General features: G+C 47.4%; 10 protein-coding genes across 10 annotated transcripts; 8 read left to right on the top strand and 2 right to left on the bottom strand.

The window, feature by feature from the left end:
• Positions 1-14,753: 14,753 nt before the first annotated feature.
• Positions 14,754-15,762, bottom strand: C8R40DRAFT_1121562 (uncharacterized protein; the record flags this gene model as incomplete). Its single annotated transcript, XM_046228808.1, has 2 exons — positions 15,153-15,762; positions 14,754-15,071 (listed from the first exon to the last, which is right to left on the bottom strand). Coding segments are annotated over exons 1-2 (802 nt in total), but the record flags the coding sequence as incomplete, so codon positions are not given.
• Positions 15,763-27,719: 11,957 nt separating this feature from the next.
• On the top strand, positions 27,720-31,699 carry C8R40DRAFT_1174474 (uncharacterized protein; the record flags this gene model as incomplete). The annotated part of the gene is made up of 3 exons (XM_046232191.1): positions 27,720-28,602; positions 28,682-31,405; positions 31,587-31,699. 3 exons carry the CDS (start codon positions 27,720-27,722, stop codon positions 31,697-31,699), a joined length of 3,720 nt encoding a protein of 1,239 aa, XP_046082765.1.
• Positions 31,700-35,973: 4,274 nt separating this feature from the next.
• On the top strand, positions 35,974-38,637 carry C8R40DRAFT_548907 (cytochrome P450). Its single transcript, XM_046235422.1, has 12 exons — positions 35,974-36,114; positions 36,170-36,342; positions 36,412-36,558; positions 36,607-36,913; positions 36,977-37,083; positions 37,144-37,162; positions 37,223-37,381; positions 37,444-37,497; positions 37,557-37,615; positions 37,668-37,820; positions 37,886-38,020; positions 38,100-38,637. The coding sequence occupies exons 2-12, from the start codon at positions 36,317-36,319 to the stop codon at positions 38,197-38,199; spliced, it is 1,266 nt and encodes a 421-aa protein (XP_046082764.1). The 5' UTR covers positions 35,974-36,114; positions 36,170-36,316; the 3' UTR covers positions 38,200-38,637.
• A 438-nt stretch (positions 38,638-39,075) lies between these two features.
• On the top strand, positions 39,076-39,384 carry C8R40DRAFT_1072413 (uncharacterized protein; the record flags this gene model as incomplete). The annotated part of the gene is made up of 1 exon (XM_046226462.1): positions 39,076-39,384. The coding sequence occupies one exon, from the start codon at positions 39,076-39,078 to the stop codon at positions 39,382-39,384; it is 309 nt and encodes a 102-aa protein (XP_046082763.1).
• A 110-nt stretch (positions 39,385-39,494) lies between these two features.
• On the bottom strand, positions 39,495-40,835 carry C8R40DRAFT_1072412 (uncharacterized protein; the record flags this gene model as incomplete). Its single annotated transcript, XM_046226461.1, has 5 exons — positions 39,495-39,722; positions 39,785-39,896; positions 39,953-40,358; positions 40,435-40,471; positions 40,581-40,835. The coding sequence occupies 5 exons, from the start codon at positions 40,833-40,835 to the stop codon at positions 39,495-39,497; spliced, it is 1,038 nt and encodes a 345-aa protein (XP_046082762.1).
• Positions 40,836-44,686: 3,851 nt separating this feature from the next.
• C8R40DRAFT_548636 (uncharacterized protein) lies at positions 44,687-46,215 on the top strand. Its single transcript, XM_046235419.1, has 3 exons — positions 44,687-45,186; positions 45,251-45,844; positions 45,917-46,215. The coding sequence occupies exons 1-3, from the start codon at positions 45,073-45,075 to the stop codon at positions 46,004-46,006; spliced, it is 798 nt and encodes a 265-aa protein (XP_046082761.1). The 5' UTR covers positions 44,687-45,072; the 3' UTR covers positions 46,007-46,215.
• Positions 46,216-46,424: 209 nt separating this feature from the next.
• C8R40DRAFT_1174470 (uncharacterized protein) lies at positions 46,425-47,395 on the top strand (the record flags this gene model as incomplete). Its single annotated transcript, XM_046232190.1, has 2 exons — positions 46,425-47,255; positions 47,315-47,395. 2 exons carry the CDS (start codon positions 46,425-46,427, stop codon positions 47,393-47,395), a joined length of 912 nt encoding a protein of 303 aa, XP_046082760.1.
• A 1,262-nt stretch (positions 47,396-48,657) lies between these two features.
• On the top strand, positions 48,658-50,555 carry C8R40DRAFT_1072409 (uncharacterized protein; the record flags this gene model as incomplete). The annotated part of the gene is made up of 7 exons (XM_046226460.1): positions 48,658-48,864; positions 48,932-49,104; positions 49,158-49,206; positions 49,256-49,307; positions 49,360-49,553; positions 49,606-49,653; positions 49,710-50,555. 7 exons carry the CDS (start codon positions 48,658-48,660, stop codon positions 50,553-50,555), a joined length of 1,569 nt encoding a protein of 522 aa, XP_046082759.1.
• A 374-nt stretch (positions 50,556-50,929) lies between these two features.
• C8R40DRAFT_548795 (uncharacterized protein) lies at positions 50,930-52,428 on the top strand. The gene is made up of 4 exons (XM_046235420.1): positions 50,930-51,115; positions 51,176-51,443; positions 51,501-51,778; positions 51,837-52,428. The coding sequence occupies exons 2-4, from the start codon at positions 51,278-51,280 to the stop codon at positions 52,143-52,145; spliced, it is 753 nt and encodes a 250-aa protein (XP_046082758.1). The 5' UTR covers positions 50,930-51,115; positions 51,176-51,277; the 3' UTR covers positions 52,146-52,428.
• A 782-nt stretch (positions 52,429-53,210) lies between these two features.
• Positions 53,211-56,076, top strand: C8R40DRAFT_548584 (uncharacterized protein). The gene is made up of 5 exons (XM_046235418.1): positions 53,211-53,607; positions 53,668-53,770; positions 53,819-54,210; positions 54,269-54,732; positions 54,782-56,076. Exons 1-5 carry the CDS (start codon positions 53,258-53,260, stop codon positions 55,687-55,689), a joined length of 2,217 nt encoding a protein of 738 aa, XP_046082757.1. The 5' UTR covers positions 53,211-53,257; the 3' UTR covers positions 55,690-56,076.
• The last annotated feature ends 13,407 nt before the right edge of the window (positions 56,077-69,483 follow it).

Raw genomic sequence — 69,483 nt, 5'->3', positions numbered from 1 at the left:
GAAAGGGAGGATAGGAGATAGGGCCGGAGCTGACAACGACACAAAGGAACGATGGGAACGATATCCGCATGACATCCACGACGAACTAACGACTATGTGCATCAGAGGGTTCAAGCAACCTGAAGGCACCATGATTTCAGTCCTATCGATTTTCACATTCATATAAATTATAAAGGGGATTTTTTTTCGCATAAAACAAAGGTACAAAAAGAGAGGACAGGACGACATGAAGGAACACTACAACGACTCGTCCTTAACGACATCCTGACCGGGCGCCGAATCAATAACTTCCCTCGCCATAGAAAAGCGACCAGCACTAACCTCCTCCGTCTCATACAGCTCGTCGTCATCACCCGTAAGGTCGATGACTAGATTGGCAACGGACCCGAACAGAGGGGGCAGAGTGGGGGAAGGGGAGGTTAATGACTCCTGCTCGGGCAGGAATAGAGGGACCAGGGGGTGGAGACCGACAGAGGAGGTAGATTCCAGGGCAGCCGGAGCTTCAGGAGACTGCTGAACAAGTACTTCGGGCAACGACTCAGTAGCAGGTTCCACCGACGACATGGGACCTTGGGAATCTGTACCAGGCAAAGGAGTATCAGTGATGTGATGAATGTATTGCAACATCATCTGCTCCCAGTCAGCAGTCAGCTGGTCGATACTGGGGAGGGCAGGAACGATGTCTTCCCACCTCCCAACGCCTTCGCTATGAGGAAGAGCGGTAGAAAGCGCTAACATTCGCCGATGAAGAGGAGGCTCCACAGAATCATCAGGAGGAGGAACAAAACCGGCATGGTGAGCAGCCGTCAAGAAGGGACTATCACTGTCGAATCGAGAGTGTTCCAAAATCATACGATAAAGACCCTCATCCTCGTCAACAGCGTTGTTAAAAAACCACTGGATACTGCTTATGGATCGCATATACATGTCTCCATGGACGCCTCGAGCTGCCTGTACATAATCCAATGCCAATCGAAAGTTGTGAACGATAACGTCGAGATCATCAGAATCGAGACCACGACGAAGGAAAGCAACCACGGCCTCAATAATCGCCCCAAAGTAACGATGGTGATGGTGGAGGACGGTGGCAGGATCACAACGATAAAGACGATGAGCGAAGGTAGCTACACGGCGGAGGTCCTCACGAGCCTGGTTAAGGTCCCCTTCAAGTTGCGAAAGAGGAGGCAAAACGACCTCGTAGTAACCCTCGTCAGGGTACTCCTTGAGCATTTGCTCGACGAAGACGGCACGACCGCGGACCCGATGGACCTCCTCCTGCAACTCCTCCACAAGACGACGTTGACGTGTTGCCAAAGCATTCGATTCATCCACAAGACCTTGTTGGTGCAGTAGGGTGGTCTTCAACCGTGAATTCTTGCGAGTAGAGGCGATTAGTTTCTCCACAGCGACTCTCCGCTCCCTGGTGGCATTTTGAAGGTCTTCCTGCACCTTCCGGAAACGTTCCGAGAGGCTCTGAAGGGAAGGACTAAACAGGGGAGGAAAACGGGGGAAAACCAAAGTACTCACTTGATCCAGAGCCCCTGATAGGGCCTCATCCAAGGCAGGGAACTGATCCAAAACTCGGCGGTCCTCCATTTCACGCTCTACTACTTGACGACCAGAGGACCGGAGCTGCTCCACCTCCCGTTGTCGAGAATCGAGAGCAAGAGAGGTATTCCGAAGGGCGGAGGTAAGGGAGGAATTCTCCCGCTGCGAGGTAGCGAGCTGAGACTCCAACAAACGAATCCGAGCGACGAGACGCTGATTTTCAACACGATAAGGGTGAGCATTGAAAGTGCGAGGTACCAAGGGGGGACGGGGAGAGGGAGGCATAGTGAAGGAAAGGAGGACCTGCCCGGCACCCTTTTATAGAAGGGGAAAAAACGACTGGTCGACTGGTGAACCAAACCAAAGTGTGCTCCCGCAACAGTTTCCAACCGAACCGGATCGCTGGGACCCTGCATCGACAAACCACCCTTGTCAGGTACCTCCATTTGGGAAAGGGAGGCACGAGGGGGTACAACTCTACTTAGTTGCGCGACTCTTCCTCATAACCGACAGTTCCCCAAGATCTCAGACCTAAACGGAAGTAACGAAATCATCAATGTTACATTGGGTGTACAAGAATACAACAATCGAGGGGGTCTACACTACTTCGTCTACACTACTTCAGACTCGGTATCCTCCTGCTTAACTGTCACTGCCCCATCGGTCCTCGCAAGGAACTCCTCCTGCGACTCGTACAAATCCTCGGCGTCATCCATGGTTAAGTCGACAATCTCGCGGGGGACGTGAGGAACACGAGAGGAAGAAGGAATGGGAGAAGGAGGACGAGGGGAGGTGGGAGACAGGGACTCCGGTAGGAACAGGGGAGCGTCCTGCGACACGGATTCACTCGCGTCTAGCGCGGGAGGAGCGTCAGGTGCAACCAAGGGGGAAGCTGTCGGCAAGGGATCATTGGAACCAGGAACGTCCACCGGGGAAGAAGCGCGATCTGGGGAGGCAGGGTAACCTAAAACCTCACGCACATAGGTGCGAATCATATCCTCCCACATCAACATTACGGAGTCCATCATAGGAACAGCGGGGATATGATCAGAAATGGGACTTTGTGGAAGAGGGATGGGATGATCAAAAGAAAAGAGCTGGCGATGTAAGGGTGGTTCCAGGGAATCAGGACGAGCTTCGACGTAACCCGCGTGTTGGGCAGCAGTCAGGAACGCTGCATCAGTGGAGAAACGAGAGTGGGTAAACATGTCCTGGTACAGCCCATCGACACGATCAGCAGCATTGGAGTAGTAATACAACAAACTACTGGTCGAACGGAGGTGTAGCTCGCCGTGGGTAAGCCGACCTTGAGACAGATACTCCAGAGCCAATTCGACAACAGTTCTCATCCGTTCCGGAGGGTGGAGGAGACTACGCGACAGGAGTGCGATGATCGCCTCGATGAGACCCCCCACATACGTGTTGTGATGGTGAAGGAGGTTAGCGGGGTCTGCAGAATACAACCGATGTGCAAAAGTGGCCAGACGACGCACCATCGCTTCGGAAGCCGTCAACTGATTCTGCAATGAGGAGAGCGAGGGTAGATCCACCTCATACAGCCCCTCATCCTCGGGATATTTACGAATGAGCTCCTCAGCGACATGAGCCCGTGCCCGATAGCGATGGACGGTCTCTTCGAGGTCCTCCAGACGGTCCCGCATACGTATAGCACGCGCGTTAGCAGCATCCAGCTCCTCGTGGGCCTCAAAAGAACGCTTCTGTTCCTTGTCGACCTGTTCTCGAAGCTCCGAAAGCTCCTGCTTCTGCCTTATGGCCACTTCCCTATAGGAGTCTACTTGCGCAACCGCAAGATGAAACCGTGTAAGCGCGTCCTGGGGTCAAGAGTTACCAGTCAGTAGAAAATAAGAGGGAAGAAGGGGAACAACTCCTACCTCCAGAGGAGCTTCCGGCAGTTCAGCCTCAATGGCCCTAAACTGAGCCAGAACACGGGAGTACTCCAGACGATCCGCTGCGACATCCTGCAAGGCACGACGACTCGCCTCTAGGTCCTTGTTACGATCGTCCAAAGAAGTTGTAGTGTCCCGAAGGAGGGAGGTGAGCGTCGAGGTCTCAGCCCGGGAAGTCTCCAGAAGCTTGCGGAGGTCGGCTACCTCGGCTCGTAAAGTTTCATTTTCAGCCCTTAAAGCAGCAGTGGCTCGAGCTCGGGGAAATGGGTGGAGAACATCGGGGGAACGCTGGGGTACAGGTATAAGACATAAGTTACGAGAGTAGAAAGGAAGAGAACTTACTTGAGAAGGAGGAGGAGTTTGTATGGTCAGCACCGGCCGACGTTCCGACAGCACCGGGGGAATAAACTGGTTAGACGAACCAGGCGAATTGGCTCTTCGACGAACAGGAAGACCGGAAGAGCGATCCTGAGATAATGAAGGAGGAACTCCTGTACTCCCTGTTTTCCCCAAAGGAGGAGAAGAGGGCACGTCCTCCTCGGCACGACCACCAGACAAAGGGGCCGAACCAGGGGTATCGACAAGGGGGGGGCGAAGAACCAGCACCACCCTACGGTAGTCTGGGACCTCAGCATCCCGACTCTCCCCAGCAGAACGCTTACGTTTGCGGTCGTGAACCTTGGGAGATACCTCAGAACCCGGAGCTGCTCCAACGGCACGCTTGTGAGAGGAAGGACCTCCCTCCTCCTGCCGGACAGACCTTTTTCTCTTTTTCGTCGCCACAGCAGAAGGAATTGGGGAAGGCAAGGAGCTGGTGGTTAAAGGTCGGGGAAGCTGAGGCTGCTGGCGACGGAACTCTCCGAGCTCTAAACGATCCAGCTCCCGCTGATCTTGCTCGTCCAGGGCATTTAGCTCCATCAAGGCGACAGTGGAGTTGGTACTGGCCTCGACCTTCGTCGCAATGTCCCTCCACTGCTCGGAAGGGAGAGCGAAACGGGTTCGCTGACCCGGGTCCCCATGCACCTCCAAAAACCTTCGAGCAAACGCTAAATCGCGAGAACACTTACGCGAAAAGTAACGGAAACGGGCAAGCCTACCCAGAACGCAAGGTTTCTTATCGTCGCAGTTACTGCAACGAGCAAGGTGGGGAACTACAGAACAGTTGGCCTCCTTCTTGCCTCTAACACAGAAGGAGCAAGGGAGACCGGCAGCTGCTAGCAATGGCCAAAGGGGATCGTCGACGATGTACCTTGCCAACGACACACCTACGCCGAAAACAGACTTAAAGAGGGCCAGCTGACCGAGAGGAGGCTCCTCAAGGGTACTAGCCAGTTCATCGATACCGGCATCTACGACTCTTTCCGCGGGATCGGGGTGGGGCGGGGAAGATACTGGTGGCAAGGCAGGGTCGGGAGCTCCAGTAACGGCGTTGGAAGAGGAAGAGCTCATAGTAGTCGAGTTTAACCCGGAAAACGATGAAGAAATGCGGAAAGGGATAAGGAACAACGGGAAACGAACTTATAAACGGAAAAAGTCGAGTCACGTGGAAAGCACATGACGGCAACAGGAACCTCCTCGGAGGCTCGGAGGAGTAGAGGGGGGGGTAATGTCATGCCTCACCCCAAGTTCCTTAGCCCATAAGCTCTCTAGCATAGCTCCCGATCTCCTCAGACCCCTTCCTTGAATCCCTGAGAACACTTCAAACGTCCCACAGACCTCCTTACCGCTAGAACCACCTCCGCAACCCTTAGCTCCCCTCCATTCAACCGAATCATTCCACGACAGGGTCCTGGAACCCCGTACATGCGTCCATCATTCCATCCTCATGTACTTAGAATCCCCATTAAGTGCTCGCTTCATATCATGTCTCCTTGTTAACTTCCCCATACGTATTTAATCAGTCCAGGAGCGTTCAGAAGCCCAGCTTGGTATATTTTGAACACACACCCTTTACATAGGTCCAGTCCCTGTCCCTTTGTACCTGCTACCTATACGGAATTCTCTCTACTCTCTGTCTCTCTACTTCTGTTTCTCTCTACTTCTGTCTATTGTCTCTCTGATCGTCTGTACGATCGAATATACGCTTTTACTTCAAGTCTAAGCCTTCCGAGTGAGTCCCCGAGCTCCCTCGAACATTACTAAAGCTCCCCAACGCCTACCCGCTTGGTGAGCTACTCTTCCCCAAACCTCCCAGAGCTCCCTAGCTACTTCGTAAGCTTCGGGACCTCGATCTAGGTAAAGTCGAAGCTATCCCTCACGTCGAACTACGTATTGCTTCTCCGTTACCACCTCCCACACTCGAGGACGACCATCCTCCAACCCAGTCCCCAGGGACCTACCCTCCCTGGCATATCCCTTCTCGGGAGCTTACACCTTCGAGACCCCGTTGCATAAACTACCTACTCGACTCTATATTGACGTTCTAGCGAGTACAACTCCTACTACGCAATATCTTACGGTCCCGCACTCGTCCCGAACCTCCCTACGCATTAGGGACCTCCCTGGACCTCCTAGGAACCCCTCAAGGGTCACCTTCTCGTCGTTCCAACCACTACTAGGTCATTCCCGTCCTCGGTCGCGGTTCTCGTAGCTCCCTTCGAGCTCCAGCCTGCTCCTAGCACGCTACAACATAAACCTCCACATACCAAAACCTACCCTAAGACCTATTTTGACCCAGGTCTTACACTGTCATGCCCTGTCCCTAAAGCTCCCTTTGCTTACCCTCCTAGACATCCCAGAACTGCTTCATGGGCACATCAGTTCTTCCACGCCTCCTAAATAACCTCCCACGAACCTCCCAAATAACCTCCCACGAACCTCCCATGAACTACGGAACCCTAACCAACCTCCATCTGAAGCAACAGTGGATGACTTCCCGCTGCAATTAATCCAGTATATAACAGTTTTCTGAAATTATGAGAGAGATTTGAAATTAAGTTATTTGTCAAATTATTCGCCTTATCCATCCCGTAGGCCATCAGACACCTGATGATTTTGATAAGGAGCTGCCGCGCTGACGTGTCAGCTTTTCCTTCTGCCTTCATGCGAAACGAGTTGCTTCCTCTGGTACTTCAGCAACAACAGGAAAATGACGAAGAAGACGAAGACAAGCTGAGGCTTCTCCTTCTGGCAACACTTGTTTCAGGTGTATTTGACCACGAGGCAGAACGTGTTCGACGCCGCAATCCATCTCGCCTCTACCTCACTCGTCCTCAGCTATTACCAAATCCCCGAATAGAGTCACCATGGATCCGCTTGTGGAAAGGGCAAGAAAACCGTGCCTTCATAACCACCATGGGCTTCAATGTAGCAACTTTCCGCTTTATGTTAGAAGGTCCAGGTCATTTTGCGGATGTTTGGAACAGTACACCAATTCCTCGGAATGATGTCTCCTTGTCCAGTGTTCCATGTGTCGAGCGGCGTTCCCTGGATGCTGCTGGAGCATTAGGACTTGCTCTACACTATCTAGGCTCAGCTATCCATGAAATCCAGCTTCAGCAGATCTTTGCCATCGTTCCATCTGTCCTCTCACGTTATCTTTTGTTCTCACTCCACATTCTCCTTTCAACACTTCGGAAGATGAGAGAGGCCCAAATTGTGCTTCCAAGCTCTATTCATGAGTTTGAGGAACTCTCTTCTATGATAACAGCTCGTCATTCCCTTCTCGAGGGTGCCTTTGGATCTATAGATGGTCTCTCCTTAGTTGCTGAAGTATCTGATGATCCCGAACTTGAGAATGCGACGTATAATGGCTGGAAAACAGACCATCGAATCAATAATGTTCTAATGTTTTCACCAAAAGGTACGTCGCTTGTTAAATTGAGTCTATGAGTCTCGTTATTTACTTTCCAATAGGAATCATCATCGATGCGGTCTTGAATGTGCCCGGAAGCTGGCATGATGCACATGTAGCCAAGCCAATATTTGAGTGGCTTCGAACTCGCATTCCCGACAATTTTTACGTCGTTTCTGATACCGCCTTTCCTCGAGGCCCAATTTCAATCAAAGGAAAAATTGTTGCACCCATGAAAGGTGGCGAGCGGATACCAGCTGATCCTCAAGCACAGGCACTTGTAATGAGCAAGAACCGTCAGCTCCTCTCATTCCGTCAAACTGCTGAATGGGGTATGCGAACAATTCAAGGATCTTTCGGGCGCCTTCGAGTACCCCTGGATATCAACTGCGAGTCTGAACGCATGAGATTGTTAGAGCTATGTTGCCGTTTATTTAATGTTCGCTCATGTTGTGTCGGTATTAACCAAATTCGCTCAGTGTATCTACCAATTTGGAGGGCTTCAGAGGATGAACGGTTATGGGATGCATTAGGAGATATGATGTTTGGGGAAATTCGGTGCAAAGATCGCGTCTCTCGATTCCATGTTCTCCCTATCTGTCATAAAGTACGCAGCCCCTATCATTTTCCTTTTCTCACCGTCTCGACGCCTTTACTTGTACGATACATCATCCCATCACTGTCAAACCTCCATCGATTACTGATCCACCTGACCCATCTTCTCCTTCTACTGGCTTCCGCCACCTTCCTTGTTCCTAAACTGTACAGTATTACATCGTTGTTTCTCGCAGACCGGATTATGTATATATAGCCAACCCTCCACAGCCTGGTCCCTTATCTTGACCTCTCTGTCATTATCTGGGACCAGGTATGTGCTTACTTATTATTACCTATGACTACGATACTCAATATATCTCTGTCATTATCTGGGACCAGTTCGCCTCCGCTCCGCTTAGTCGCTCCGCCTCATTGACCTGCTTAGTCGCTCCGCCTCACTGCCTGGCTTAGTCACCCCGCTTCCTGCTCCGCTAGTCACTCCGCCTCTGCCGCTTCGTGACATTAGGTCAAGATCCATTACTGCACTGACAGCCTACCGATAAGGTTGTCCTTGCAGGGTCTATAGACACCACGTCTTCCCCAGTTCCGCCCGATTCTGAAACACCTGTTGCCAGTATAGACTGCTCCGCACTCCCGCACGCACTTGACCCCAGAGACCAAGCTCACGCCCATAACAACGACGATACTTGGCGCGATTGCCAGTCTCAACCTTGCCCCAACGCCCTTTCGAACTCAATCTGAGAGCCACTCACTGTGAGCAATATAACCTTCCTGCCGATTCCCCAGCCCCGATTGCCTACCCCCATCATGTCGACTCCTATCCCGCCTGCCCCAAACACCTCTGCGGAGGATCTCATGGCTCAGCTCATCAGACAAGTAGCTAACCTTGCTACAGCTATGGAGGAACGCTCATCCTCTAAGTCAAGCATGAACAAACCCGAGGTTTTCAAGGGTAAAGATGGCGCTGAAGCCCGTCGCTTCATGGCTCAGTTCCAGAATTGGGCGTCAGAACAACCGGATCTTGCCAAAAGCCAAGTAAAACTCATCAAGTCCGCCTTGGGCTTCTTCACAGAAAGTGCCGGAGATTGGGCAACTCCCCATCTGCTACATTTCAATGCGGAAAATCCCCCTTTCGGAGGAAATTGGGAGGCATTTCTGAAGGAATTTAGCCAGCGGTTTGAACCAATGGACCCAGGTATGGAAGCCCGTAGCGAGATCAAGAATCTCAGGCAAAGTAAAGGACAGACAGTTGCGGAATTCGCTCAGAAGTTCAAGGATATCGGAGATCGGACTGAAATGTCTGATATTGACTTGCGGGAACGTTTCTTCACTGCATTACTCCCAGAGATCCGACAACACCTCATCACCGTAAACATTGCCCAAGGAATTGCTCCGACTCTGAAGGAGGCAATCAAACGGGCCATATCGGTGGATGTCTACCTGCACGATCCCACCATGACTGGCCGGAACTCTGGATACCCTCCCACGCATACCGCTCATACTACCCCTGCTGACCCCCACGCTATGGACATTGATGCAACCCACACCAGTAATGGGAATACTAGGGAGGCATTCCTAGCTCGCATGCGAGGACGATGCTTCGGCTGCGGTGCCCAAGGTCATGTCAAGCAAAACTGCCCACACCGAGAAACCACCTGCCGCTACTGTGGACGCCGAGGACATCTGGAAGCAGTCTGCCAAGACAAATTCATGGGACTCGGACGAGACCGGGGCCGACGCCAGCAACCTCGACGCCAACAGATATCCGCTACGGGACCCGCACCATTCTCCCTATTCCCAAACGAATCCGTCCAAATCGCGTCCTCGACCCCAACATCTGCTCCTGCACCTGTAGCTGCTACTCCGAGCCCTCCTAACCAGGACTTTTCCAATCAGATTGGTCAAATAAGGGAATTACTTGATCGTGCTAACGCTATGTCCTCCTCGTCCTCTGGCTTTCAACAGGGTTTTTAAAGAGGGTACCCGCTTCGGCTGCACCGAGAGTACCCCGTAATCAGTTTGTTATGTTCGCTACTTCTTCGTATGACTCGCACCCATCATGTACAATATCGTCGATCCGGGAATTAAACTCCACGTCCCTACATTTCCGAATTCATGCGAGACTAAGAGGAAGGAATCACAGTATAACAACTGCAGCCATGGTAGACTGTGGAGCTACCGCCCTGTTTTTAAACCAAGACTTTGCCACCCGGAACCACGTAAGATGCGCACCCCTCCATAAACCAATTGATGTTTTTAATATCGATGGAACACCTAACCGAGCTGGACGGATAACCCATTTTGCACGTCTAGCACTCACAGTGGATAATCAAGAGCGATGGATGGACTTTCTGATCACCAACCTAGGGGGTGAAGACATCATCCTTGGACTCCCCTGGCTACGGAAGGTAAACCCGGAGATTGATTGGGAGAAAGGACGACTCTCAGTAAAGCCTCCTCGAGTAACGATAGAAGAAGTCCCAGACGAGGAGATCTTGTACTCTCATCTAGCCGCCACTCACACAGAAAGCCCGATCCTCGAACTCCCAGAACCGGAATCTCCTGCAGAAAACCCCCACATTGAGGTGCCACCAGAAGCGACCCTTGAACAGAGCGAATCAATAGCGGTTGAAGAACTACCAATACACCGAATTCGAGCCAATCATAAAACTCGCCGTGCATGGGTAAAAGCAGGAATTCTAGAGGAACAGACGGAGGAAGTCTGGTGCGCCGCAGGATTCACCTACTCCCAGCAGCTAGCAGAGGAAGCCAACCGAGACAAACCCATTAAAACCTTCGAAGAAATGGTCCCTGAGCAGTATTGTGATTTCAAGAAGGTTTTCTCAGAATCTGCCTCCGAACGATTACCTGCCCACCAACCTTGGGACCATGCAATTGATCTCGTACCTGGAGCACCGGCAACCATGCGCACCAAGATTTATCCCATGTCCCTAAACGAGCAGGAGGAGTTGGATCGTTTCCTAGAAGAAAACCTATGAAAAGGCTATATCATCCCCTCAAAATCACCAATCTCATCACCGGTCTTCTTCGTAAAGAAGAAGGATGGGAAACTCCGTTTTGTACAAGATTACCGGAAACTGAACGAGTACACTGTGAAGAACCGATACCCTCTCCCATTAGTTGCTGACATCATTAGCCGACTTCAGGGAGCAAGATACTTCACGAAGTTTGATGTCCGCTGGGGTTATAATAACATACGGATTAAGAAGGGGCATGAATGGAAAGGCGCGTTCGCAACAACCCGAGGCTTGTTTGAGCCTAAGGTCATGTTCTTTGGTCTCACAAATTCCCCTGCCACATTCCAAGCACTTATGAATGCTATATTTGCTGATCTCATTGCAGCTGGCAAGGTAGCAGTCTACCTAGATGACATCCTTATCTTCAGTAACGATCTTGAGGAACACCGACGAATGGTACGGGAAGTATTAACTCGGTTAGAAAAGCACGACCTCTACCTACGACCCGAAAAATGCGAATTTGAACAACAACAGATTGAATACCTCGGACTCATCATCTCAGAAGGGGAGGTGAGAATGGATCCGGTAAAAGTAGCGGCTGTTCGCGACTGGCCAGTCCCTACTAATCTTCGGGAACTACGAGGGTTCTTGGGATTTGCAAACTTCTACCGACGCTTTATCCGGAACTTCGCCAAAATAGCACGACCTTTGAACGACCTGACGAAGAAAGACACCAGCTTTACCTGGACCGACACTCGACAGAACGCATTTGACACCCTTCGAGAAGCCTTCATCTCCGCACCGATCCTTGCTCTATGGACACCAGACAGGCCTACTCGAATTGAGGTAGACGCATCAGGCTTTGCCACGGGAGGCGCCCTTATGCAGAAGCAAGACGACGGCCAATGGCATCCGGTAGCCTTCAGATCGGCATCCATGCAGCCAGCGGAACGGAACTATGAAATTTATGATCGAGAGATGCTTGCTATCATTGAAGCACTGAAGGATTGGAGGAACTTTCTAGAAGGACTCCCTCAACCATTCGACATCATTACGGACCATTCGAACCTCGAATTCTGGCGCACTGCACAAGACCTCACCCGCCGACAAGCCCGATGGGCCCTCTATCTGTCACGGTTTGACTTTCATATGATCCATCGCCCTGGCAGAGTAAACACCCAAGCTGATGCTCTCTCCCGCATGGCAGTTCATCATGTATCGGACAGCGATGATAACCGGCAACAGACAGTCCTTAAACCCGGCCACTTCGTAAAAATTGCAGCTTCGATCCTACAGAACCCCTTAGAGGATCGTATCCGGAAAGCCTCAGAACGGGAAGCACAGGTACTGGAGGGTCTCAAAACAGTCAAAGAGCACGGACTACAGCGCTTGGCCAATGGGATAGCCGAATGGGAAGAGGACAATGGGTTGGTCTACTACCGAGGTCGAGTATACGTACCAGCAAACGACGACCTACACACTGAGGTACTCCGTCAATGCCACGACCATCCAACTGCAGGACACCCCGGACTACACGGGACACTCGACTTGGTCAGTACCCATTTCTGGTGGCCTACGTTGCGCTCTTTTGTGGAAAAATACGTTGAGGGATGCGAGGTTTGTGCCCGTAAGAAGATCCAGCGACACCCACGGGCCGTAACTCAACCATTAGATGTACCATCCGGTCTATGGGAAGAGGTAGGGGTTGACCTGATAACACAGCTACCTAACTCCCAAGGCTACGATGCTGTCTTGGTTTGCACAGACCTGTATGGAAAACAAATTCACGCTATTCCTTGCACCAGCTCCATCACAGCCGAAGGTGTTGCCGATATTTACTACCGAGAAATCTTCCGTCTCCATGGTCTTCCTCTTCACTTTAAATCCGACCGCGGACCCCAGTTTGCAGCTAAACTCATGCGATCCCTTCTCGCCAGGCTAGGAATTAAATCAGATCTAACCTCCGGATACCGTCCTCAGTCCAATGGCCAAACCGAACGAGCAAATCAGGAGGTAGAGAAATACATCCGCCTCTATGTGGGACGACGACAAGACGACTGGGCAGAGCACCTTCCCATGGCGGAGTTTGTGATTAACTCACGAACTCATTCTGCTCTAGGCATGTCCCCGTTCGAGTTAACCTACGGCTATCTTCCCCTGTTCAATATCCCAGTAGGCCAACGCAGCGGTATTCCAGCTGTGGATGACCGTATACGGATTCTCCGAGAAGCGCGACAAGATGCCGGGGCTGCCTTACACCTAGGAAAGAAACAACAGAAGGAGGGATACGAACGCGGAAAGCGGAAAGCTCATCAATTCAAAGTTGGAGACCTAGTCTGGCTCAGTGCAGAGGACATTAACCTTCAGCTTTCCAGTGAAAAGTTAGGAGATCGACAGCTTGGCCCTTATCGCATTCTGGAGAAAATTGGCCCTTTAGACTACCGCCTTGACCTTCCCCTATCCCTAGATCGCCTCCATCCCGTCTTCCATGTTGATAAACTATACCCCTGGAAAGGTAACTCCATTAATGGCGAAATACCAACACCACCAGAGCCGGTATACTTAGAGGATGAAGACGAACCGGAATACGAAGTAGAGGAGATCTTAGACAGCCGGGTTCGATGGAAGAAGTTGGAATATTTGGTTAAGTGGAAAGGTTACGGCGCAGGGCACAACTCTTGGGAACCCGCAGCCAACCTCAGTCGAGCACCAAAAATTGTTCGGGCCTTTCATAAAAAACACCCAACAGCGGCAAAGCCTTGACCATCGAGGGCAATGGTCATAAGGAGGGGGGTAATGTCATAAAGTACGCAGCCCCTATCATTTTCCTTTTCTCACCGTCTCGACGCCTTTACTTGTACGATACATCATCCCATCACTGTCAAACCTCCATCGATTACTGATCCACCTGACCCATCTTCTCCTTCTACTGGCTTCCGCCACCTTCCTTGTTCCTAAACTGTACAGTATTACATCGTTGTTTCTCGCAGACCGGATTATGTATATATAGCCAACCCTCCACAGCCTGGTCCCTTATCTTGACCTCTCTGTCATTATCTGGGACCAGGTATGTGCTTACTTATTATTACCTATGACTACGATACTCAATATATCTCTGTCATTATCTGGGACCAGTTCGCCTCCGCTCCGCTTAGTCGCTCCGCCTCATTGACCTGCTTAGTCGCTCCGCCTCACTGCCTGGCTTAGTCACCCCGCTTCCTGCTCCGCTAGTCACTCCGCCTCTGCCGCTTCGTGACACTATCCAATAACTACTACTTGATATCTACTCCCACCTACTTTGCCCTTTTGTTTCTACAAACTTTTTCGACGGAGAGAGCAATGCAACATTATAATACCCGTTACTATCGGGGTTAATGCTAACTGTATCATTAGGTCCAAGCTGAGGAAGTTGAGAAGCAACTAATGCTAGATTGTCCAAGGTAACTCTTGACGACGATGCTATCATGGCTCCTGGATGTGTGGCTTGCTGTACAGGAGATAGTGGCACTGGAGGAGGAGGAGGAATGAGAAGTTGAGAGGTGGGTGATTTTGTATGAGCCCGAGGCTCTGGAATGTAAGAAGTATCCCAATCTTGCAAAGGGGAATGACTCCGATGTGATGGATATTGTGAGTAGGAATGATGACTTTGCAATGGGGAGTAGCGTCGTGAATAGCGATGACGAGAATGATGATGGGAATCACGGCTGTGTAGATAACTGCGTGAACGAGAGCGATGACGACCACGCAAATGTGAACGTGAACGAGAGCGGGAGTGAGAGCGATAATGATGCCGTGAGTAATGTGAAGGGGAGCATTGACTTCGGAGCATCTGGAGCTCGGTCTCAGCTCTGTCTGCTCGTCGCCTCTGCTCAGTGTTTTCCTGGGTGAGCATGTTGAGCTGTGTCTGCATGTTTTGGAGCATCATGAGCTGAAAGTTTGCTGATGAACAATCATCTTCTCGACGGTGCAGGATCTCAGGATCAAGAGATGAGCTGATTCGGTCTAGTACAGCAGTAGCCTGATTCCGGCGGGGCTGTGGACGCAATGGGGCTTCTGTTTTGTACGCTTTAGTAAGAACAGTTCCAGGTTCCTTCTTGGTCCCCTTTGCAGTTTTCATCTGTGGGTTGTCGTCGTCATCATCATCATTGGAGGAGATCTCGACAACATCATCCTGCACATCACCAATTGCTGCCTTCTCATTCAGACTATCTTCAGCCATAAGTGCTTCAGCATACATCTGGCGACGCTCAGCATCACCAGTGGGTTTCGTCTTCGCAATAGTCACAAACTAGAAAGAAATATGTGACATTATATGATTGAAATTATAAACTGATAACTTACGCTATTGAACTTATTGGCCAGTGGCCGTCTTTCTCGCCCACTTGTTGTATGTGCTAACAACTGCTTCCCAACCCTTCTGACCAATCGGCAACATGTCCCCAACTCGTTCAACAAGCTCTTGACATTCTTCATCTCCATAAGTAAGGGCACCTTTTGTTCGACCTCCTTTCTTCTTCGGGCATGCTTCATTCCCACTTCCTCCTGAATCCGACTCATCATTCTTTGGTAAAGCCCGTTGATGCTTCTTCTTTTCAGCCTTCACTTCTGGCTTCCTATCTATTTTCGGATCTACTGCCTTTTTCTGTGCCTTCACTACCAACTCAGCAGGGGTTGGCAAAGGAGGACTAAGTGGACGAGGGTCAGGTGGAGGTTGATATGGAGTAGTTGACTGATTCTGATGGAGTGTATTCCCGAAGTGATCAGGCAACTCGAAGTTCGGAGGTGACCGCACAAGAGGGTGGGGACGAGGACGAGGATGATTTTTGGCAGAGTGAGAATTACTGACTAGTGATGGTGGCAGATTTTGAGATCGTGGTGTGGACATATAATATTGAGAAGAAGGTCGTTGATGATTAGCTTCATTGTTCTGCTCCAATTGTTAGTCGCTCTATGAACCAATATGATTGATTGACTTACAGATGTGGCTTGTTGATTAAGAATCTTTCCATGTCCATTCGAGTGATGACCAAGTCCAGGAGGAGGTAGTTCTGGATGTGATAGATAGTACGCCGAATTGTACTGGCTGTGTCGATTCTGCTCCTGATGCAGATGTTCAGTACTGAACCATTCGTGATCACTGTCGTACTGGTTACCAACTTGGGAATGATTGTACTGGCTGTGGAAAGGCTGGTCCATTGGGGGAGGTGTAGTCCCAGTTGGAGCTTGGGCTTGGTTGGTGTTTTGCTGAGGTGAGGACATACTAGTTGGACAATACCAGGAAGTATAACGTTTCAATGCAACAGGGAGTAGCAGTGGGCAGCTGGTCTTGGGGTGTCGGGGGGTGGCATTTTATATCTCCTCTGACTAGCTTCTGCACTCGGAGCATCTTGTGCACATTTTTTCACTCCTGTCTTCCTCCTCCTATCATTGCGTGGACCTTGTTTCACAACCTTTCCCCCTCTTATCCTTGATTAAATTATCCTCATGGGTTCGAGTTGCTTCAGACATAGATATGTATGCACACCCTTTTGCTTATCCAGATATATTTCATTTTGAACATTCAAATGACTCTGGTAGGGATTCTAGGGAACAAAGAATGAGCAAGAGAAGGCACTGTTAAGATCATGTACACCGTGTAACCGTGCCAAAGCCACAAGGTGTCTAAGTGCGGAAGACGAGTGGGACAGTAGTGAAGTTATTAACAACACCGCCGTTACGCCGTTAGTCCCCGGAGATCGAGAGCAGAGAAGGGAGGAACTGAGGAGCAGCCAAGTCGGAGTGGCGGTAACGCCAGTGACGAGGAGCGAACCAGAGAACGTCTAAGTCCTAAGGTTATAGTAGAGAGTACTCCAAGGCGTTGAGCCTGAAGACTTAGAGAAGAGTTAAGTTGGGAAGGGAGATCTAAGTTGATCTAAGTCGATAATTAAACTGAGGAACTACAGTAGCGTACAGGCAGTATTTATATCTACGGAACGGCGCATCGGTGCAGAGCGCCAGACTAACTACTAGGAGCTATACGAGTAGTACCTGCAGGGTAAAGTAAAAGACAATAAGGAAGGACTAGAATGAAAGGGTATGTGTAGCGAGAAAGAACAATAAGAGTGGATCTTCGGAGTACCAAGCGGCGGAATGGAGGCCCGAGGCATGGACTTGACAGTATCCCCCTCTTAGGCTTGAGCCCTCGAAAGCCGTTAATACCAGGAGTTGGTTAGTCACCAAAGAAAAATTTTAAAGGCCGTCAGCATCGGGGATTAGGCCTATCAGTCAGTAGGAAAATTTCCAAAAGCCGTTGGTACCGGGAATTGGTCGTTAGTCATCAGTGAAAATTTTCGGTTCACCGTAAACCAAACACAATTCAAAGGAAAATTTTCGCTGGTCCGTGCGCAGTTTTGCCGTATAAAAGGCCCAGAGTTTCGCCGATAAGACCCAAGTTCCCAAAAACTTCTAAGTCCCACAAAGATGTCGACCAGCCGAACACAAACAACTACTACCAGCTCCTCGACCGCCGGCCCTTCGAGGTCGCGCCCTGTCCCACCCCCGCCAATCGACCTTACTACCCACAAGGAGGGAGGCCTGGAGGATGAGATAATCCGGAGGGCGCAGGCGCGCGTAGAGAGGGTTAGGGCGCGGAAGGCGGCGGAGGCGGCGAAGAAGGCCGCAGAAGAAAAGGCTGCAAGGGCAGCAGCAGCGAGAGAGAGAGCGGCACAGGAGGCGCGAGAGCGGGCCCGCCGGGCACAGCAACAGGAGGAGGAGGCTGTTGGCCGCAGCGGCGACAGCTCGGAGTCAGAGGGGGACCTCCCCAAGTGAGGTGTCGGTTTCGCCGCGGAGGCCCGTGGTAGAGATTTCGAAAAAGAGCAAGGGAAAGGGCAAGGCCCAGGTGCGTACTTTCTCTATGATAACTAGGTAGTTGTCTGACTTCTTCCTGCTAGCCCGTGGACGAAGACCCGGACGACGGCGATGACAGCGATGATGACGAGGACGAAAAGGAACCCTGCGAACGATGCAGGACAAAGAAGATCAAACATCACCGTTTGGCCCGAGGTCGATATGAAGTCTGATCTAGCTAGAGACTTCGTCGTCAACCTCGATGAACTCCACGCTTTCCTTCGAGAGGAAATCCTTTTAGCTCAGTCCCGTTACAAGGAACAAGCTGACAGGAAAAGAATCTCGCACCCGGAGTTCCCGATCGGCTCCGAAGTATTTGTTCTTGCTAAGCACATTCGCTCTACTCGTCCTACTGAAAAATTCTCTGAAAAATATCTTGGTCCTTTCAAGGTCATCAGTCAACCTGGTACTCTGTCTTACGAGCTCAAGCTCCCGGACTATCTTCACCGCATTCACCCGGTTTTCCACGTCTCACAGCTGGAGCCGGTTATGCCGAATCCATTCCCGAATCGTACTCAATCTCCTCCACCTCCAATTGAAGTGGACGGCGAAGAGGAGTACAACGTTGCCGAAATTCTGGACTCCAAGCTGGACAGAAGGTATAAGCGTTGTCCTCTACGTTACTATATTTGGTGGGCCGGTTACGAAGGTACCGATGATGAATTCTCTTGGGTTGCTGCTGATGAATTACATGCTGACGAGCTGGTACCCGCATTCCATGCTCGTTATCCTTTGAAGCCTGGACCTTGACTGCAAAAAATCATTTTATTCCTTTTCCCGTTCTCGCCGCACTCCGCCGAAGTTTACTTTATGCATTTAGAGGATAAACACGATGATAGCAAATTGAGTGTTTACCTCTTCTCTTAATTGCTTACATTCTTCTTCAGTTTACTGTTTTTACTTATATTTCATTTTACACTTAAGCTACATATACTTCGAACAAATTAAATTCTACCGCTGCTTCACGGCACATTTGCTTTCCGATTTCAAATCGAGTTAACATTTTTTATATACAAAAAGCAAAAAGACAAAAAATTATGTACAGGAGGCAGAGGACTACAAGAAGTGTTCAAGAAAGACCGAAGGGCCGAGGTCCGATGTCCGTAGGTACTCTACTCCGCCCTTTCCTTCCCCTTCTCCGACTGCGCCGTAGCCGGCGCCGGCTCCTCCTCTACCATCTCCTCTTCATCTCCTTCCCCATCTTCCTCCATTCCCTGTTCCTCTACCTCCTTCTCTCTTTCGCGATCCTCTTCTTCATCGCTGTCCATTACCCTCCTCTGCTTCTTCGGCAATTCCGACGGTCCGGCTTGCAGCAGTTCAGGGGGTGTTCTCCTCCTCCTCGCGGCATCTGTTACCAGCCAGTCCAGCTTCCGGTTCATGTGTCGATGGTAGGTATTGGCTTTTACCTGACCATCCCAGAGTTGTCGATTATCCGCGAGTAACTGCGCTACCTGGCTTTCCAGAACTGCCAGGCGCTCGCCGGTTGGGTTGGAGCCGCCTTCTCGCTTCACCGTGGACGGCCGTCCGGAGTACGAACACCGTACTTTCGCATCATGGCAGGGTTTACAGATGATGGAACTTCTCTTGCCAGATGCAGGCTTGTTTGGAAGATCGATCCACGACGACGAGGATAGCTGTATAGCCATTTGACATTGGCAGTTGCTCAATGAAGTCCATAGAGATGGAATCCCATGGTCGGACCGGAACCGGCAGAGGTTTCAACAAGCCGTAAGGCCGATGACGGCGGGGCTTATTGCGACCACAGATAGTGCAAGAGGTAACGTAGTCACGAACAAAGTCTCTGACCTTGGGCCAGGTGTATTGACGACATACAGCTTCTAGAGTGCGGTTCTGGCCGAAATGGCCGGAAAGTGGATGATCATGGAAATAGCGGAGGACTTGAAGGCGAAGATCGCCGTGATTAGGGACATAAATACGGTCGTCAAGGCGTAGTAGCTTGTCACTACCTAAGCTCCAACGTTCATTGGAAGGATCTTTTGCAAGTTCCAAACCAACAACGGAGCTCGGATCGGCGGGGAGGGCGAGGATGATTGCTTGGTGTAGGGCTTCGATATCCATGATAATCGAGGCTCGTAAAACCGGGCCTTCCAGGAAGGTAGCTCGAAGAGACGCAGTGAGTTGTTCGTTAGTAAAGATAGGATGGAAGTTATGAGGGTTCACTTGGGCGTAGCCGATATCCCCCTCTTTAGGGTAGACGTCCCAGCGTCTAGTTATCGAATCAGGTTTCTCGCCGAGTTTCCCCGGTCGGAAGCAAATGACCATATTAAATTGATGTAAAAATTCAGACCATCGGACCTGTCGGCGTGTAAGAACCTTGGTAGTAGAGAAATACTCAAGATTCTTGTGATCGGTGACGACATCCACCGGATCACCCGAACCTTCCAGATAATGACGCCAAGCCTTAAAGGCCTCGAAGATGGCCAGAAGCTCTTTGTCGTGTGTATCGTAGTTGAGTTCAGCTGCGTGAAGCATTCTGGAAAGGAAGGCTAGAGGATGAATTTCACCGTCAGCATATTGGATGGAAAGAATAGCCGCAATGGCGTAATCGGAAGCGTCGGTTTCCACGATAAGTGGGCAATTCGGCTCCCAATGGGCCAGTATTGGCGCAGAAGTGAAAGCAGTTTTGAGATTTTCAAAGGCCTCTTGACAGCTGCTGTCCCAGATCCAGGAAGCGCCTTTTCGGGTAAGCCGAGTCAACGGCACAACGATATCACTGTAATTATAAATGAAATGACGATAGAAATTTGCAAAACCCAGGAAGGACTGAATGTCCTTAACCTTCCTCGGAACCGGCCACTCTAGAACTGTCTGAACTTTCTCCTTGGACATAGTCAATCCGTCGGGAGAAAGAATATAACCCAAATACTCAACAGTATCCATATTGAATTTGCACTTCTCGGGGTTGGCGTAAAGCCGATGTTTCCATAACCGCCGCAGAACCTCCTTGACGTGTTCTCGGTGTTCTTCTGGCGTATCAGAGTAGATTAGAATATCGTCAAGATAGACGATGACACAAACATCGAGCATGTCAGAGAAGATGTCATTAACAAACCGCTGGAAAGCCGCAGGGGCGTTCGTAAGGCCGAACGGCATGACCTTCCATTTGTAAGAGCCGTAGCGGGTCCGAAAGGTGGTTTTCCATTCATCACCTTCAGCGATTCTGACCAGATGATAAGCGTGAGCGAGATCCAATTTGGTGTATATTTTAGCTCTTTTCGGAGTGTCGAGAAGATCTGAAATGAGTGGGAGTGGGTAACGATCCTTTTTGGTGATACGATTGAGTCCACGGAAGTCGACGCAAAGGCGAAGTTTGCCATCTTTCTTCGGGACAAAAAGGACCGGAGCGCCGTGAGAAGAGGATGATGGGGTGATGGCACCAGTTGCCAGCTGTTTGTCAATAAAGTCTTTAAGGGCGACTAGCTCCTTTTCAGACAAAGGATAAATACGGCCGAGAGGCGGCGAAGCGCCCTCTTCCAAGTCAATCTTCAAATCGTAAGGTCTGTGTTCAGGAAGTGAATCTGCAGCAATCTCGTCGAAGACATCTGCAAACTCTGCGTACTCTTCTGGGATAGAAGGATGGAGTGGAGGAGCGGTCGGCGGCGCGGGCCGCGACCTCTGAGTGAATTGCACGAAGAAGGATAGGTTCCATACCAGCATCCTTGCAAGCCCTGTTAAAGACTGCAGCACTAACGAGTGCAATGTCGACCTCGGGAGTTTCCAGTTGAGCAGTGAATTGAGAGACCGTAGGGTAAGAATAGATGGGTTCAAAGGGGAATTTGGACGAAAGGGGCTTGGCCCGTGAAGTCCGAGAGCGGGGGCGAGAGCGAGAGCGAGGTGAGTCCCCAGGAGGGGTCTCCAGAATTGTCGGTGAAACCGACGGCGAAAGTTCTGGTAGCGGAACAGCGACCTTTGCAACAACGGGGTTGATGGCAGAAGGCACAGACGTCTGTGGAGAATCAAAGTGTGAAGTGTTACGGAACGTAATGTTTCGAGATGCCCAGTCAATCAACGGATTGTAGCGGGATAAGAAACTGTAACCTAATACTGCTTTACAAGATGAATCTAAATGAGTAACATAAAATGGTAATAGGAGCAGCTCGCCGGAAGGGAACCGAACGGCGATATTTGCCATATCGGTAATGGGTTTAGAAGATAATGAACCATCAAAGAGACGAAGATTAACAGGAGAGATTTTGGTCGTAGGAATGGAATTTTGAGAAACATAACGAGTATCGATGAAAGGGTCAGTAGAACCAGAATCAACAAGAGTAGGAAATTTGAGAAGAGCAGAAATAGGTTCGGCCGGCGCGGCCGAATCGGACAAAGGAAATTCAGTAGTCAAAGATATTACAAGAGATCGTTCAATGGAAGAAAGAGCGGACGCGTTGAGATATAACTCCCCAGGTGAGGTACGAACCTGATCAATGCAGCTCCTGTTTCGTACTGGGGAACAAGAGCTGCGGACTAGTTTTCCGATTCCTCTTCAACAACCTCAACGGTTGCTTCGGGGGTTTCTTCAACCTCGGCAGCACGGCCCTTCGATTCTCGGGCCTTTCGCTTATTGCAGTCAGCAATCTGATGCTTACCACCACAGAAGAGACAAAGATTATTCTTCATCCTTCTTTCCTTCTCTGAGGGAAGGACTTTCCCATCTGCACCAAGATGGTTGAACGCGGGGCGCTGACCGCCGGATTGGCCGGAATTCGAGGAGTTCTGGGGCTTACCATTGTTGTTAGGCTTACCACCAGAGAAGGGTTTAGGCTTCGGCGTGAACGGCGCCAAAGAGCCAGATGGCTGAGAGTTGTTTTGCTGGTTAGTAGAACCAGTCTTAAAGTCCGAGGAACCCTTTTTCAGGTTCCGAGCAATGAAAGGCTTACCAGCCTCACGCTTTCTAGTTTCCTCGCGTTTCCAATAACGATTGTCAATACGAAGAACTTCTTGACGGTAATCGGCGAGCGTCGCCGGTTTGGGCAAACACGCCATTTCGTCCTTGATGCGTTCAGCTAGGCCTTGTCCATAAGCCCATTTCAGGGCAGCAGAATCCCAGTTGGTACTAGCAGCCAGGGTGTTGAACCAGATGTTTTTGGTTTCCTTCATCTTCAGATTACCGAGAGAATCTTCGGCCTCGCCTTGGGCGTCGTAAACGCCGAAATTGTCCTGAAGCTCCTTTACAAGGGCTTTGAAGGAGGATGTCCAGGCCGGCAGCGAGTCGAGATCCGGGTCGAGAATATCAGGGACAAACCACTCTTTGGCTGACCCACTGAGATAGGAGAGAGTGTAGTTCACCTTCCGTTGGTCGGTGAAATACTTTCGACGGTCATTGAAGACCAGGGCGAGATTGACAAAGAACGTCTTGAGTTTTTGGGGATCCGAACCGTCGAATACCTCTGGCTCCTTGACCTTGCTCTTGGATTCAGAGCTGTCAGAAGGACGGCCGAGAGCGGCGAGGACGGTACCAAGGGTCTCAATGGAGCCCTTGAACCCCGAGAGGAGTTCCAACATAGCACGTTGCTCGTTGGGGATGTCAGGAGAGATAGGAGAACGGGGTCCACCAGGTCCACCAGGACCGCCGGGACCGCCGGGACCACCAGGTCCACTGGGGTCACCAGGCTCACCACGTGGTAAACCGCCGGAGTCGTCATCCAGATCGTCATGATTGTTATCGGCGCCCGGATCGTCGGGGTCGACAGGAGGGTCTTGATCATCGTGATCACCAGTGCCCAAATCAAAGTGAGGAGGTGGGTCACGAGGAGATTCAGAAGCCGCACAACGTTGGGGTTGTTTCCCCGTACGGCGGGCTATGGCTTGGAGAATTGGAGAATCAATTCGAGTAGTTGACCGGCCCCGAGCCGGAGCGACCACGGGGGGTTGTCCATGGCGAGGGGTCAGGACTTGGACAGGTTGTCCGTCACCAGTGTACAAGGTGCTGTACTCAAATTGTTGTTCCTCTTCCATGGCTTCAGGAAGAGTCGACGTAGTAGGAACAGTGGCTGGACCGAAACCGCGATTACGGCGACATGGTTGACCAATGGCAGAGATAGATTCGGAGAATGGGGCAAATGATTGGGCTGTAGTGAAGAAAGTGTTTTCTTCGGAGTTAGCTCTGGATTGAGCTCGAGTTTTCGGAGGCATAAAAAATGATAGGTCAGTACGACGTTAACGGATTGAGTTTAATTATACTGTTAAGATCATGTACACCGTGTAACCGTGCCAAAGCCACAAGGTGTCTAAGTGCGGAAGACGAGTGGGACAGTAGTGAAGTTATTAACAACACCGCCGTTACGCCGTTAGTCCCCGGAGATCGAGAGCAGAGAAGGGAGGAACTGAGGAGCAGCCAAGTCGGAGTGGCGGTAACGCCGGTGACGAGGAGCGAACCAGAGAACGTCTAAGTCCTAAGGTTATAGTAGAGAGTACTCCAAGGCGTTGAGCCTGAAGACTTAGAGAAGAGTTAAGTTGGGAAGGGAGATCTAAGTTGATCTAAGTCGATAATTAAACTGAGGAACTACAGTAGCGTACAGGCAGTATTTATATCTACGGAACGGCGCATCGGTGCGGAGCGCCAGACTAACTACTAGGAGCTATATGAGTAGTACCTGCAGGGTAAAGTAAAAGACAATAAGGAAGGACTAGAACGAAAGGGTATGTGTAGCGAGAAAGAACAATAAGAGTAAGATTACAATAAGAGTGGATCTTCGGAGTACCGAGCGGCGGAATGGAGGCCCGAGGCATGGACTTGACAGGCACCATGTGCATCATCGGAGGTAAACCCAAATACGGTCAAGTAGGTTGATCGCTTGAGGGAAATTGCACAAAAATGAGCTTACAACGGCCTAGGCAGGCCGTTGTAAATTCGGGATTTACAACAGGCCTCAAATTTCAAATCACTCGCTAAATACACCTGTCACTTGTTTGCCGACAAGATTAAAACTGTTAATTGTCAAAAATTTGACAATTAAAGTCTGCGGGAAGTCATCCAGTATTGAGACTCGCATATGCTATCAGACGATCCCCTATCAATTTAGCTTCATGGACTCCGCACTTCATGCCATCCCCATTAGATGCTCGTTTATTACAATGTCTCTTTACCTATTCATCCCACCTATATAAGTACCCTCATAATTAACGCACTCGGGAAGGGCACGGTTGATTTTTCAATTTTGATAATTTGTTGCCGGTTTATTGCCGGCCCGTCGGATTTGATATCTCACCATTGACACTTTTATGCATGCAGTAAAAGTATTTTTGTCACCTCCAAACTCTTCAGTGAATACACTGTCATTTTTCTGCCTTCTAAGTACCTTAGGAATGATAAATTCCTCAGGTAGCACACTCGGGAGAAGGCACAGTGAAACTGATAGCCTATCATTGTCTCTGTGTTTTTGAACTGTTCATCTGTAAAATCTGTATTCTTCAAGTTGGCTAAGAGCTTGAAAGTGTCAAGGTTTAACTCAGTAAAGTAACTGAGGTGTTCAAGAGGCATTCCATTGTTGTCTACCTAGGTACTGTATACATCTGCAAAACCTGTATTTTCGGCTAAGGGTCTGAAAGTGGTTGAGAGCACTTCCCAGCAGTGAAAGCACCCAGAGCATGTTGCTTTTGGTGCTTTCAGCGCTGGGATCTGCTCTCAGCCCTTAGCCGAATATCCAGGTTTTGCAGATGTAGTATAATGTAATAATGCTGTCTTGTAACTTTATATACAAGGAGAAGTCTCAGGTATGTACAGAATGGGCTCGAGCACATGGAGTATCCCTCAACAGAAAGCAGCTGACAGCACTATCCAGCTGGGAAAGTGCTCCCACATCTGCAAAACCTGTATGTTCACCAGAGCAAGGGTACTGGCTGGAGAGCGCTCTCCAGCACCCAAAGCACCGAGAGCAAAATTTCAACCTTGCTCTGGGTGCTTTGGCTGCTGGGAAGCGCTCTCAGCTGCTTTCGGCTAAGGGTCCGAAAGCAGTTGAGAGCATTTCCCAGCAGTGAAAGCACTCAGAGCAGTCTGTTCTCAGTGCTTTTGGTACTGGAATCTGCTGGAATCTGCTCTCAGCCCTTAGCCAAATATCCATGTTTTGCAGATGAGTGCCTCCGTTGCTCTTGTGAACATCCAGCTTTTGCAGATGTTATTTAGTCTTAATAGCTATTCAAGTTCTTTGAGCTTGCTTGTTTTTCTTAGAAGAAATGCTTATGCTGGAGTTTTACATATGAGCTCTGAGTTCAAGTAACAGGCACTCTGTATCACACCCTATGTAGGACTGCATGACCCCCATAAATTGATGATAGAGGTATGAATTCCTTCAAAAATTGTAAATTGAGATAAATTGAGTGGAGACATGAATACTCAAAGGGGGATATTCATCATACCTGAGGTAACTAGAAGGCAAAAGATGATAGTGTATTTACTTAAGAGTTTGAAGGCCACAAAAATACTTTTACTGCATGCATAAAAGTGTCAATGGTGAGATATCAAATCCAACGGGCCGGCAATAACCCGGCAACAAATTATCAAAATTGAAAAATCAACCGTGCCCTTCCTGAGTGCGTTACTCATAATATAAACATCCCCAGCTTGGTATATTTTGAACACATACCCTTTTGCATAGGTCCAGTCCCTGCTAACTATACGGATTTCTCTTACTCTCAGTTTCCTTATCTCTGTTTCTCTACTTCTATCTTTTTCCCTATGGTCATCTAAATGATTCAATACACACTTTTACCTCACGTCTAAGCAACATCTGCAAAACCTGGATGTTCACGAGAGCAAGGGTACTAGCTGGAGAGCGCTGTCCAGCGCTGAAAGCACTCCCAGCAGTTTTTCAGTACTGCTGGGAGCGCTTTCCCAGCTGGACAGTGCTGTCAGCTGCTTTCGAGCTCTTAGCCGAAAATCCAGGTTTTACAGATGAACCCAAGTGAGTTTTTGAGCTCCCTTGACCAATACTAAAGCTCCCCAAATGTCTATTGTTTTGGTGAGCCAATCTTCCCCAAGCCTCCTCAAGCTCTCTGATTGCTCCACAAGCTCCCTAATCACTCCACAAGCTCCCTAATTGCTCCACAAGCTCCCTAATCACTCCTCAAGCTCCCTAATTGCTCCACAAGCTCTGGGACCTTGATCTATCATCTAAGTTGTTGAATGAGTTCTCAGTTGATAAGAGAAACAACTGTATTAGCATATCATATCTAAGTACCTGTTGAATGAGTTCTATACATAGTACTTTAGTAAAGCTATGTAGAAGAAGGAAAGAAAAATAAGATCCTATTTTATCTTATCCTCTTATCTTATCTTATCCAGTCTCGTGCTAAACCAGACGTTAGACGCTGGGAAGGGTTAACGATTTTCTTAAAAAATCTTTCGAAAAAACTGTACACCGTACATTGGACAGTGGACACCGTTACATTGGACACCGTTACACCATACACCGTACATTGGATATTGGACACTCTGAGTACAGCGGACAGTGGTCTTTCTCTCACATCTGATACGCGTTCGAACCCTTTTTTTTGGAGGGTTTCCAGAGTTGCGTAGAGTCGTAGAAATAGGTTGTATTGACTTTGTGCTGAGGTACGTGACATTGACACTGTACTCTCTATTTTCTATTTCATACTTTATACTAATCCATTTCAAAAGTCCCGTGTTTAAAGCCCACGTTTAAAGCTCACGATTCAACGTTCAACGTTCAACGTTCACGTTCACACCCACCCGCCCAACCTTGTGATACAGATACAACCAATCCTTGTGATAGGGATAGTACAGCATAGCACAGGAAGATGTACACCACCACCACCACTACCGCGTCTAAGGGTATACATATACGCTCTCAAACTCGAACTCAAACGCGAACGCGAACTCGAATCTTGGGACCGACGGCTATTCCCGTTCCTTCGACGTTGTTGTTTAGGAGTTTAGCGACTGGGAGAGTGGGAGAAAGGGAGGGAAGAGAGGCAAGAGAGGGAAGAGAGAGTAAGAGGGTAGGAGAAGGAGAAGGAGAGGGAAGGGAAGAAAGAAAGGATAGGGAGGAAAGGAAACTACGAATACCACGGATGCCTCGGGGGTTTCTTCCTCCTCGCATCAGCACTAGCACCTCTTCCTCGTCTTCGTCTTCTTTCCCGTCTTCTACCTCTTCCTCTTCTACCTCCTCACCAAAGTCTCCTTCGTCTACGTCTTCGTCTTCACCGCCGAAGTCTCCTTCGTCCTCTCCTTCCTCGTACCCCACCTCCCGAATACTATCCAACCTCGGCTCACTCATCTCGCACGCGTCGTCTCCGCCTCCGGGGTGGACGTATTCTCCTAACTCCAACACCAACACCTCCAGCACTCACACTCACACCTCCTCTAACATCGGAGGAAGTAGAAGTGAAATCGGAGGAATCGGAATCGGAATAAGAAGCGGAAGTGGAATAGGAAATGCCGAATTCCGGCGACTCGCGGGGACGATCCCGAGTATCGTGCGACTCAGGGGAGAGTCGGTGGAGAAGATGGCTTTTGAGCGGCGGGGGAATAGGGAGGATGGACTAGGAATGGGTGGGGAAGGGGAAGGAGAAGCAGGAGAAGGAGGAGAAGGAGGAGGAGAACTAACCCTAGAACCTGGAACGTTCGTGGAACTCCGAAGATCGACGACTGCGGTTAATGCGGTTGTTTTGGCTGCGTCGTATACTTCTTCGTATTCCAAGATCTCTTCTACCTCTTCTACCTCCTCTTCGTCTTCCAAGACCTCCCCGAGTTCCAAAACCTCTTCGACTCCGTCCAAGACCTCTTCATCTACTAGTTCCAAGACCTCGAGAACTTCAGGCCTAACATACCTCTCCCTAACATCCACGGGAGAAGTATGGCCGCACACGAAAGACGACGTGTATTTCTCTGTACCGGGGGTGGTAGCGAGGGACGTGGTGAGGATGTGTGGGGGGGAGGATGATGATGATGATGGTGAGTTGAAGTTGAAGTGGTTCTATAACTGATTTATATCGCTTTACTAATACCCCCTCCCTCTCTACTTTGCTCCCAGTCCCGGAAATAGCAACAACCAAACCCCAACTCCACGCCCGCGTTCTCGTGCTCAAAACCCTGCGCCAGATCCAACGCGACGTCGAGGATGCCATGAACACACTGTTGAGTCGACAGGTGGACCTGTACGCCCTCACACGGGCCGTCAACCCGGAGGTCTGGGGCGAAACGACGCTGGGGGAGGTGGGGAGGGTGTTTGGGAGAAAGAAAACAGGGAAGAACGGAAACACGACGTTTGCACAGGTGTTTGCGGCGCACAAGTATATCGTGGCGAATCCGAGGTGGTTTGTGCTTGCGCATGATTATGCGACGAGTAGGAGGATTAGGGTGCGTCCTAAGGGGGACGTGGAGAGGTTAAAGTGGGTGGAGGGGGTGGTTAGAGACCACGGTCATGAGATGGATGAATTCATCTCGCTTTGTCAATCAATAATCTCTACCTCCCCTCCTCACCTCCTTTCTCCCCCTCTCACCTCGAGCACGGAGAGGAAGTGGTCACCCTCCGCACAGGTGTTCATCCGGCACCTGATTAAATCGCTCAAACCCCAACACCCCGCACAGATCGACCCGTATCTGCTAGGGGTGCAGTATATCGTGAAGAAAGTGTATCCGGAGGTCGACGATGTGTTTGACGAGGTCGTGCATCGGTTGCTCGTGGATATCGGGGCCGTGGCGCCGTGGCAGGATGTTACGACCCTCAGAGCGATGAGTGAGGGGGAGTTGTTTCTGGGGGATCCTCCAACTACTCGTCGATCATCGACACCCCCATCCCCCAACGCACCACTCGGTCCAGAAGATTTCTACCCCACCGACCCCGCCCACCACATCCGGCACGACTTCGGTGACCTCCCCGTGTACGTAATCGACGACACCAACGCCCAAGAGCTCGACGACGGGATCAGCGTCGAGCCCCACCCCACTTCCCCGTCTCAAATCTGGATCCACATCCACATCGCCGACCCCACCTCGCTCCTGCCTCCCACCCACGCATTAGCGAAGCACGCAGAGAAAATGACAGAGTCGATGTATTTCGTGCAGGGGGCGTGTCCGATGCTTCCGAGGTCGTTTACCCATGATGAGAGGAAGGGGTTCTCGTTGGGGTGTACGGGGGCGGAGCAGAGGACGTTGACGTTTTCGGTTTTGGTGGATCTGGAAGGGGGAGGGGAGATTAGGGAGTATAAAGTAAGAGCGGGGGTGGTGAGGAATTTCGTGGTGGCGAGTTATGGGGAGGTGGATCGGGTGTTGGGGTTTGGGGAGGAGAAGTGGGAAAAACCATTTGCTCCTTCTTCCTCTTCCTCTTCCCCTCCCCCTCCACCTAATCCATCTCCCACACACCTAGAACCCCACGTTCCAAACCTCCGGTCACTCTACACCGCATCCCAAGCCTTCGTCGCGCGTCGGTTCAAAGACGGTGTGTTCACCCAATCCAGACCCGTCTCGAAATTGACTGGAGTCGTGTGGCCTCACACCACCCCCGTCGTTGGGTTCCCTGTTAATCACGACGAAGGGGGGGTGGAAGCGTATACGTATACGGGGTATCCGTTTTTTTCAACCCCCTCTCCAACCCCCTACCTATCCCAATACCAAACCTCCGCCCAACACCTCCTCGACACCCACTCCCGCTCCCTCGTCGCAGAGTGCATGAAGCTCGCATCCCGCGCCTGCTCCATGTTCTGTCGCGACCACTCTATCCCCATCCTCCGTCGATGGGCGGAGCCTCCGGTGCTCGACACCGAGGAGGGGCTGGGGAGGGTGGTGGGTGCGAGGAGGGGTGGGTATTTGGTTTGGGAGAATCAACACCCCAAATCCCACCAAACTAATGGTGGTGTTGGTGGTAATAGTGGGGAAAAGGAAAACGGATACACCATCCTCGCCACCCACCTCCTCTCCGACTCCACCGCGGGGTACACCCTCGATCTCCGCGGGCACTGGGGGCTGGGTGTCCCGTCCCACGAGGGGTATGTGAGGTGCACGAGTCCGTTGAGGAGGTACGCGGATTTGGTGGTGCATTGGCAGGTTAAGAGTGCGTTGGTTGGGGTTGCGGCGTGTCGCCCCACCTCTTCCTCCTCTTCCCCAACCCCTTCCCCAACCTCCCCTTCCCTTACTTCCCCTTCCCCAACCTCCCCTTCCCTTACTTCCCCTTCCCCAACCTCCCCCTCCCCTCGTATCCCCTCCCCCCTCTCTCACCTCAAACTCCCCAACCTCCCCTTCTCCCCCCCCCACCTCCTCGCCTTCGCCACACACAACCAAGCCGCCGAGCGCTTCCGCAAACGCATCGCGGGGCAGCACGAGGCGTGGTGGGGCGTCGCGTGGCTGATGCGGTATTTGGAGGTCGTGCAGATTTTGGAGGGTGGTGGAAAAGGAGAGAGGGAAGGGAGGTATAAGTTCACGGCTAGTGCTGTGGTGAGGAATGATGAGAATAATAATAATAATAATAATGGTTTTGGTGTTGGTTCTCCTTCCACCAGTCTCCTCTCCTCCCTACACCCCTCCTCCTCCTTCCCCTTCCCCTTCCCCTTCCCCTCCTCCTCCCTACACTCCTCCTCCTCCCTACTATCAAACTCAAACTCAACCTCAATCCTCCAAACAAACCCCTTCCCCACCCTCACCGCCACACTCACCTCCCCCCCGGAGACGAACCGGGACTCCAAGAAGCTCCAGGCGGCGGTGTATCTCACGCGTTTGGGGATCAAGGCTGTGTTGACTGAGGGGGGTGGGAGAGGAGGAGGTGAGTGTTTTTTTTTGACTTTGGTTTTGGTTTTGGTTTTTGGACTTTGACTTTGGTTTTGGGCTTTGACTTTGTTTTGACTTTGTTTTTGGGCTTTTTTTGGACTTTGGGCTTTTTTTGGTTTTGGGCTTTTTTGACTTTGGTTTTTTCTAACTACCCATCTAACCCCCCCCCTCTCTAGGCACACCATACAACATCGCCGACCTCCGCGTGGGGGACACCGTCCCCGTTGAGGTGAATGCGATGCGGTTGGGGGTGAGGCCGCAGGTGCAGGTGGTTCCGAGGCGGGGGTGAGGGTGATTTTTGGAGTTTGAGAGTAGGAGGGTGAGGGGTGGAGAGCTGAGGGGAGTGATTTTTGGGGGAGTAGAGTAGGAGGGTGAGGGGTGGAGGGTAGGAGAGTAGAAGGGATCGGGAGAAGGAGTAAACAGAAGGAGTAAAGAGAAGGAGAAGCTCTCACCCCCGGTGTTGGTGGATGAAAAAAAAAGTACGGTGGTGGTACCGTACACTGACCAAAGACAAAAAGTATTTTGTTTAGTTTAGAAGAAGTCGGGGAAGGTCCCGCTGTGTCGGTTTGTTGGTTTATAGTTTGGTATAATATACAGTTATCTATCTAGTTATCTAGTACATATACTACGTAGTTGCGTAGTTGCATAATTCCACTCCCTCCTCCACTCCTCGGAACACACCTCCTCTCACTCCACTTCTCACTTCCTTCACCTCTCACCTCCCCCTCTCCCTCTCCCTCCACTCCTCGGAACACTCCTCTCACCACCGAGACGCCGAACCAGGTCGTTGAACGGGTCGAACAGGTCGAAACCCATCGAAGATTCATGAGCACCGCACTAAGATTCATGAGCACCGCACTAAGATTCATGAGTACTATACTAAACCCACCCCTCGCAGCGATGATTTTCTTTTCTTTTCTTTTGTTTCTTTTCTTTTATTTCTTTCTTTCACCTGAAATCACCTGGAAGGCTATATACCCCGAACCACTATTCCGAACTACTATCCCGAACTATTATCCCGAACTACTATCCCGAATGCACTGGGTCTCTTCGTGCACACTGCAATACTCCATGAAAAATCTTTTTCCGAAAATATCCTCCTGATCTGTCTCTGGGGATTTGAATCTCCCCCGTGTACTACGAAAATCGAGATTGGCCTGGGAGGATATGAGGTTTTTTTTTTTGGATAATGAGTAAGTGTCTTGGAGACATTATGAGACACTTTGTGGTATGGTATCTGTCTGAGAAAGGAGACTCCGATAGTGATGATAGTGATGATAGAACACCTGCCAGTGTTGAGTGCTGAGGCTGTTGGATTGAATTTTTTGAGTCCCTCGAAGAGAGATACCTTGTGTGTACTACTTCGTACTTGTGCTGGAAAATGGTGAATATGAATATGAATACGAAGAACAGAGGAATCCGCGAGGGTTGTGAAATTAAAGCGCTGAACGTTACTATGTTGAACGTTAACGCATCTGTAAAACCTGTATTTTCGGCTAAGAGCTCGAAAGCAGCTGACAGCACTGTCCGGCTGGGAAAGCGCTCCCAGCAGTACTGAAAAACTGCTGGGAGTGCTTTCAGCGCTGGACAGCGCTCTCCAGCTAGTACCCTTGCTCTCGCAAACATCCAGGTTTTGCAGATGCCGTTAAGTTAGATGCGTTGAACACTGATGAGAACTGCGAAACACGAGTGAATGAAGATCTGATCAACTGATTTGACATACAATTTCGTGATGGATGAGTCCCGCCAATTTCTGTCCGCCGCTGTATGCTTTCTAGATCCTCAGTGTAGTACACCTTTCAAATGGGTAGGGTACATATCTTCATTGCTCCATCTCTCTCTATTTTTTCCGTCCTACAGGTTATCCAGTGCCCTTCTCATCCGAGTCCTAGATAGTAGCCTGAGGAAGAAACGAGATGATATTAGTACATAGAAAGGTGAGCCCGCAAGAGCGGCGTTGTAATTCATGCCACACCTTGAAACTTGGCTTGATTTGAAAGCGGTATCGATGCCGCTGCGAATGGGAGGTAAGGAGCAGGAGCATTAGTGGGACACATCTTAATCTCAAGGCTTGAGACGAGTGATACTTAGTCATTAGTGTCAGAAATAATCCCTGTGGGAATCAAATCGAATCCAAGTGTGTTACGGAAAGAACTTAGACTGCCATGATCCCTCGCAATAATCATGATGTTTCGACTGTAAACATAACTGTTTACTAATATGCATATAATCACATGTGGGTCACAGTATATATAGTGACCCTACTCTACAGACGACTTTACCGTCTTACCTCCATTTACTCATATCAGATATCTTCCTGTAACCTAGAGTCTCTCTACACTTCTCATCTTCCAATCATAGTCGGTTCCTATTATCTCGGTTCCCCTGTGAGTCCTTTCAGTCTTACCGGCGTGTACTGCTGGTTTCCATCAACGTACGGAAGCAGAGAGAACAGAACGGTCGTGGAGGAAATTATGTAGAGGTATTGGGTACGTTCTGAAAGTAATCGTTGTTATTTCTGAAGTTAAGAAATGGACTCGGAGGACATACTGACCTCAAGTTAAGTAAAATCCCAAAGTACTGGATAGGGCTGCCTGACAAATTGAGTTTGATATGTCAATGTCCAGGGGTGCTCTCAGCTCACATGAGTGTCTTGTATCAGCTTGTATCTCGTAACCAGAGAGGTCAGACCGGACATCGTTGACGTCGATGTTGCTAAAGAGGGAGCTGAAAAACCTTTGGAGTACAACACACTGCGGCTTTGAAGTGCCAGTGTATTTCAATATTGAACCGTGAATTCGAAGCTCATCCAATTCTTGAAATCTTCCGAATCAACCGCCCCATCACCCTTTCCAATCGTCGCTCCCTGACCTATCCGATGAATACCATGAACATCGGAAACAAAAGGATGTGCAGAACGCGTATAAAAGGCTAAAGCTGATGCAGATGCCATCGCTTGTGTGCATGAGGCAACAAAAGAGCCAATGGGAAGATTGCTTAGGTAGGAATCAGGATGTATGCGGGATGCCATATGTTTAGTTGTCGTCGAGGTTCGGACCGAGGTTCTGGATGACGAGTGGTCCGTGCGTTGAAATCTGCTCAGTTTGATTCGGACTTTGAATCTATCTCTTCCAGTTTGTTCTACTAAGTTCTTTGTCCGATGCTGGTGATATTTTCTAGGTTTTTGGATCACTTCCTTAGGAGAGTCCCCTCTTAAATCCGAGCGTAAGAGTTCTCGCTTGACCTTCAGCTTCAAGTACGACACTAGGACTCAACCAAAAGATACCGATACAGTACATACAAGTAGTAACGGTCGTCGGAGGAATACGATACATGGTGAGTATACCAAGTATTCATGGTATTGGTAATGCTTATGACTGATTGGAGTAATGAAATCAATGTTGTGCTGCATACACTTACAGTGATTGTATCTTTCATCACCCAAATCTCAGAATCTCATGCATAAAATCCTTAAAAGGCTTAATGCAGCGAGGCTCAATGAGTTAGTGTTCATTTGAGTACTTATCTGGCACTCAATGAACTCACCTTGTTCTATCTGTGCACCGGCACGCAGCCACACGCCGGGACATAGTTATGCAAGTCCCGACGCACACAGCCCTGTGTTTGCGGCAGCGGTTCTTCAATATCTCCAACCGTCCGCTACATGATAGCGCCCTGTATACATCAGTATGCAAATGTTACCTTATCGCAGACTTCAAGTTCAGGTTAGACCGTTCCAATATCGGATTGCGTGTTATGTATGGGAACTCGATAAGTATAGAGACTCTGGAGAATGTAGATGTGCCAACGCCCGTCACTGTGGCTGAATGGTATTCTCCTCCTGACTTTCTCATCTCTGCACCCGCAAGGTTCTCAACGCACAAGTATATGCTATTATTAATCACAAAAATCATCTCTGCATCAAGAACCCCGCGTGTTTTGACAGTGCATTTCACCTTTCACCAAATCTTTGCGGTTTTAAGAGGAAACGAGTAGTATAACAATGGAACTCTATGGAACTGCAAGTCAATGGGTGAAGTAAAACAACAGTAACTTCTCTGTCATGACATCAATGTCAGTTGATCACATTGTATTCTTGACACAGTACCCCAGAGCACCACATACCACAAAAATAAACAACTTCCAAGGTGGTGTTATACAAATGTTAGTGCATTGCTGAAGAATGTTGACGCCACTTGGGCAGCTTCAGCCAACTTCGGCCCCTCCTCTCGATCGATCCCCTGCGGTTGGATTAGCTAATAGGATTCGAAAATAAGGTTCGTATTCATACCTGGGAGCCATATTCATAGCTAGTAGCAACCCGTCATATATGCGCGGGAGGCAATTCGCCTCGTTGACACCAGTATTATTGAAGGTGAGTGAACGTTTGAAATTTGAACCTTTACTTAAAAGTGACAATGTCTTGTGCAAAGGATCCCCCACTCGCAATGCACTTCAACACCCCCGCTGTCGATCCTTTGGCAACAAAGATTTTCTATACCATGGATGTAGGCAAATCCCTTTCGATGAAATTTTTGTTCATCGGTGCTCTCATTCTCCTGGCCACTCGGCTGGTACTTGGCTTCAAGAATAGAGCACGCCTCCCTCCTGGTCCTCGAGGGTTGCCCATCCTGGGGAACGCCCTGCAACTGGCCTCCGTATCACAAATATGGCTCATGTTTGATAAATGGAAGTCTCAATACGGTATGTATCTTTAAAATTCAAATTTAGCAACAACCACTGACCTCATTCGCCATAGGCCCCATCATATATCCATCTGGCAGGTCAACACATCGTTGTTCTGAACACTAAAGCTGCGGCGTTAGAACTTCTGGAACGCCGATCCGCAATTTACTCAGATCGGCCAAAGAGTATTGTAGGCGAATATGTTGGAACAGCAATAACAATGCCCTTCGTAAGATATGACAAACGGTACGTGCCTTGATATGACATATAGATTGCCTTGAATTGCTGGACCTCTACTCAACTTGGCATATGTAGATGGCAGCGAATGCGCCGCGCAGCTCATGCAGTTCTGAATGTTCGCGCTAGTGCACAATATCAACCTGTTCAAATTGAAGAAGCTGTTATTTTTGCACACAAATTGCTGTATGACACGTCTACCCCGTTGTTCACAAAGATAGCCAGGTATGTCAGTCATTTACTCGCTCCTCACAATTTTTGAAATGTCTCTAGATCGGCTTCTACTATGATTTCGGTCATATATGGTAAACAGCTTTTAGAATCCTCCGAGAAGTCAAAGCAATCAGATGCGCTCACGGAAAAGCATTCATCCGAAACTTCCGGTCCTTCTTCAGACCCACTTCATGCTCTTCTGGACACTGTGCATACATTCACCAACGCTCTGGCTCCGGGCTCCCATCTAGTGGAATTCCTACCAATATTAGATTATCTTCCTACGGCAATGGCAAGATGGAAACGAAATGCCAAACGCGACTTTCAACAAACCGCAAGTGTATATGAAAGTTATTACAATTTGACAGTGAGAATATTCCCAAGCTTCTGTGTTGGGAGGAGATCTGATATGGTTCGTCATTCTGTGAAGGTTAATTCTAGTAATCCGCAACCCAACCTTTGCATGAGCCTTGCAGAAAATGAGGTTGCGGGTGAGTTGACTGCAGTTGAGAAGGTTTGGGTGACTGGGGCAATCTCGTAGGTTTATACATGACTTCATCAAAAATAAAATAACTTGAGATTTCATTGATTTTTTAGTGCTGCTTCTCTCGACACTGTGAGATTTTTCTAGTACCTTCACCGAGGCTTGCATGCACTACTAAATCGCAAAAACTAGACCACTGTCACCTTATCGTACTTTCTGTACGCCATGAGCCTTTACCCCAAAGTGCAGGAGCGTGCACAAAATCTATTGGACGAGGTTGTAGGGAGGTCAAGGATGCCAAATTTTGATGATATGAAACAGCTTCCATACATCAGGGCAATTGTCAAAGAGGTGCAGTGTGATTTTGAAAAATGGGGCATTTTTCGAGTATTAACTTGCCCACCATCGTTTAGGTTCTGAGATGGCAGCCTGTAACACCCTTGGCTATACCACATGCTGCGATGGAGGTGTGTTGCTTTGGTCTATGACTACCCACGCATGCAACCACTCACTTTTTGCATATTAGGACGATTGGTACGAGGGTTATTTCATACCCAAAGGAACCATCGTATTCCCCAACGTATGGTGAGTACCGTCAACTTCATTGATCAGGAGTTTTTGATCATCACTTTTTCAGGTCAATGAACCGCGACCAAGAGACATACGGTCCAGATGCTGATCAATTTTCGCCTGAGCGTTTCATCCAAAAATCGGAAACGGGAAACGGATTTGTACTTTGTCCTGAATTCGAAAATAATGATGGTCATTTCAGCTATGGATTTGGAAGGCGGTGAGCTCCTTTCTTCTCTATTTTCGCTTTCTCTCTCTGTGTGCATACATGCTGAATGGAAGTAGGGTATGTGTTGGACGACACGTTGCTGAGAACTCGCTGTTCATCACTGCATGCACGATTTTGTGGGCACTACACATCGAGCCCAAGGCCGTTACTACTCCAATGTCTAAACATGGAGCAGCTCAAGATATATTAAAGTAAGTAAGAAAACTCTTCGTCTTGGCTGTATCAATTTTCTACATACGTACTGATGACTTACAAAAACACAATATTCAGTTCCACACCAGATTTCGATTGTCATTTCTCTCTTCGGTTTCCAGAAGTAGAAGATATTCTCCAGGATACACTGGCAGGAAGCAATGTGTCAGTGTCCTGATCATATATGTTTTTCCTCATAAGTAGGCTTAAGTAGGTAAGTAGAAACCAACAACTTGAAAGTAATGAATCATGTACGATATCAGTGAGACCGGGAAAACTTTTGCTGAACCCATAATCCAAATCATCGGTCTCTGCTTTGAATCTCTCCGGGAAAAATAACATGTATAGTCATACAGACCCACCCTGCTACACTCTATCTGCCTGCAATGCTCTTCCAGGTTGAGACTATGCTGCACTACATTACACTTCACCTTTTGTAGCCTTTTGTCTCTCACCCTTATACACATCCCAATTTTGGGCGACAAACACGACACTCTACATCCATGACGACAACGGCGGGGTTGAACACCGTTGAAGAGCTTCGGAACGTCGAGTATTTTTTCTGTCTCATTATTAAATTCGCACAAAGCGAATCAAGCTGAACGTGGGACTAGGAGTTGACAAAGCGGCAGATAAATCTAAAGAATCAATCCACCAGTCCTCACAATCTCATCATTATGAACTACCTCCTGTAATCAACCTCAACTACCCAAGATCAACCTAACCAGCGTCTGAATAACCACTGAATATTCAATAACCTCAAACAACTTGAGCCCGATTCAATTCTCTAACTTCCTCCCTCCGTGATTGCTTCTGGAGGCGTCCTCGTTCTTTGCCTGAGATTCCTTCGCCGTTTTCGAATCACGTCAGCAGCTTTTGTCTGCTTCAGCTTCTTTCGATTGACGAGAGTTTCTGAGACTGAGAGAGACTGTGAACACTGAATGCCAAAAACGCGTATGTAATCCGAGGGCACGTGAGAATAAGCACGTAACTATTCCGAAAATCTCCCTCGTTGAACGTTGACCAGGACCTATCAGTTCTAGCAATCTTAATCATGCCCAGTCCTGCACATTTTCAATTCGAATTCCAATGTGCACCACAATGCAACCGAGGACCATTCACCTCGATCCAAGGCACAAACCGTCATCGCAACAGCTGCTCGATATGGAGTGCCCATGTAAAGGCTCAAGCAAGGAAACGCGGGCACGAGGAACTCGAAGTTAGAGGTGAGGATGAGGATCCTGCGATTGCTCGGCGGAGGAACTTGGAACGACAACGGAGGAGGAGGCGAGAAGATGAGAAGAAGAAGAGGAAGATACAGACGGATGAAGTCGAAGCGGGAGAAGGTGCGGAGTGTGCTTAGTGGTATCGTCCCGACTTCAACAAAGTTTCTTATATATCATCATTATCATCCCAATCTCTACCTCAGCTGGAATGACAATCCAAGATGAAAACACGCGTATTATAAAGCGACTAGCAGAAGAACATCCCATTGATACCGAGTTTGTCCAATAAGAGTTTGCTCCAGCTCTTTGGAGCTTCAACCTTCCCTGTGTTTGACTGGTGATCTAAAGATACCTTGGTTCCTCCTCCTCTTACTACACCCTCCACCGGCTTCGAACTAGTAATAGGTATATTGCCCCCTAATCTTGTATACAAGCACCCCCATAATAAATACCACCGTCTTTCGAACCATTCGTTCTGAAAAATCGTGAACGTATCAGCAAAAACAAAGCTGTCGCATTCAATGACAAAAAACCCACAAAAACATCTCTCGTTGGGACCTTCTTCACCGGCCAAACTCCCGGAAAGCCAAAATCGACGAGGTGTGGTTTGTTTTTCGCATCGATGAGGACGTTCTCTACCTGGAAGTCGCTTGTGACGGAGGAAATGAATTCACAAGTACGAGCTGATGCAGTGGATGAACTCACGAATAAAGAGGCTTTCCTTCACGTATAGAACTATAAACCACCTCCTCAAGTTCTCTCTTCAGCGTATCAAGGGCATTCAGCTTTTGCTTTTTCGTCAACACAACGCTTTTCCATTGTTCAGTATTCAAGAAGGTTGTACCATCTACTTTCTTCATGATGATCACCCCGACCTGTGCGTCCCCTTCTGACAGTGGCAACATCGCGAACCCACTCGTCACGCTTTGTCCGTACGCTTTGAGCGATTCCACTTCGCATGAAGGACTTTCAAGCCACGGGCTGATTCCAGTAAGTTTGACTAGCTTCACGACACGATCCAGGTGATTAGGTAGGGTGAAGACACCTTGGTTGAATTTCCCGGATTTGGAGAGGAGTTTGCGGTCTACGATTTGAGTTGTTAAATCGGTTCCTGTTAATTCCTAGCAGTAAGCATCTCATGAGCCACTATGTTGGTGACAAGCTTGACACCCCAACTTGGTACGCACTCTTGAAGGTTTCCTCGTTCTTCCCGTATCCAACACACTTCGAGTCATACAAATAATCAATTCAATCTTCATCCTATCAAAGTTAAGATTGTTTGAGTGAATTATACCGTAGGCTACTGCATGGTCAAAAGGAAAAGGTGACGTACACGGAGTTGACCAAACCATTTGTTTGGGAATTCTTGTTCGGCAGTCTTCCTTTTTTCTACTAGGGAGTTTTCCCCGGCTGGTACCTCTGAAGAGCTGCGCTGGAATGCTTGCGCCGCAGCCGCGGGGTCTCTAGTGCCAAGCGTCAGAGTAGTATGAGAGATACCTAGCTTGGATCTGTCGTAGGGTATTGCACCAACGGCGAGGAGTAAAGATGCCGCGAGGTTGATATACAGCAAGGTGGAGGAGAAAGTCATATGCACAGTGAACAATTTTTGACGATGGCGATTGGGAAGGTGATGGAGATGTAAACAGCAAAAGTTCTCCAGAAAAAAAGTCCACCCAGCGGTGCGTTGGATAATATGATAGTGGAAGCGGATTCTGACCAGCAGAGATTCGGATTCTGAGAGCTTAGTATGGGTCTGGTATGGGTGACGAAAAGGAAAGTGAATCGGGATGAAAAAAGTACTACTTACATGTAAAAGAAGCTAAAGCTTAATCTCAAGCTTGAGGCCCTGACAGGGCCCTGAGCAAGATGGACAACCGACGGACCTGATGATAACAGTGCCGGTGCACACCAACAGAGGACCAAGCGCAGATCCAAACAGTGAACGATGAGATGTTTTTATTTCGAGCAATTTCTTGGAATTGAGTGAACGTCCAGGAAGCTTTGAGGTCTTTGAGGCTGGACCAAGTTTCTGTCAATAAATTCTGAGAAAGGATAATTCTCGTGTGATTCTCACGTGGGTTAAGCTGCCAGCTACTAAGGTAGAGCTCATGCAAGATCCGCACACGTCACTTGACCAGAGTGACAAGAGCGTTACTTGACCTCAAACGACGTTCAAAAATTAATAGCAGTCTGTCGGGTACATATATAGAAAATCGGTTCGCAAGGAAAGCTTTGCTTGAAGAATATAAACGTTTCTGCGAGAACCGATTTTGGAAAAATTAGTCCATTAGACCGCTATTAATTTTTTCGTGTTCAATCTCCGTTAAAACAGCACATGAGTGGCAGTGTTGCCCTTCAGTGCACTTCTCCTTCATCTTCGTATCCTTAAACAACAATTTCATGCTGCCAGCAACATGCCCAGAACCAAGAAGATGAATCTTAAGAACCTCGGGACAAATGTTATCACAACTTCTATAAAAACTGCAAAAGAGAAGGCAAAGAGGCTATTGAAACAGAAGGAGATGGCGGATAAGGAAAATCCTGTGAGTTGTAACACTGGTTGGGTTGCTTAAAGATACTCACCATAAATAAGCTTCCTAAATCGCCAGTTGGTCGGAGGAATCGTGTTGGTCGACCCTGTAAACAAGTGAATCCAACTACACATGCTGACCGAGACGAAAACCCGTTTTTGGATCGTGAAAACGCGTTAAGTAGGGCTGATGAAGATAGAGAAGCAGAGTCAAATGGGCATAGGTCTGGGTGGATGTCGTTCGCTAGGACAGGTATGTATAATTCAGATTCAATGGCGCGTTGTATTAATTCAATGCATTAGAAATCGGAGCTGCCAATAGTAGTCTACATTGTTCCACAAAGTATGCATCGAGTAGTTCTAGCAAATTCCGTTCTCCTCAAAACTTGTCGCGATCACACGAGTCACTATCTGACACTCCGTCTAAACCACCGCGTCGGCCATTTCTTTTCCGTTCCACAACTTCACTTTGGAAGATTCTAACCTCTGCCTTTTCCACCCCATGTCCTTCTCCCTCTCTGGATCAAGTCAAGATGCATGAGCAGCTATCAAATCTGGATGGCCTTCCTCATGAGCCATTGTTGGATACACCATCGAAGGCATGTCGGCCACCTTTGTTCCGTGCCATTACTCCGCTATCGAATTCAATCGCTTTGCCTTTTCGCTCTGAGTGCCAGTCGACTTCACTCAGTGTTTCTGACATATCACTGCAAAATATGGATAACCTGGATGAGGAACTTGATAGTAAGAGTCAAATAAGTGTTTTCATTAACTTATTTGCTCAAAAGGGCCCCTTAGATTTCTATGTCTTCATTGAGGAGGATCCCGGAAATGATCCTGGTTATGCTGATTTAGAGTCAGAATCAGACTCAGACTCAGATTTTGGCTCTGAAGATGATGGAGATCGTTCGGACATTGAAGACTTCTGCATTCCGCGATCTGGTGCTTGCCGAGGCATTTCACGGCAGGGAATACCTTGGGACGCTCGCAAGCCTCCTCCAGAATCAATTGCTTTGGAAGCACTGGAGTCTCTTAAGTGGATCCTGGAGCCACGGGTAGGAAAAAGTAAGCGTCGAAAGGTTCCAGAGATTGACGCATGGTCCAAGGATCATCTAGAAGAGATTCAGCGCTTCCTCAAGCTGTACACTGCAAAAGATTCAGCTTCAAAGGGTCAGTGGACGAAGTCTAGTGAAGTTATTGCGGTTGCAAAGAAGGGGAAGTTTACCCGCTATGGTTACTCGCGGGGTCTACGGGAACGTGCCCGGAATTTCATCAATGAGCGTTCACCTCCTCAAAATCCTTTTGGAAAGCACACGAAGTCTCAACTCCAGCCAGATACCGAATTCGCTCAGGATATACTTGCCCACTTGCTCACTTGCGGTAAATATGTCAAATCCCAGGACATCGTTGATTATCTTGCAAGGCCAGATGTACAGCTGAAGCATGGCCTCAAACATACTATCTCTGCGGCAACTGCAAAGCGATGGATGAGGAAACTTGGTTATCGTTTTGTGAAAAACCATGTCGGTCAATATGTGGATGGCCATGAGCGAGATGATGTTGTTAAGTACCGCCAAACAGTGTTTTTGCCTGCATGGTATTCCTTTGAAAATCGGATGCGCTCATGGGATGAACAGGATCTTCTGGAGTATAGTCTATGGTCTGGCCGTGTCATCGTGATATGGTATCATGACGAATCTATATTCTATGCTCATGACCGAAAAAAATCACAGTGGGTGCGAAACAATGAGTCTGCAACACCGTATGCAAAGGGTGAAGGTGTATCCCTAATGGTTGCAGATTTTGTCTCTGCGGACTATGGTTGGCTTCGCTCCCGCGATGGAAAGGACTCTGCCCAAGTTGTTTTCCGTCCCGGAAAGAATCGTGATGGATACTTCGACAATGATGACATTCTCGAACAGGCTCAACATGCAATGGACATATTGACGCGTGATTATCCTGACGAAAATCATGTTCTTGTGTTCGATAATGCAACCACTCATCTCAAGCGTGCACCCGACACACCCTCTGCCACCAAAATGACCAAATTTCCATCTTTGTTTGGCGTCGAAGTCACTGCAAAAGGATCAGATGGGAAGACATTATATTCATCATCTGGTAAGCCTCAAAAGAAGAAGATCCCAATGTCTGGTGGTCAACTCCCAGACGGAACACCACAATCATTCTATTTCCCTCCTGGACATGCTCAAGAGGGGATGTTCAAAGGAATGGCCATAATTTTGGAGGAGCGTGGATATGGTGACTGGTCAATGATCAGATTTGAATGCGAGAAATTCAAATGTGATCCCACAAAGCAGGGTAACTGCTGCTGTCATCGCAAACTATACAACGAGTCGGACTTTGTCAATGGTAAATCTCTTCTTGAGACAGCATGTGAAGCTCGTGGATTTCAATGTCTTTTCCTGCCCAAATTCCATTGCGAAATCAATCCAATTGAGCAATGCTGGGGCCGAAGTAAATTCTGGTATCGCCTGCTCCCAATGTCGAAGAAAGAAGAAGATCTGAAACGGAATATGCTCAACTCTCTCAATAACGTTACTCTCAAGGAAATACGGCGGTAAGTATTTCTCTAGCTCTTCAGGATATCTTACTGATTGTACTCAGGTTTGCCCGTCGTGCACGTCGCTTCATTGATGCATACAAGAAGGGGCTCAATGGGAAAATGGCAGCCTGGGCAACCAGAAAATATCGAGGCCATCGAGTTCTCCCGGAAGGGATCATGAAGGAATACTTAGATAAGGAGGTATCCAAAACATTTTGAACAGTCATGTATCTTACTTGTACTCACTTAATTACATGCATTATATCGCTCGAGAACACACAGTACACTGTGTTATGTAGTGACATAACAAAGGTCACAGCTTGGTCACAGTCACCTGACGTGTGCGGATCTTGCATGAGCTCTACCTTAGACCTTACTGGTACTGTTCCTAGACCCAAGGCATAATGTCACGACCTGCAATTGTCCGCCGGAGAAAAGAGGTGCGATCTCCGACGAATGAGGGATAAGATTTTGTGACGATTGTGTCTAAAGAATCGACAAGTTTGGGCAGGAAAACCGGAGAGCGATGGCATCATGGATAATCAGCGCCACTTTTTGTTCCGTCGTGCGACGCCTTCCGCCATCCGAAGGAGAATATGCTACATATAAAAATGCCATCAGTTGTCGTCCGTCCCTTCATCCCCCTCGAATTCCCCCCAAACCGCTGGTCGGTCCTTTCAACATTCTTCCCCAAATTACATAAAAAAGACGTTGATCGTTCTACTGCGTACAATGCAGCTCACTCATCCTTCAAAATTCCACTCCTTCACTCGCACGATCGGTTTTCTCTTCATCGCGATTGGGACTGTAGTAAATATCGCTGTACCTATTCAAAATTTTGATGCTGTGAGTCAAATCTTTCTTTTTTGCCGGGCACTTACTTACTTTTATCCTTGTGTTCGAGACACAGCATCCCTCGCGAAACGTCTCCGATGATGAGTTCTCTTCCAGCTCAAGCAATTCCAACTCAACGTCAATTTACCCCAGGATGGATGCAGCTCCAGGCAACACAGACCTCCCTCTCCAAACAAAACCCATCGAAGCATGTGTCACCATCCACAGCGTCTCCCTACTCCCTGCAAATACCCAGAAATCCCTCCAAGCCGCTATCGAGGAACTACTAAAACCCATGATTCCTGCCATCACCAAGGACATTCAGCGCGGGTTCAAAAAAGTCTTGCCCAAGCTAAACATTGAGGATTTCCCGAAAGTCAGTGGAATCCCGGTGACCAGTATACAGTACAAACAACACACCTCGCCGGAAGGGATGTATGCCTTTGATATGGGGGTGAGGGGGAAGTTGGATATTCTGCATGATGAAGAGCGGTGCAACTTGCCTGATTGCGGATGCTACAATGTGAAGAATGCATTGGGATCCTCGTATTATGGGGAAATCAGTCAGGCGTGTGTGGAGGATGGGAAAAAGATATATACGGGATTTATTGGAGGGAATAACATAGAGACTGGGGTCATGGATAAGTTGATAGAGTTCAAAAATGGGAAGGTCAGTCTAATCACTTGTTGATTTACGAATTGGTATAACTCACTAGATTCTCGAAAACTTTTCACTCACTAGGGCGTTGTCCCAAAGAAGTCCCTATTTTCGCGTGTAAAGAATTACCTGGCAAATCACAGGGGTAAAGGATCCTCATCGTCATCTTCATGATGTACTCAAGTGTACCCATCTGTTTCGATTCACCGTAATCTCTGACTTCATATACATAGCCCCTTGCAATTTATCTCGACCAGTTCTGTTATGGATATTCCTAGTGTGTAACAGGTTTGGGGTTGTTTGATGTGTTAAATATGTACAGTTAGCATCTTTGCTTCACTATACCCACTACAAATCCGGGAAGAGATGGTATACCATTCAACTCAAAAGGCTCTGATCAAGCCTGATAAGCGCAGATGAGGACTGCTTTTCCTTACCACGGCCGGGCTTTCCTCTGGTTTCCCCTTCGCTCTATCAAGATGCGAGGCGACGACGGAAGTCACAGAATGGTCAAAAAACATATGTACAGGCACATAGTTACTCACAGCTAGTTTCCTCTAGTTTCACGGTTTCAGCTATAAAATCAACTCTAATGTGCAGACCTGTTCAGGACCTGTTTATCACCCCGCCGCTGGTCGGTCTTATCAACATCACAAAAGGGTTCTCTATCCCCATCGCAATGCAGCTCCTTTTTTGTATGCATATCCTTTCTCTAGGTCTCTTAGCGGGTACCTTCTTCCTCGAGAGCATCTGTGCCAGACCGGTGGATTCAGAAAATGTCGGCAACTCCCTGGAACTTTTGCCCCTCCCCTCAAGGATACATCCGAACAGCGACTCATCTTCCACTAGCTCACAAAACGACGGCATTCATGATTGCCATTATCTACCACTGCATCTGCCAATATACGCGATGGAAGCCCAAGTCATACTCCATGATGAAATACCCGACGTGAAAATCGAAAACCTTTTAAAAACAACTATTGAAACAATGTTGGAACCAATAATTCCGGCCATTGTGGATTCGATAGCAGAAAGTCGTCCAAAGTTGGGGAATTTCTTGAAGTCATTGGGGTTGATCACCATTCCAGTCACTCGTGTTGGCTACGTTTCGACGCCGGGAGTCTCAGAGGTTAGGAAAGGATCATACAACTTTGATCTTAACTTTTTGGGACAATGGACCCCTGTACATGACAGTAAACACCAGATGCTCTCCAAGCCCAAGAAATGCTGGGATTTGGTCTTGGACCGGGTCCATGAAGGTCCTACAGCAATCGCGACCCTCCCATATTTCGGGCTTCTCGACCGGGAAGCTCTTGATCATAAAGACAGTATGCTTAAGCTCAGAATCGATCAGCTTACCGGGGAGATAGGACGACGCGTCGTTGATAAGCGATTTCTGATGGTATCATGGAAAAACGGAGAAGTGAGTCCTTTAATTTTTGAATGCATGTGCTGGTTGACTTGAGAGAATTTCCGCTAAAGCATCACTTGACAACAGCAAATGCAGTAGGTCCTATTTCGGGATCGCCTATACATGGATCCTCGTCGATGGCACAAGCTTGAAGCTTTCCGCCCGTGTGTCCATGCACGACAACTTTATGATTGGAACGGAAGTGTAGCAGCAAGGGTTGAAAATCCTCTGCCCTCCACCCCCCGCAATAGCTCTCCGTTGCATTGATCTCCATATCGTAGATTCTTCTCTCTCTCTATCCTTGGACATTGTGCTTGAAAAACAAAAATTATAGATAGAAAGAAACAGACAAAGGAAAATATGATTCGAAAGCTGGGAATATTGTAGATAGTTCCAAGGGCCATGTCCTGAAAATGTCCTGAATGAGTGGCCATGGTCTTCAGAGGAATGAAGAGAGAAAACAGCACAATGCGAACGGAGCCTCGTGATGCGACGGATTAACACAAGGCGTGTTACTCAAGTACATAACATACAGACTCATCACCATGACCCAGAACTAAGTAACGGAGGCAGGCGACAAACTGTATTCATTGGGTCGCCGCGGCTCCCCGCGCCTTAGTACCATACATAATCTTACTTGCTTGCGGTTAATAAAGAGTTTAAAAAATAAATAAATCGGCTATCGGCTTCGGGCTTCGTCTGGTCTGGCACACTTCGCTGTACGACGTGCGAGTTGAGTGAACGAATCGGAGAACCCGTCGAACGAGCTGATGAAAGGAATGGGTACAGCACGAGCCAACGACTGCTGAAGACGAACCGAGCCTATTCACCCCGAACTCTGGGAATTTCTTTAACCATCCAAACATGCGCCCAAATTACTCAAAGCCTCTAAAACACTCCAAACCTCCAAACTCTATCTAAATTGCGTATAATATCAGGCGTCAGTTCCCTGAAATTCCATTCATCGAGTCCGCCTCCCGGGTGGAAGTACATAACGGAGCAGGAGGAGGCACGCTTCGAATCGTAATCGGCTTTAATCAGCAATGTCCGCTTTTGAGCAATGGAACATCGGTCTAAGTAGTTGGAAATATCCACTGGATATTGACATGCAAGCTTTCACTAAACACAAATAATGCAGTGAAGCTAGTGCTTCGTCAGGGCCCCGACCTGAAGACACGAAGATCCTGAACCACCACCCTGCCTCAGAGCTTCAAATGAGGAAAATCTAACCAAGAGGGCAGTAAACTGAGGAATCGAGGAAGGTACATGGAAGAGAAGAACTGGGATCTCGTGGGAAACTACTAAGTAATGGTGTACTACTTGCCGTTGACCATCACCCATAACATCCGAACTTTTTTCTACTTCCCTGGCGGAATAAGTCGAATAGCGCATCTGTGCACTGATCACGAACACGATGAATGAAGGACTCGAAAGCTCGATTTCCACCCTAGTCCACCAGAATGCGGCTGCCATGCAAGAATTAAAACTTGATTTCGAGCTCGCCAAGTACCAATTTCTGGTAACTTCGGAGCGCGTCGAGGCCGGAATGAATAACGTGAAGGAGCGGCTGAAGCTGATGCTTATTCACCAACAACGGATCACCGTGAAGGAGCATTTGGATGTAAGTGTTACGTCCAAGTTTTACGCTATTCCGTTTCGACTGACCGTCATATCATCTACATATGTAGGTTTGTGTGACTGCCGCCTGCTCAAGCTTCTCTTTGCATCGAATACACCGGCTGTATCGCGTATTACTAACGTTGATTTCACTGGAACACATCATATTGACTGAGAATCACTTCTCAATTCAAGATACATGGCTACCTTTGGTCACGGGTGTCGGCGAGATGCTTGCAATCCAGTGAGTTCCCTCCTACGCACGAGTTTTTGTGATATACCTATTTCGCACATTAGGGACATGTCATCCACTCGAAAGAATTCTTCCATCATCGAAACCGAGAGGGTACGAAGATAATTTCTCCTCACGTTGCATGGAACTGATATAAACAAAGGATGAAGGAGATATATGTGACAGGGTACAGGGAGACATGAATCCGAAGCCTGGTACGTCGCTCAAACCAACTTGCACATGCTCATCTTGCTTATGTTGTTTCAGAATCCTTGACTGGAGCGCAATCCACTTTTGGGGCTGTGGACAAGAATGAGCTGTTTAAAGCAAACGCTGGGCGTGCCGCCATATCGGGTCACGATGGAAACGTTGGTCCGCCACCTCAATATGATCTCCCACCTCTTCCACCTCCGGTAATGAACTCTGACTGGGGGGATCTACACGTCTCCGGAGCTGTTTCGGTTCGTCGAATCCAAACATCCCCCTTTCACTTATCCGACCAATATTCCCTAGCATCCCAGGATATCCGTCGAAGCCCTTTCCTCGACACCACATGGACTTGTGAGTTTTCAGCTTCAAATCTCCTTTCGCTTGAGGTTACTCCTCTTTTCCTACAGTCAGATATCATGGCTGATATGACTCCCGAGAACACCCTGGACATCATTGAAGCTGACCTTGGCCATTTCGCTCCTTCACCTTCCTTCACTGCTACTGTTATGCTCCCTCCACCTCTCTCAAGTCCACTTTTGGTAACTCCGCCTCTCTCTCTATCTTTCGCGCAAGATTGTTCCCCGTGCGCCGGTCGCACGCCGAGTATTTCGCAAGACTACTTAGTTGACACATCGATTGACCTGATCGAGGCAGAGCTAAAGTCGTCGACGACGTCGGACAATTGTTCGGTTTTCAAATCTTCACCACTACTGCTTTTGTATACTCCCCCTTCGCTACTTGCTTCTTTCAGTGATTTCGACCCTTCAATGACAAGTATTTCTTCCGCTTCTTGTTTGGGTCTCGCTGTCAACCTACCGTCCGAGCATTCAAGATTCTTCGAAGAGCACAATCCTTTGGTCGACCCCGAGTTGTCTGCAAATTGGAACGACTTTGGCTATACACCCTCTCCCGCCAACGGGCTCTCTACGTCGTCGTTCGCTCCCGCTACTACACCTATTGTGCCGGGAGTTTCATCGCCCAGGAAACGCCATCCGAATATTCTTACGAGCAGAATTCTGCGTTCATTTTTCTCATCTTTTACTCCCTCATTGAAGCGTTACATCAAGCATTCTCAGTTCCCTTCTTTCTTCGTTTCACGCTCGGTCGTCAACTGCTTCAAAACTTCTGGTCTTCGTAAGGGTCGATATCGGAATCAAAGAAGAACCCTAATGCCTACATCTACTATTATTGGTGGGAGAGTCAAAGTCCGCAAGATCCAAGTGCTCACTGCTTGGATCCTTACAGAAGATTAGGTCCTCGTCTCGCGAGTTCTTGAAATGGTAAGTTTTGTGGCCCTATTCGAATAAAGTAACTTCTTGTACAATCCTATCCTTATTCATATCTACAATATGTACGCCATCCTTAGATTTGTTCCGTTACGTTCAAAACGCATTTTTTGAATCATGTTCAAGGTAGTAATGGGAGGTTGGGCTTTCATTAAGCTTATGTAATTAATAATTGCCCCGCTGACGTGTTAGATAACAACTCGACCACTTTACTGTCTCAATTCCGGAGTCATCATCAAGGTCCCCTATTCTGTTCAAGGTTGGGGGAAACTGGAACCTCGAGGACCCTTTTATCATGTTCAACTCAATGGCTATTCTGTTTTAGACATGATGCCATTTGTACTCTGTCTGAAAATGACGGTCGATGGAACTTGCAGAAGAACATTTATAGGTGAAGTATGCACGGTCCCGCAAAAATGTATTTCTTACGAGGGACACACTTCGCATGTGCGGAAGAGTGTAACCACTCTTCAAGTTTCCCAGAAACTTGAACAACGGTCCAGATCTTTATGACGCAGCATGTCTCAGTACGTCTTGAACTGAGTCTCTTCAAACTTCCACCCAGTTCTCATTATTACACCCCTGAGGCTTGATCTTCTGCTCACTCCTGAATATTCCTGAATCACTCCTTTCTTCTGGACAGCAATGTATATAACAGGAACGTGCTCCCAAGTATTTTATCCGCTAAAATGTACTTCAGCGACTACTCCTCGTCTCCTTCAATTTATTCTGCGGGTCCCGATTCAGAATCGATATCAATATCTTCTACGCGATATTCCCCCGCCCCATCATTCTGTGCGCCAGAGGATGGATTGGCTCAGCTCGAGGATTATGCACCTTCAAAGGAGATCATTAGTAGGTATCTCGAGCCTGCTTACTAGAACCAATTTCACTGATCCTTCTTCTATTCAGAATACGTCGTAGAATGCATAGTGGATGCTGTTGAGTGTCCCACAAATGCATCGAAGACGTTCAAAAACAAAAGACGAATTTCTCGTTTCGCCCACTTCACGGTGTTCGTGACGAACGTCGTCGCTAGCCTTCCTCTGACAACACCTGAACTTCTCTTAACTGTTGCCTATGTGGATAGAGCACAATACCGGAATAATACAGAGCCGTTCACGTCTTGCGACACTACCGAACGTACATTACACCGGATATTTCTCGGCGCTTTGGCGCTTGCACTAAGAGTATGTATCATTTTGACAAAGCATAAAAGGCTGTTATTAATACTCTTGTGTCGCGTAGTACCTCGACAAACGCATCTCCATCAAAGATATTGACTGGCAATCTTGCACTCGGCAATTTTCCCGTGCAGATGTTGGCCGTTTCGAGCTGGATTTCATTCAAATTATCAAGTGCAATGACAAATTCACCGACAAAGAACTGTCTGCTTACAGCGCCGTTATGCTCGCCGTCCTTGAATCTGCGCCGAATCATTCTTTGAAATTGCGGGATTCTAGTAAAAATACTGCAAAATCGCCTTTGCGTAGGTGCCTACGATTCTTCCGCAATCATTCGCGGTTGATACGCAAACCAATTCCTGGACATGTCTGAAACTCATACCCCTTCGGTTCAGCAATATGTTGTTCTTTTAATTGCGCCGGTGCACAAACAGATGCATCTGAAACCACCCATTCTCCAGAAATGATAACTGAAATCTAGTCGATGTCATGTATCTTCACATATATATGTCTTTTGCCCTTAGGCGCGTGTCAAATTGTTGTATGCTGAGCTTGGAAAGTCTTAATCCTGCTCAATTCTTCATGTCGGCGTAATCACTCGGTAAAATAATAAATAATCAAAACAACTCGATTTATAAACATATGTACTATTCAACGGTTCTTTTCCTCTTTCACAATGTCAACGGCAGTTCGAAATAATCAAATTTTGTCTGAAAGTATGTTCCCCCTGTCTGAATTAATTCTGCGATATATTTGTATTCCCTATGTACTTACAAAATTCATACAGCGAACCGTCAATAAATTTAATAACTTCTTCGAAAGCACCTTTCCTGGAGGATAACGACGGGGATCGAAGAAACTTTCCCCGTATACAAATCAGAAACAAACTACAATGATAACACAAAGAATAAAGGGATTACAATGTGAGTTGATTTGACAGCTTATCATAGTATGTATGAGGAAACAACTTCTCTAATTGCTCCAGCGTCTACTTGCTTACGGATTCGTTCTGCATTAGCAGTGGGACAACATGGCCGAGGTTGGTGTTAGTTATTGGGAATCCTGGGTCGATCGTAGTTGATCCGTAGTCACAAAAATCGTAAAAAGGAAAAGAGGAAAAGATCAGTCAGTGGTATTAATTAAGTATATGGTATAGCGGACAATAATGACTACAAATAGAAGGAGTCAAGAGACCGAGGGTGGATGAGAGCGAATAAGACTGGTTTACATAACCAATCGGCTTCGGGGGAGGACTCAGTCGCTTCGGCCCGCTTCTCTGAAGGGAATTTCCCTCTTTCTTTCCGACCACCTTCGACGAACATCTCACAGATTCCTGGTTAGCATTTTGTATGCAATATATGTTTTCTCAAGAAATATGAATTAACTTACAGCGCGTGACAACGACCACTCAAACACAGCTCTTCTGTAAGTTTATGAATCTGATTCCGTTCACTCTAATCATGATCTGTTCTTTTACTTCCAGCCATGGAATCAGATTCGACTGCTCATCGCAAATTCAACTTCCCTCCATTTCCCTCTGCACCGGAGCATGTTACCATAGTTCCTTTCAGAGACTTCAAAGATAATGGTCTCAAAATCCAAGAAGATGACTACGATGGACCAGAGGTAGATGCTCTCAATATCCCTACTGTAGTCATCGAAAAAAGACATGCTGGGGATGTTTGCAAAACGAGGTCCGAACGAACGATGAGTGTAGTGGCTCCCCAAGGAGGTAGTCAGAATGAGGCCCAAAGTTCCGAGTTGCCTCAGCAAAGGACATGGCTACATCGATGGGAAGATCTAAGCACCAGAAAGAGTTGTGAAAGATACAATCGGTGAGCGGTTACACCTCATTTTCCATTTTACGCGAGAACCTATATTGATCGTATCTCCAGAAATCAAAATCGTGCAGATAGAATTCATCAGGCGACACGCGTTTTCAACACCGGCCGTCCCTGGCCCAAGACAGACAAACACGTCAGAGAACAATGGGATCAAGTAGGTGGTCCTTCATCACATCGCTGTTCTTTGTCTTAATCCCCACAGTTTCAATTATATATAGGAATATTGAATATCATGCCTATCTGGAAACCGATACAGGATTCTATAGAGCTGGAAGATGACGCGGATGTTGAAGATGATTTCGATGATGACGAAGATTTGTTCTCACCGGACCCCAAAGAAATTACGAGAAGAGTCGAGATGAGTACCGAACGCGGAGAACGATCTTCTTACCAGAAGAAGAACCCTCGACCTCGACCGCCCTACGAGAATTATGACAAGCCTCCTGTTGCGGTTAAAAGTCAGCAGGAGATTGATCAGCTTCTACAAGAGTCTCGCGAGCGTAAAGCGGATCGATTGAATGAGTTTTTGAATAACCCCAAAGAACGCGTCCAAGTGTACCTATCGAGTTATATGAGAAAGCAAGGATTGCATTAGTATGTGAAGCTGTCCATTGTCTATTGTCTTTTTGTAACTGGTTCATCTTCATCTTAGTGTGGACCGCAACCTAACCCTTATTCCTTTGCTTATCCGTTTCTACATCAACTTTCTCGTCAAGGAGGAAGTTTTCAGCGTTGAATCCGAACCCGAACTTATAGCCTCTCTCCATGAAGCACTGATTATCATCAATCTCGCCGAATTCGAACTTCCACTCACTTCTCAGATAACTAAAAGTCTTCCGTGGAACGATGTATTTAGTGGAGGATGTGAGGAGTTGTTTGATGTAAGGAGCAAGGAACAGGAAATGTCAGCTTTAGAGTGGGCTCAAAGAAATCAGGGACTATTCTCGGATGTTGAAAGTGGGGAAAATGGTGTCAGTTCGACGGCGGCTGCGACAGTTGCATCTACTCCACCTGCTGAAGAAGCCAAGGAACTTGAGCTGGAAGTAGATATTGATATTGTTACTCCGACAACGGAGCAAAACTCAGATGATGTGCTCGAAACGCCTACCCAACAGAGTGAGTCTAAAATACCTAAAGTGAACACTTCCGAAACTGACATTCACAGAAAATGACGCACCATCTCCTGTCACTACCTCCTCTTCGAGTCCCTGGGGCTCGGATGAAGGTACCGCTATGGACAACTCCGAACCCCCTGCGAATACATTCGGTTCATGGAACACAGATCTCGACAAGGCTGACCCTTCCGCGGCTGGCTGGGGAGGAATGGAACTTGACGACATCACGGAAAACCTTTGGGGCGGAGACGATGCAGACACATGGGAGATCCCTCCCCCTCCCACACTCTTTCCCATTCTTGGACCTACAGCGCTTCCACTTACACATACGAGTGGTATTGTGGAATGGAGTATGCGTCGAATCCGATATGTTGTTAATCCTGGGGATGATAATGATAGCTCCGCTGCTAATGTCATTGCGTCGAAATTTCCAAGCGATGGTCCTTCAGCGGATGCTGTGGAATCCGATTTCTCTTCCCGCTTGAGTAAGGTCGTGATGGAACCCTGGCTCGATTGGGAGACTTCTGGAGAAGAGGGTGATACGGCGTCCCCTCAGATCAAAGGCACCTCCAGAGGAAGTGTTAAGGTGTACGAAGAGGGTCAGGGTGTGATGTATGAATATGACTCTGATGTACGGTCGAACGCTTTCGCCGCTGCCCCATCTCCCAATGGCACTTCCCTTCCTGCTCATGACCCCCTCAAGCACACGATCACTCTCCTTGTTGCGCCAGAGACCGCTAAGCTCTTAAGGGTCGGCATGGGTTTAGGTGCTACATGGGTGCAGATTGCGCGCCAGACGGATTTGAGGAATGAGCAAGAGGTGAGGGAGACAGAGATCGAAGGCAGTGGGGGTGAAAGTATAAGTTCTCCAGATGGTTCAGGTGACTCTGATATTCATGGAAGATTTTGGTATCTTTCTAATTTGTTGATTGTCCTTCCGAGCTTTCACATTGTATAAGCTGCCTGTGCAAGTTTCGGAGATCTTGTTTAGTTGTCATTTGATACAATTTACATACTGTACTTTTGCCCGCAGATGATACTTCTTGAAGTGAAGAATTTCTTCCATCGCTCACTACAAAATTCAGCAGAAATCCTGATCAGTCTTTTCATTGCTGTTCAAGTTGGGTCCCGACTCGGATTGTTGGACTAGTACTTCGTATGCTCAGCTTTATTCTGTGCAACTATTCTTTCCGGCCACCGAATTCGACTTACTCCCATTGACTCTCGATCACCTTATATACTCAATACATAACTTTATACTCCCTCAGTTGTTTCTCTTATTAACTGAGGTGAGATTACTAATTTTTCTTTCTTCTAGCTTTACTAAAGTACCATAGAAGTGGCCACATTACCTGAACTGCTGACTCAAGGAACCTCGTTATTCCTGGGCAATAAATGTTCCTGCACAAGGAAACAAAATGTCCATCAGAATTAGGGAGCTCCCTATTCTGGTCTGATTGCCCCGAAGAAGCTCCAATACCCCTTCTGGTTCACAGTGAACCATATACAAGGTTCCCCAATTATTTGTGACCAGTCTATGACAGAATTCCAAGCCTCTTTTTAGATTAAATCCGAAAAGTTCCTCCAACAGCATCAGAGTATCTGTTAAGATCATGTACACCGTGTAACCGTGCCAGAGGCCACAAGGTGTCTAAGTGCGGAGGGTCGAATGGGACAGTAGTGAAGTTATTAACAACACCGCCATTACACCATTAGTCCCCAGAGATTGAGAACAGAGAAGGGGAGAACTAGTAGCAGCCAAGTCGGAGTGGCAGTAACGCCGATGACAGGGAGCAAACCAAAGAACTTATAAGTCCCAAGGTTAGCGTAAGAAAGGCTTCGAGGCGACGAGCCTGAAGACTTAGAGACAAGAGAGGACAAACTAAGTCAAAGAAGGTAATCTTGGTTGGAGAGAAGAATCTAAGTTGATAATTAAACTGAGGAACTACAGTAGCATACAGGCAGTATTTATATTTACAGATTGGCATATTGGGGCGGAACGCCAGACTAACTACTAGGAGCTATACGTGTAGTACCTACAGGGTAGAAAATAAGACAATAAGAAGGAACTAGGATGAAAGGGTTTGTGTAGCAAGAAAGAACAATTAGAAGAGGATTACAATAAAGAGTAGATCTTGGGGTACCGAGTGGCGGAGTGAAGCACTGAGGCATGGACTTGACAGTATCCCCCTCTCAGGCTTGAGCCCTTGAAAGCTGTTAGCACCGGGAATTACTATTAGTCATCAGAGAAAATTTCCGGTTTCCCATAGACCAAACACAATTCGAAAGAAAATTTTATCTGGTCCGTGCGCCATTTTGTCCCTATAAGAAGGTGTCAAGTCCATGCCTCGGGGCCCTATTCCGCCGCTCGGTATTTCGAAGATCTACCATTTATTGTAATCTCTTTCTTATTGTTCTTTCTCGCTACACATACCCTTTCATTCTAGTCTCTCCTTATTGTCTTTTACTTTACCCTGCAGGTACTACACGTATAGCTCCTAGTAGTTAGTCTGGCACTCCGCACCAATGTGCCGATCCGTAGATATAAATACTGCCTGTACGCTACTGGAGTTCCTCAGTTTAATTATGGACTTAGATTCCCTTTCCAACTTAGTCCATCTCTTAAGGCTTCAGGCTCATTACCTCAAAGCACTCTCTACTATAACCTTAGACTTATAAGTTCTCTGGTTTGCTCCTTGTCACCGGCGATATCGCTGCTCCGACTTGGCTGCTTCTAGTTTCTCTCTTCACTACTCCTGATCTCCGGGGACTAGCAGCGTAATGGCAGTGTTGTTAATAACTTCACTACTGTCCCACTCGACCCTCCGCTCTTAGACACCTTGTGGCCTCTGGCACGGTTACACAGTGTACATGATCTTAACAGTATAATTAAATTCAATCCGTTAACGTCGTACTGACATATCATTTTTTATGCCTCCGAAGACCCGAGCTCAATCTAGAGCTAATTCCACTTTCTTCACTACAGCCCAATCCTTCGCCCCTTTCTCTGAATCTATCTCTGCCATCGGTCAACCACGTTGCCGTAATCGCAGTTTCAGTCCAGCCACTGTTCCTACTATGTCAACTCTTCCTGAAGCCATGGAAGAAGATCAACAATTCGAGTACAGCACTTTGTATACCGGTGATGGACAACCTGTCTAAGTCTTGACCCCTTGCCATGGACAACCCCCATGGTCGCTCCAGCTCAGGGCCGGTCTATTACTTGAATCAATTCTCCTATTCTCCAAGCCATAGCTTGCCGTACTGGGAAACAACCTCAACGTCGTTGACATGCCCAAATTTTGGCTAGACGTCTATGCTGTGAATTGTGACATTTTCACACATAGATTCGTATCAAGAGGACTGTAATTGAGACCCAGATTGACAGTCAAAGTCAATACTGAATCAGTCTAATAAGTTGAAGGGACCCTATACCCATACTACCACCAGTTGCTTACCCATCCCTGATACTACCTTTGGATAAAAGTCTACCTGTTGGTCAAGCAGGATTATACCAGACTCGGACTACATCCGAAGGATGACCATTCACGTATGACATACCAAGGGTATTCTTATTAGACCTTCCACTGGCAGGAGTTTGGAAGAACTTACTCAAGTGACCATGAGCCGAGGATTGACTCAAAATGACTTTCTAGAACTCAGGAATTATTAAAATACTCCTTCTAGAACAAGATCATGCATTAATCTAAAAGACTGCGATTTAGTCTAATAGACCAATCAGGTTGCATGGCTGAGGAAAATGACTAGAAGAACGATCGAAGTACTGCGAGGCTCCGAAGACATATCAAATGAATGTCAAGGAGTCCTGACATAGAAAATATTGAAGCATGCAATTAAATGAATACTATGTGTAACTCCCTTGATAGAGTATAGGCACAATGGGTGTCTGTTGAAAGAGAGAAGCAATTAGTTTAATCCAGATGAATCAGATTGATAGGATTAGAATCAAGGAGAGCAGATTTGCCTCCGGACAAGGGGACAAACAATCAAAGTAAGGTCCACACAGCAATGACAGCTGAACACCATTCGAGTCATTCTCCAAAACAATTAAATTAAATGAATATTGAAGTACCTACCTATGTTTGGAGGTATACTAGAATCTTGGAACCATTATGGACCAAATAAGGACATGTAGATTCAAATTAAATGGTATCTGACTGAGTGTAGAGGTTTCCTTGCGGTTCCGAACATTTATTGTATTAAATTAATTGTACTGTGCGGCTCTATATCCTGTAGGTATAAATAGCAATCCGATGTATCTGGAATACAAGTGATTTTGGGACGACGTTGCAGTGCTAATCCGTAAAAAGGAAAGACACACTCCCGCCAGACTGAAACCTCTTCGCTAGCAGCCATTTGGGCCCGGCACTTGAAGGGCAAATCACGCTGTGTGGTTGTGCCAGCACATAGTTCTAGCCCTCTGTAGGGGTCTGTGTGGTTCGGTTTTCATTTACTTTGATTCAAAATCCCCAATTCTTGATATACCCATATCAATACAATCAAAGCACAAATCGTGCTAATCTACCTTAATCAAAGGAATATATTGAACCCTTAGAACGATTCAAATTGATTGATCAAGGCTTCTTACCTAGCTCTCAAAGCTTTGCAGAACCTTGGACAACGCTACCGCTTGCTATTAAATAACTTTGATAGCAGAGAACTCGCTTATTGTGTATTAGATTGGTTGGTTGGAGTGCACATTTGATTCCTTCCTTTCTCTTTCACACAAAAACGAGGCAAGCTCGTTACTGGATCTCCTCTTCGCATCCGATTGGTGGTTCCCGCTGGTCAACCAGCTGCCGCTTCCTTGGATGCTTCTTGTGCCAACTCCGCAGGAGCCCCAGGGAGCCCGCCATACCTTCCCATCCTACCCAAGAGTTGAATTCTTCACTATAACCCTCCCATTTCACCAGATATTCCACTTCCTCCAGTCATCCCTTCTTGGGTTTGGAGTTAAGGATGTCCTCAACAAAGTGCTCCATTTCTCCTTTTATGAAGATTGGGGGAGGTGGGGAGGTCTGTTGTCTGAATTTGTTGTGGAAGTGAGGTTTCAGTTGGTCTACACGGAACACATTGTGAATTTTGTGGAGGTCCCCAGGGAGGTCCAATCGGTAAGCATAACTCCCCACTTTCAACAAGATTGAATAGGGGCCCGTCCACTTGTGATCTAGTTTCTTCATAAGTCGTCTCGTCCTGATGTTTTCCATATTCAACCAGACGTGATCACCTTCCTTCCAGTCCGGGGCCTCCTGACGTTTTTGGTTTGCGTACTTCACATAGGTCTCGTTGGCTACCCGAATTCGTTCCTGGAGGTAAACATGTAACTCTTTGAGGTTGGACGCATATTCATTGACCTCTGCTCCTTGCACCTGCTCCAGCATAATAGACAGCTTTGGGTGATACCCCTTGTTAGCAAAGAAGGGAGAAACACCTGTCGTGGTATTCGGGGTATTGTTGTAGACGAACTCCGCCAGTGGGAGAAGGAGGTCCCAGTCATTTGGTCGTAGGAGCAATATATCCGGAGGTATGCTTCCACCAACTGGTTTACCCTCTCCGTTTGTCCATCAGTTTGCAGATGATATGCCACGGACAGTCGGGACTCGATTCCTAATGTTCCACACAGCTCCCTCCAAAATTGAGACACAAACAGGGAACCCCGGTCGGAAGTTATATCGGAGGGCATCCTGTGCTTTGAGAAGACATGCGTTTACCCTCTCTGTTTGTCTGTCGGTTTGCAGATGATACGCCATGGACAGTCGGGACTCAATTCCTAATGTTCCACACAGCTCCCTCCAAAATTGAGACACAAACAGGGAACCCCGGTCGGAAGTTATATCGGAGGGCATCCTGTGCTTTGAGAAGACATGCGTTATAAACAGATTGGCAAAGTCTTCCGCGTTATCCGTCCTATGACAAGGGACATATATGGCCTGTTTGGTGAGTTGCCAGACTATTACAAGGATGGCATCGTATTTCTCCGGACCTCTCGTGACTGGGAGCTGGGTGATACAGTCTAGGGAGATTGAGGACCAAGGTCGTTGACCAATTGGTAGTGGGCGGAGGTTCCCGTAGGGCTTGGAGTGACTGGCTTTGGCTCTCAGACATGGGTGGTAGCTCTGTACATAGTAGTTCACGTCTTTGGACAGCCCTTTCCAAAAGAATAGCTGGTTTACTAGCTTCTTGGTGCGTTTCTCCCCCGGGTGTCCCCTCAGTTTATGGTCGTGGTATGACTGCAGAACTTCCCTTCATAGAGTCCCCATGTCTGGGACATATATGCGGCCTCCTCTTTTTATCACCCCATCCTCCCAAACGAGAGATTCCTCTTCATTTCGTGCAATCCTCTTCAGTGCTTCAATCATAGTTGTGTCCTTTTGAGCTTCCCTTACTCAATTTACCAATAAAACCTCGTTCATGAGGATGGTAGCATTCAAGCATTCCGGAGGAATGAGTACCCTTTCCCTTCCCGAAAGGACCTGATCCCTCTGAACTCCCTTCTTTGGATACACGTCTGATCTCCGGGTGAGCGCATCTGGCTTGGCTCCCAACCTCCCTGGTCGATAGTTGATAACAAAATCGTATCCTGAGAGGAGTTCTGCCCACTGAGCTTGATGTGCTGTCAGTTGCTTCATAGTGGAGAAGTACTGGAGGTTGCTATGGTCTGAGTATACTTGGATTTGGTGTCGGGATCCCTTGCAGTACGCCCTCCATTGTTTGAAGCAGTCCACAATAGCTAGGAACTCCTTATCGTAAATGTTGTAGTTCAGTTCCGCGGTAACGAGCTTGCCTCGTTTTTGTGTGAAAGAGAAAGGAAGGAATCTAATGGGCACTCCAACCAACCAATCTAATACACAATATGCGAGTTCACTGCTATCAAATTTATTTAATAGCAAGGGGTAGCATTGGCAAAGGTTCCGCAAAGCTTTGAGAGCTAAGTAAGAAGCTTTGATCAATCAATTTGAATCGTTCTAAGGATTCGATATATTCCTTTGATCAAGGTAGATTCAGCACGGTTTGTGCTTTGATTGTATTGATATGGGTATATCAAGAATTGGGGTTTTTGAATCAAAGTAAATTAAAACCGAAACACACAGACCCCTACAGAAGGCTAGAACTATGTGCTGGCACAACCACACAGCGTGATTTGCCCCTAAGACCAACAACTGATCCTAAGTTCAAAGAATACCCAACAACTGGATATAACTTCTCGCAGTCACAAGGAGCAGAACACAACATTCCTATACTCACAAGTGCCGGGCCCGAATGGCTGCTAGCGAAGAGGTTTCAGTCTGGCGGGAGTGTGTCTTTCCTTTTTACGGATTAGCACTGCAACGTCTTCCCAAAATCACTTGTATTCCAGATACATCGGATCACTATTTATACATACAGAATATAGAATCACACAGTACAATTAATTTAATACAATAAACGTTCGGAACCACAAGGAAATTTCTACAATCGGTCAGGTACCATTTAATTTGAATCTACATGTCCTTATTTGGCCCATATTGGTTCCAAGATTCTAGTATACCTCCAAACATAGGTAGGTACTTCAATATTCATTTAATTTAATTGTTTTTAGAGAATGACTCGAATGGTATTCAGCTGTCACTGCTGTTCAACACTTACTTTGATTGTTTGTCACCTCGTCCGGAGGCAAATCAGCTCTCCTCGATTCTAATCCTATTAATCTGATTCATCTGGATTAAACTAATTGCTTCTCTCTTTCAACAGACACCCATTGTGCCTATACTCTATCAAGGGAGTTACACATAGTATTCATTTAATTGCATGCTTCAATATTTTCTATGTCAGGACTCCTTGACATTCATTTGATATGTCTTCGGAGCCTCGCAGTACTTTGATCGTTCTTCTAGTCATTTTCCTCAACCATGCAACCTGATTGGTCTATTAGACTAAATCGCAGTCTTTTAGATTAATGCATGGTCTCGTTCTAGAAGGAGTATTTGATAATTCCTGAGTTCTAGAAAGTCATTTCAAGTCAATCCTCGGTTCATGGTCACTTGAGTAAGTTCTTCCAAACTCCTGCCAGTGTAAGGTCCAATAAGAATACCCTTGGTATGTCATATGTGAATGGTCATCCTTCGGATGTAGTCCGAGTCTGGTATAATCCTGCTTGACAAACAGGCAGACTGCTATCCGAAGGTAGTATCGGGGATGGGTAAACTAACCAACTTGTGGTAGTATGGGTATATGGTCCCTTCAACTTATTAGACTGATTCAGTATCGACTTTGACTGTCAATCTGGGTCTCAATTACAGTCCTCTCAATACAAATCTATGCGTGAAAATGTCACAATTCACAGCATAGACGTCTAGCCAAAATTTAGGCGTGTCATCCCCCCCAAACTAAAGAATTTGACCGTCCTCGGTCATTCGTAGTTTTATACAGGGAAAGGATACCCAATCTGTTATTAGATTGATTCAACAAGACTATATCTCCTTTTAGTGTAAATCACTGGGCTTGGATCTCTACTTCTCCGTGCTTTCCAATCAATTTGGATGCCCTCAAATGGGTTTCTAGCGCCCATTCTATCAATTTATTCACACGCTTGCTACGAATTGTAACAGTTTAGCACTCAATTTGAATTGAATACTTTTTCGGTATTCGTATCACATTTTGAAATTTTATTTCACAATCTTTTCATCATCTAGTCACAGAACGAGCTTCCATTTCACGGAGAGCTGCTCTGACGTACGCACTGATTCAGTGTGTACATTTATTTGGTTCAGGGCACGGGGTTCAACAATTTTTCGTTGGAGTCCGTTTTCTTCCTTTATTTCTTTCCTTCATCTCGTTCTTCAAAAATGGCTTCAACCTCAAGTCAAACTCGATCTTCGGCCGCAACCACTCTTCTCCCAACCTCCCTATTGGAGGCTCAGGTCCTTTTGTCCGATCTCAAATTAAAATCAACGCTCCCATTATTCTTTGAAAGCCCAGTTTTTCAACGCCTTCGACAGGGAAACTATGTCCCTCCTGTTTTGAATTCCCAAAATTCACCGAATTACAATGGTTCTGGATCCTTCCCTGCCTTTTCCTATCCTTGCCCTCTCGTCCCCTTCTGTTTTCCTCCTGACACATCGCGTTCACTGTCCGTTGCTTCCGGATTGGATCTGTTTTGTTCGGCGCAAATGGTGGTTCGAACCTTACAGGATTTGGTAGACAAATCACCTTCAACGGAGTCGGAGATTTACAATGTTTTTGAGGAGGCTGCTCCCTTTTTGGTATGTAGCCACCTCTACCCTTCTTCTTATTGCTGGTATTAACGGGTTCTCCTAGATTTATATTCATGACTTTTGGATAGGTCGGGCAAATTGCCCTTTATTCGCAGAACAGGTCTTATTGTCTGCTGAATCGCTTTCTTTCGGCCTACCCACTTTTCTTCGCAACAATTTGACGCAGCAATGGGGCATTCCCCTTGAGCATCGTTCTTTAGCTGAAGTAAGTGTTCTTTTCTATTGAACTCTCTTTATTCTCATTAATTTAATTTACAGGGTGTTCCCAAATTTGAACGGTTCCCTGCCATTCCAATTCCCTTTTGTCTACATTTTCATGAAGGAAGCGCAATGATGTGTTCGGTCCCTTCTAAAGATCTAGATGTCTTTGCCTCGTTACGTGGCAAAGGATCTTTGGCGGGCGCATCAAAGCTTAATACTCCTGCACCTCCTTTGGAGATCAAGTCTTCGACCTCTGTCACCAAGGCACTCATAGCTCCCCCTCGATTAATCAGAAGGAATCGGGAGTTAGAGAGCCTCAAAGCTGAGGCCTCCACATTTTGTGAGTATTAATTTAGTTCATTGATTTCTTATTTTTATTCATTTAATCTCTGTTTTTGATTCAGTTTCATTGCCACGTTCCACTCGTTCAAGAGACTCGGATAATGAGCTCTTGAGTGGGTTCCCTTCTGTAGGTTCAGCTCCCGTAGCCTCTTCGTCTACAAAAGTTTCCATAGGCAGGAAGGAGCCTAAATCTTCAACTACTGTCAAGGTAGTTGAAGGTTCCAAAGCCTCCGACCCTCCTACGCCGGCTATGGTTTATAAGAGAGTTCGACTTCCTCCCTGTTCGAAGAAAAACACTTTGATTGCCTCAAAAGGAAAGGCACGACAAATTGTTGTCACTGACGAGGATTCGGCTTCTAATGAAGTTGAATCTGAAGATGAGGATGAGGAGGAGGACACTGCGCCTCCTCCAAAACGCCCTGAAACAACATCTTCTATTTCTGGTAAGAGTTCAATCATCGTTTTTTGTTTTTATTTTCGTTAATTCAATTTCCTTGTAGCTTTGTTACCTCGTCGTTCGATTAAATGGGTGACCGTCCCCAAATGAGTCACAAAGGCTGCTGGGAAGCCTGCTCCTGAACGCTCCCCCTCTAGTACCTTCCAACCGGTACTATTGGCGGATGCTCAAGGACGCCTACGGCTTCCGATCAATCCTCGGGTGAATTAACACCCTTTCCCAAGTTTGCACATGCCAGGGTAAGTCATAGTGATTTAATTTAAATTATTTCATACTAATTCTATTGATTTAATAGAATAGCGCTGCCTTGAATTGCGAGAATCCCCTTCTTGCCATTAATCCTGAGTTTCTCAAGCTGGGCTCCATCTTGGAGATCCAGAATGCTCGTTTTACGATGCAGGACTTGATGAAGATTAATCGGGTAATTCGCGATGTGAGTTATCTTCTAATATTTTATTTAATTCAATTGCTAAGGTATTTCAATTCATGTAGCCTTCCCTCCCCGTCAGGCTTGCATTTCGGCGCTTGCTCAAGGGGACTTGGAGGCTAATTCTGCTCCATTGCCAGGATACAAATGCCAAGCTTGCTCCTCTCGGAGCTTAAAGTGCTTAGGATCCTTGGACGTGGAGTTGGCCATGGATGCACTCAATGCGCTCCATACCGCTTCCACGAGCAGTACACACAGTAAGTTCTTTCTATTCTATTTGATTTGATTTGTTTAATTTAATTCATTCGATTTATTTAGATCTGGCCAACTCATTACGACGAGCTGCCGGCCTGAATGACCAACTGAAGCAGATCAGGTCCCTTTTCGATACGGCGCGGGAGCTCTTTCTGCGGTCCATCTTGGACTTGCAGAATGCAGGAGAGGACCCCATCGTTGTGTTGGAGGCACTCAAGGCTGCCGAACCCAATCATCAGGCCATCAATCTGAACAAGTGGACCATTTTGGCCACTCTGTTCCATTGGCCCAGTCCCTTCAATTTGAGTGGGCTGGATTTCGATAATCGGACTCCTGGCGAATGGATCGAACTGCTACACAGCATCCATTCCGGGGAGTCAACGGCGCACATCGACGAACACAGGCACCTGGTCGAGTCCTCGCCACCTCCCGATTCTGCTACCGAGGCTCTAGAAGGCCTCAACGAAGTGGAGAAGGAATCGGCGGACAAGGGTTCCAGCAGCCAGGTAGGGGGATCCGTTCCTATAGAGCTGGATCTCCCTACAATCGAGAGTTTGGCCGGGCTACCTGTTAAGATCATGTACACCGTGTAACCGTGCCAGAGCCACAGGGTGTCTAAGTGCGGAAGACGAGTGGGACAGTAGTGAAGTTATTAACAACACCGCCGTTACGCCGTTAGTCCCCGGAGATCGAGAGTAGAGAAGGGAGGAACTGAGAAGCAGCCAAGTCGGAGCGGCGGTATCGCCGGTGACGAGGAGCGGGCCAAAGAACTTATAAGTCCAAAGGCTGTAGAGAGAGTACTTCAAGGCGTTGAGCCTGAAGACTTAGAGAGGAGCTAAGTTGAGAAGGGAGATCTAAGTTGATAATTAAACTGAGGAACTACAATAGCGTACAGGCAGTATTTATATCTACGGAACGGCGCATCGGTGCGGAGCGCCAGACTAACTACTAGGAGCTATACGAGTAGTACCTGCAGGGTAGAGTAAAAGACAATAAGGAGAGACTAGAACGAAAGAGTAAAAGACAATAATGAGAGACTAGAACGAAAGGATATGTGTAGCGAGAAAGAACAATAGGAAGAGATTACAATAAGGAATGGATCTTCGGAATACCGAACGGCGGAATGGAGGCCCGCGGCATGGACTTGACACTACCCCTGAAAAGGGGGCAGAGCAAGCGCAGGCTCTTGAATTGTAGCTGGTTCCTTGGGGCATCGTTTTTGTTTTTTATTTTATTTTAAATTTGTTTTTACATACACACACGGACGGACGGGTTTTTCAAGCCCAATCATCTCATCATAGCTGACCACTCGCGGTCATATCGTCTGGGTTTTCAACCCAAAATCTCATTATGGACCTTTCCAGGACCACCGGTCAATCGAGACCATTTTGTTTGTATTAGATTTATTAGTCTAATATCTTTTGTATTTTTTCTTGTCTTTCTTGTAGGTAACTTTACCTATTGCTTTAGTTGTGGATAGCTTCTTGCTGTCCTGTATATACCAATTTACGAGCTCTCATGCTCATCTCCGTATTAATTTGAATGAGTGAAACTAAGTCCTGGGACAAATACTTTGTTTATCCCATTTAAATTGATTATAGATGCACCTGTTCATTTAATTTGAACAAATGAACACATCCATCCTTCACTCAATACACTTTTCAACGCGATTCTTGTTTTAATTTGAATGAGTGAATGTAAGTTATCGAACCATGCTCTAAGCTCCTCCTATGAATAGGAGTTCAAAGTAAGACTCAATCCCGGATCCTGGAATGAACCTTTACGTGAGATCAGGTCCGCAAGGCTTTCCTGTCTTCGTTATCCTGAGTGCTCAAGTCGATCTCTGTTTGCCATTGATCATGGCGACGTCGGGAGATATTGTCATGCCCTGGCTACAACCAGACCAGTCCCAGTAACCACCACACGTTACCATACGTCCTACCCACCTCCTGTATGCCCTCCGCACCTCCCCAAGTACCACCAGACACCTCCCCAAGTATTTCTGACGCCACTACCCAAACGTCCTTCACCCCGACACGCGTACGAAAGCCCTCTAGCCGATAACCCCTTTAAGTATTAATCTCGATTACCTCCCTCCCTCCGATTAGCTACCTCATGCCTCCAGATGTTCTCTTGTTCACTTCCCGTACCTATTTAAGTAACGCCGCAATGTCCCGATGACACGCCTAAATTTTGGCTAGACGTCTATGCTGTGAATTGTGACATTTTCACGTATAGATTTGTATCAAGAGGACTGTAATTGAGACCCAGATTGACAGTCAAAGTCGATACTGAATCAGTCTAATAAGTTGAAGGGACCATATACCCATACTACCACAAGTTGGTTAGTTTACCCATCCCCGATACTACCTACGGATAGCAGTCTACCTGTTTGTCAAGCAGGATTATACCAGACTCGGACTACATCCGAAGGATGACCATTCACGTATGACATACCAAGGGTATTCTTATTGGACCTTACACTGGCAGGAGTTTGGAAGAACTTACTCAAGTGACCATGAACCGAGGATTGACTCGAAATGACTTTCTAGAACTCAGGAATTATCAAATACTCCTTCTAGAACGAGATCATGCATTAATCTAAAAAGACTGCGATTTAGTCTAATAGACCAATCAAGTTGCATGGTTGAGGAAAATGACTAGAAGAACGATCAAAGTACTGCGAGGCTCCGAAGACATATCAAATGAATGTCAAAGAGTCCTGACGTAGAAAACATTGAAGAATGCAATTAAATGAATACAATGCGTAACTCCCTTGATAGAGTATAGGCACAATGGGTGTCTGTTGAAAGAGAGAAGCAATTAGTTTAATCCAGATGAATCAGATTGATAGGATTAGAATCGAGGAGAGCTGATTTGCCTCCGGACGAGATGACAAACGATCGAAGTAAGTGTTGAACCGCAATGACAGTTGAACACCATTCGAGTCATTCTCTAAAAGCAATTAAATTAAATGAATATTGAAGTACCTACCTATGTTTGGAGGTATACTAGAATCTTGGAACCAATATGGACCAAATAAGGACATGTAGATTCGAATTAAATGGTATCTGACTGAGTGTAGAAGTTTCCTTGCGGTTCCGAACGTTTATTGTATTAAATTAATTGTACTATGCGACTCTATATTCTGTATGTATAAATAGCGATCCGATGTATCTGGAATACAAGTGATTTTGGGACGACGTTGCAGTGCTAATCCGTAAAAAGGAAAGACACACTCCCGCCAGACTGAAACCTCTTCGCTAGCAGCCATTCGGGCCCGGCACATGTGAGTATAGGAACGTCGTGTTCTGCTCCTTGTGACTGTGAGAAGTCTATCCAGTTGTTGGGTATTCTTCGAACTTAGGATCAGTCGTTGGTCTTAAGGGCAAATCACGCTGTGTGGTTGTGCCAGCACATAGTTCTAGCCCTCCGTAGGGGTCTGTGTGTTTCGGTTTTAATTTACTTTGATTCAAACCCCAATTCTTGATATACCCAAATCAATACAAACCAAAGCACAAATCGTGCTGAATCTACCTTGATCAAAGGAATATATCGAATCCTTAGAACGATTCAAATTGATTGATCAAAGCTTCGTACTTAGCTCTCAAAGCTTTGCGGAACCTTTGCCAACGCTACCCCTTGCTATTAAATAAATTTGATAGCAGTGAACTCGCATATTGTGTATTAGATTGGTTGGTTGGAGTGCCCATTAGATTCCTTCCTTTCTCTTTCACACAAAAACGAGGCAAGCTCGTTACCGAAGCCGCAGCTTGGTATATGTTGAACACACAC

Source organism: Lentinula edodes (genome assembly GCF_021015755.1).
Source record: "Lentinula edodes strain Le(Bin) 0899 ss11 chromosome Unknown C8R40scaffold_36, whole genome shotgun sequence".
NCBI lineage: Eukaryota > Fungi > Basidiomycota > Agaricomycetes > Agaricales > Omphalotaceae > Lentinula > Lentinula edodes.
This window is presented reverse-complemented; position numbering and strand designations above follow the sequence as displayed.

Coding starts and splice junctions, on each gene's coding strand:
- C8R40DRAFT_548907 (XM_046235422.1), top strand. CDS start 36,317: ATGCCCTTCGTAAGATATGACAAACG. Junction 36,559..36,606: donor TTGTTCACAAAGATAGCCAG/GTATGTCAGTCA, acceptor AAATGTCTCTAG/ATCGGCTTCTACTATGATTT. Junction 37,821..37,885: donor AGCTATGGATTTGGAAGGCG/GTGAGCTCCTTT, acceptor GAATGGAAGTAG/GGTATGTGTTGGACGACACG.
- C8R40DRAFT_548636 (XM_046235419.1), top strand. CDS start 45,073: ATGCAGCTCACTCATCCTTCAAAATTCCACTCCTTCACTCGCACGATC. Junction 45,187..45,250: donor CTATTCAAAATTTTGATGCT/GTGAGTCAAATC, acceptor TTCGAGACACAG/CATCCCTCGCGAAACGTCTC. Junction 45,845..45,916: donor TAGAGTTCAAAAATGGGAAG/GTCAGTCTAATC, acceptor TTCACTCACTAG/GGCGTTGTCCCAAAGAAGTC.
- C8R40DRAFT_548795 (XM_046235420.1), top strand. CDS start 51,278: ATGTACTTCAGCGACTACTCCTCGTCTCCTTCAATTTATTCTGCGGGT. Junction 51,444..51,500: donor ACCTTCAAAGGAGATCATTA/GTAGGTATCTCG, acceptor TCTTCTATTCAG/AATACGTCGTAGAATGCATA. Junction 51,779..51,836: donor CTTTGGCGCTTGCACTAAGA/GTATGTATCATT, acceptor TGTGTCGCGTAG/TACCTCGACAAACGCATCTC.
- C8R40DRAFT_548584 (XM_046235418.1), top strand. CDS start 53,258: ATGGAATCAGATTCGACTGCTCATCGCAAATTCAACTTCCCTCCATTT. Junction 53,608..53,667: donor AGTTGTGAAAGATACAATCG/GTGAGCGGTTAC, acceptor TCGTATCTCCAG/AAATCAAAATCGTGCAGATA. Junction 54,211..54,268: donor AGAAAGCAAGGATTGCATTA/GTATGTGAAGCT, acceptor TCTTCATCTTAG/TGTGGACCGCAACCTAACCC.